Source organism: Sorghum bicolor, chromosome 8 (genome assembly GCF_000003195.3).
Source record: "Sorghum bicolor cultivar BTx623 chromosome 8, Sorghum_bicolor_NCBIv3, whole genome shotgun sequence".
NCBI classification, from domain to species: domain Eukaryota; kingdom Viridiplantae; phylum Streptophyta; class Magnoliopsida; order Poales; family Poaceae; genus Sorghum; species Sorghum bicolor.
The window spans coordinates 17,931,616-18,003,704 of NC_012877.2; the positions used below are offsets into that span (position 1 = coordinate 17,931,616).

The 72,089-nt window shown below is 41.0% G+C and overlaps 3 protein-coding genes, 1 long non-coding RNA gene and 1 pseudogene across 4 annotated transcripts; 2 read left to right on the forward strand and 3 right to left on the reverse strand.

Annotated features, from left to right (window-relative positions):
* LOC8061214 (DNA polymerase alpha subunit B) lies at positions 30,236–34,292 on the forward strand. Its single transcript, XM_002442024.2, is given in 16 exon segments — positions 30,236–30,439; positions 30,539–30,936; positions 31,028–31,107; positions 31,201–31,234; positions 31,236–31,277; positions 31,346–31,519; positions 31,746–31,850; positions 31,931–31,967; positions 31,970–32,025; positions 32,114–32,202; positions 32,478–32,523; positions 32,613–32,654; positions 33,168–33,298; positions 33,392–33,518; positions 33,702–33,779; positions 33,781–34,292. Coding segments are annotated over 15 exon segments (1,293 nt in total). The 5' UTR covers positions 30,236–30,439; positions 30,539–30,759; the 3' UTR covers positions 33,856–34,292.
* Positions 35,057–36,550, reverse strand: LOC8086146 (annotated as a pseudogene).
* LOC8061215 (protein argonaute 16) lies at positions 38,183–46,696 on the forward strand. The gene is given in 24 exon segments (XM_002442025.2): positions 38,183–38,331; positions 38,755–38,927; positions 39,007–39,209; positions 39,641–39,859; positions 39,939–40,075; positions 40,152–40,249; positions 40,360–40,457; positions 40,528–40,684; positions 40,827–40,943; positions 41,021–41,128; positions 41,216–41,278; positions 41,360–41,473; positions 41,774–41,939; positions 42,014–42,129; positions 42,231–42,368; positions 43,864–43,994; positions 44,166–44,231; positions 45,277–45,340; positions 45,415–45,526; positions 45,620–45,693; positions 45,808–45,902; positions 45,977–46,008; positions 46,133–46,247; positions 46,249–46,696. Coding segments are annotated over 23 exon segments (2,661 nt in total). The 5' UTR covers positions 38,183–38,331; positions 38,755–38,759; the 3' UTR covers positions 46,319–46,696.
* LOC110429844 (3-oxoacyl-[acyl-carrier-protein] reductase 4-like) lies at positions 49,335–52,589 on the reverse strand. Its single transcript, XM_021446520.1, has 11 exons — positions 52,000–52,589; positions 51,735–51,898; positions 51,569–51,622; positions 51,249–51,329; positions 51,069–51,114; positions 50,806–50,900; positions 50,636–50,668; positions 50,362–50,496; positions 49,926–50,019; positions 49,737–49,819; positions 49,335–49,622 (listed from the first exon to the last, which is right to left on the reverse strand). The coding sequence occupies exons 1-11, from the start codon at positions 52,184–52,186 to the stop codon at positions 49,590–49,592; spliced, it is 1,005 nt and encodes a 334-aa protein (XP_021302195.1). The 5' UTR covers positions 52,187–52,589; the 3' UTR covers positions 49,335–49,589.
* LOC110429926 lies at positions 63,102–64,461 on the reverse strand. The gene is made up of 4 exons (XR_002447119.1): positions 64,018–64,461; positions 63,763–63,923; positions 63,600–63,682; positions 63,102–63,463 (listed from the first exon to the last, which is right to left on the reverse strand). It is a non-coding gene; the product is annotated as an uncharacterized LOC110429926 (long non-coding RNA).

Consider the following 72,089-nt stretch of genomic DNA (forward strand, 5'->3'; position numbering starts at 1 on the left):
CCTCTACGAAAGGCGGTGCCGAGATGGGCTGGGCCAGGGTCGGCCGACCCTAGTATCAAACAGCGGATAGACAACTCCAAACATCGGGTATTAACTCCTCTCCACAGGATCAAACTGACTGGTTGATCACAAGCCCAAAACTTCTCCTGAGGTGTGGGAGAAATTGCAAGAGTGCGCACATATCGTACTCAACAAGTATAACCAGGGGTTCATGAGGCTCAAATAGCTGACACTGGTTTGACTGCATTTAGCTTTTAATAGTGGATAGCATGTTTAATCATTGGACAGCAAATATCAAGGTAGCATAAATAATCCCATAACCACATGATCAATTGTATACAGGAATTATGAATAACACATATAAACAACATTACAAACTATCATTTATCATCATTAATCATGTTCATCAGTGTCCGTCTATTCCGTCAGTTTTCTGGGCCGCCCGTATCCGTGGGCACGGCTAGTATACCAGATTTAACACTCTGCAGAGGTTGTACATCTTTACCCATGAGTCGTGATTTACCCTTTCGCCCGAGGTTGCAAGTCTCTTAACCCTCTTCCTAGGGAGTTCGGCAGGCATCACTATGAAGCCTTTCAAAGGTTTTGTCTAACAAGTTAGGGCCATTAGATTCACTCGGCAGGCAGATATAGAGCCCCCCTTCCATGGCACATAACCCGCAGCCTATACACATGGACAGAGGCCACACTATACCCAACGTGTCTAGCCATTCTTACGCCATTTAAGGTAACCTCTAACAAGCTAGAAAAAGATCCTCATACTGAGCTAAAACCAGAGCCATGTAGCCCTCATGGTTATACGAGTTGTCCTAGGATTTGCCAAGGGATAAGTCCTTATGGAGGATCAAGATCAATCCAGCAAAAGCTAAAGTTCTTTCCACCCTTTATGTTCAAGTTGCTGAAAAGCTTATTTTATTGTTTATTGCATATTCAATATTCATGTTACAAGATCATGGATTAATAATCAAGCACTAGCAAGAACTTCCCAAATGCATATCCAAACAGGTATCAAGGAATTCAAGATAACAATCATCTATGATTTCACTATGGTTGTCAAGGTGGACACATGCATATGATATATATTGTATTAATTGTGTATAGGTAATAAGGATGATCCCCAGTTATACTTGCCTTGATCAAAGCTCTCCTGAGCTTGCTGCTGGACTTCAAAAGATTGACCTTGGTCACCAACGTATCGCTCACCGTCTATACTCGATCATCATTCAACAACACGCAATCCAATGTAGACAATCATACTTGAAGCAAACAAGCTATAATTAGAACAATACACCAAACAGTAGTAAAACAAAGATAAAAGTTTATCAAAATGTTCTACGCAGCGCTACGATCACACAAACATAAAGTTCACAAAAATCGGAATTAAAACGTAGAAGATATGAATTTTCTAAGATTTTCTATAGATAAATAATTGATTAAATGCTACTGCAGAATTAAAAAGTTTCAAAACATAGAAATAATACTTCTAACATGTAGAGCTCATAAATATGAATTTAACGAAATTTGAATGGACAAAAATGGAGTTAAAACGAAGATTTTATGAGCAAAACCAAATCAATGGCAAAACTGTGAATAACTGAAAATGTATTTTGTTTTAAACCGACGAAAATACACTTTCTTCTCAGCAAGGCGTGTTTTCCAGGGGCGCTAAGGACCGCGGGTTCATTAAAGGAAAGTCCAGGGACTCTTTATGGAAAAGTGCAGCAAACCGTTTTCTTCTAATCTGGGGCGCTGGATCTCGATCGGACGGCTTGGATCGCTGCAGAGGAAAAAACACGGTCGGTCGGCGGCGAGCTCCACGGTGGACGCCATGGATGCCACCCCGGAGCTCGCCGGAGCATTTGATTTCGCGCCCTGGTGCATCCTAGAGCAAGACAATTGCACCGGAAGAAAGGGGGAAGGTTTGCGAGCTCACCTAGAGCGTTTCTACGGACGCAGAAGGCCCGAGGAGATGAAGCTACGCGCGGCGGCAGAAGGAACTCTCGCCCGAGATCCAAACAGCGAATATAGGGCGTATTTGGGCGATTTGGATGCGAAAAGAGAAATACGGGGTGGGGAGAGAGCTTTATAGGGCCTCGGGGAAAACAAATAGGCAAGGAATCGCAAGTATTCGGAGTTGATTTTGCTCCCGGTCGGTGTCCTGCTTGAAGACGTCGCGAGAAAGAAGGAAGGAAGGGGAGGAATGTCGCTGACATGCGGGGCCTAGCTGGCAGTGAGAGGAAGAGAGAAAGGAGAGGGGGGAAGGCGCGGGGCAGGCTGGGCTGAGCGCTGCTGCTGCTCTGCTGGGCTGGCCATTGGGCCGAGGGAGAAGAGTGGGCCGCGGGGGGAAGGAATGGGGAGCCGGTTGGGCCAGAATTAGAGAGGGGAAAAAGGTTTTTTTATTTTTTTTCTATTTCCCTTTCTTTTATTCCAAAGCCATTTTCAAAACCGTTTTAAAAAAATCACTTTGAATTATTTTTGAACTTTAGTAAAACCAATCATCTCAATAAATCATATGCACGAGCATGAAGACACAACCATGTTACTAATCCTATGATAAGTTTTATTTTAATGAAAAGTATTATTTTTCTATGTTTCATGAGCACAAAAATACAAAATTAAATCATTTTTCACCTATTTCAAAAGTTGCAAATTTTTGGGTGTTACATTACAGAAGTGATAGTTATTCTTCAAGAAGACCATGGGCACTATTATGGATCTACTACTTCCTTGAACTATGTCGTATTTACAATTATTCAGCTACTTGCAATTTGCTCTATCAATTTCTGCAGGAGGTCCCTACCCTATGTGGTGATCATACCAGGCCATCTCGGACCAGCGACGGAGCCAGCAGGGGGGCTAGGGGGGCTCCAGCCCCCCCTACCGCTGCTGGTCCAGTGGAATTTTTAGTGCTTTTCTTCTAATTTTAGACACAAATTTATAAGGTAGGGTGGGCTGAACACTTTATTTTTTAGATATATTTTGTGAATTTCATCATTAATCTATATTTACAAGGAGTAATAATAGAGCTAAGTTGATGTAGAATTTTTGTTCAGCCCCTCCTAAATATTTTCCTGGCTTCGTCCCTGTCTCGGACTGAAATATTTGCTTTGCAGGCAAATAGGATGAAACTGAGTCCAATCTCAACATTAATCATCACGTTCAGTTAAGATAAGAAAATTTTTATATATTCCTCTATTCTAAACGTGTAGTTTTGCATGTGACACTTGGTTTTACTATTAATTATACCTAAGTCTGCTGCAATTTAATTTCCGGTCGAAAACCACTTGTAGTCCCGGGTGGCGAGCCGGGACTAAGGGAACTAAAAGTCCCACCTTTAGCCTCGGCTCGCCGGCCTGGGATTAAATGGGGACATTTAGTCCCAGTTGGTAATACCAACCGGGACTACAGGGGGCGCCAGGTAGTGACGTGGTGCCACCCCTGGCCACCCCTTTTAGTCCCGGTTGGTATTACCAACCGGGACTAAAGGGTTTTTTTCTTTTTCTTTTTTCTTTTTCCTTTTCATTTCTTTATTGATTTTGGTTTTCAATTGTATATGTTCTCCAATTTATTCGTATACGTCGCTATTATCCGTATACGCTGCACCTATACGAGAGCGTCATTATTGCACACAAATAAAGTATGAAACTACATATATATATATTATCCGTATAATATATATATATAATAGCTATACACATACGTACATACACATTACATTTACAATAGTAATATTATGTACAAGTAATAATCAAGTGTGCTGCCACCGGTTAATGATTACGTAATGTTTGCCCGCCCACTCAAAGCTCATACAAGTGTTCGTCCTTGTTTGGAATGGGCTTGAAGCCCTACGGGTATAAGTGGAACTCGCCGTCTTCCGGAATGACATGATCGTTGATAAATCCGGCGATCGTCTCCTGGACTCCAAGGAGTAATGTGTACTTGAACACTTTATCTTTCATATTCCACTCCTTCCATTTGCATTAGTTAAAAAAGATATTAATATACATAAAATCTATTTAGTTCCAACAAATAAATAAGATATGAATTTACTGTATACACATGCATGCTACTTACTTTTAGAACACTTGGAGCAGGTTTAAATAGTGTGCACCGCATAAATTCACAAACGTAGTATCCACATAGATTCGTTCCAAACGACTGCGTGGGCACCCAAAGGGAGTAGAACAGAAGGAGGAAGTGGCACATTCAGATCCATACGATATATTTGTTGTAGCCAAGCCCAAGCCCTGCCCAATAAGACGGTCGTTCATTAGGTATAGCTAGCATAATAAAGTAAAGGAGTGTTGGGTATTTTAAACGCAAATAGAAAAATCCGCAAGCGCACGGATACCGATGTAGCCTTCACCCGGGAGTATTCCAGAGTATCGATTTTCCACAGGGAACGTGAGTGTACTAATTAAGATTCAAGATCGCCCAAGGATAACTATATAATTATTTTTGGTGGGAAGAGATGAAGTTTCCTGAGAGTTCTCTAGTTGATCTAAGAATCAAGAATTACTTCAAAGATTATTTATATCGGGACATCAGAGCACTAACCACAGAAAGAGATGAGAAGGGGGCTAGGAAGGTCTGACTACGGTCCTACAAACACCGATCCGAACGAGGTGGAATACGTCGACCGTTAGGGCTGTCACTACCCTAGGGCTACAACAACAATCCGTAGGATTGGGTGCAATTCCAAGTAATTGCAAGACTAAACACCACATCTAATCTATTAATTACTACTCTATTAATGTTTCAAAGATTAGAGCACTTGATGCAAGCGGGAATCCAATAAATAACTTGAATGTAAATAAAAGTAATTAAAGAACTCAGGAATTGTGAATTGAAGAACCTGGAGAATGATAAAGAACGAACCAGTTGCTGCAAAAGTACAATGTTGAGGAAGATCCGACAGATCCGGCTCCTCCTCCGCTCTCCTCTTCTCTCTCCCTATTTTCTAGATTACAACTAGAACTAACTAGAACTAGAACTATTACTAGAGGAACTAGAACTAGAACTAGATGAACTAGAACTAGATCTAGATGAACTAGAGGTAGAACTAGAAGAACTAGAGGGATCCTCTCTACTTGGATGAATAATTGAAACCCTAACTTTGATTCTGTAGAAGAGGTATGCTCTCTAGGGGCCAGGGGCCTTGCTTATATAGTCTTTTCAGATGAATCTGGGCCGTCGGATCAAACCGACATTGATTGAATGGTTATCCTAGATCCTTTAGGTCGGTGGAGCATGATCCTCGAATTGGACTATGATTAGGCAACATAGGTGGGCGGGCGCCCTGTCCCTGAGCCCTCTCGGCTTCCTGTTTGTTCCCGTGGCTTCTGGAGTCTTCTAGATGATAGAAAATTGCGCGGCACGTTAATATCTCTATGTAAACCTGACGTGTGGGCCTTTCCTCCGTATTTCCTGATAACCCCCTGCAGAAATAGACAAACACCAAAACTCATGGAATTCTGTCAGATAAAACCCTAAGTCTTGATGTTGGTTGCATATAAGTCCTTTTCCATGATTAGTTGATAGTTAAATGTGAGCATTAAGGACCGTCAACAAGGTGCACGCATCGATATTTAAAGCATGATATATACTTACCTCTGGATCATGTCTATTATGTCTTGATAGAGTGCCAGGTCTTTTTTCATTGAGTCCCACACATTTATTTTTTGTTCCGTGATCTTAATCTCAATGAGTATCCAATGATCTCTGCATTTGTTTAGAGTCAACTTATATATGTATATCTTAATGCCGGATTAACTAAGACATGATATAACACAACACTTACCCCATATTGTAAGGGAAGAGTACCTTCTCCGTATGCCTTTGGTTATAAAAGAACCTCCAGAGGTTCTTCTCCATTTTCTTAGGCTTCAGATTCAATGGATCTTTAGTCTTAGTGTCCTTGTACACGACATATGGATCGATGAAACCATTTCGATTGTCTTTTTTCAATCTTTGTTCTCTCATCATGTGTCTGCACATCGTGAGCGTAGTATTACGAATACATACATATGCTATAATGGGATTAATGATTGAAAGGAAGAATCACTAATAGACAGTAGCAGCTCATGAGAGATTTGTCGAGAGCATTCATATGGAGAAGTTGGTGTACTTCACTAAAATCTATCCATATGACGTCATCTCCACGGAAGTAGTGTCGGTCCCGGACTCGGACGGCAATCAATTCTTCTTCCTTATGTTTTGACCTGACTCTCAAGTTGTACTCGTGCAGCTTGTATATTTGCGTACCAAGTCCTCGTACCTTCTCAGGGTGGCACATACTCCTGCCGTAAATGTACCGACTCTGATAGTCATCAACACCTCCATGGATTGGCGCATCGGTACGCCCTAGAAGTGCTTCTAGGGGCAGCCCAGTTTCTTCCATCCAATTGCCGAGTTCATCTAAGTCCACATTAGCAGGTATAGCCATTGCCATCAAGTTGACGTTTGAACCGTACTCATTCGCAACAACTAGTGGCTGAACTGATTGCTGCGCTTGTTCGCCGAGCTGTGCAACATTTTGCTGGATTTTTCTTTTGTCTGCCTTGATTTTCTTTAGGACAGTACGGTCGTAGTCTGATATTGTTGACCCTAGTTGTTTACTCGCAGCACGGTTCGCGTCTGTAATGTTCTGCACCACTTGACGTAGCTTTGAACGAGGATACATTAGGTATGGCGGCTCTTGCTCTGCTTTTTCTCTTAGCTTTGCATGTTTCAAAGAATGCTTTGACTTCTGCTTTGCTTGCAGCAAGAACTTCCTCATTGGTCTTCTCAAATGGAAGCTTGGTCGTCTTCGGGATCTTCGTGTTCAAAGCTTTCTTCTTTGCCGCAGGTGGTTGGAGTGATCTCTGTGTCTCGGCGGACGACCTCTTCCTCCTCGATGCAGCACCAGCCGGTGCCGACGAGGCGGCGGCCGTTGTCGGCATTAGCGGAGGCAACAGAGCAGGTGGAGCTTGCTGTTGTGGAGAAGATTTGGCCACAGGTGGCGTTGGATTCCTTCGTGGAGGAGATGCGGTGGCCGGTGGTGGGGATGCGGCCTTCTCTTGTACATCGTCGTCGTCGTCGTCGTCGTGTCCCACGGCACTATGGTCATGCGGTGAATGGACAGACGGACTTCGGTGGGGGGAGGCCCTGGATTTGAAGAAAAACAAATAAGGTATATTTATACATGAGTCAATGTAATTTGATACAGTATATAATTATAGAAAAAGCAGTAGCGTCCACAATAATCCGCACCTGCTAGGGTTCGGTTGTGGCGGCGGCACCCCAGGAATAATGATGTACCGTTTCCTCCAACATATGAATGTCTTCTCCACTTCACTAAGTGTCTTCTCTCCATCACCGCCTTCAATATCGAGAGGCACATTTTCACGGCCTCTGACCACTCTATCCACCGAGACACAAGCATATCTGGCTGGTATTGGGACGGAGTGGATCCTTGGTGTCTTGGTGGGGTCAATAGGAGATACGACACCGGTAGCCACCTTTATTGTGCCATCGCCCTTCGGAATATGGAGCTCACAAGACGTCAACGGAGTGGTGACGTCATCCACCGGGAATCGCAGCCCTACGTCATCAACTTGCCTCGCAGGCGCCTCCGTAGAAGCACAACTACTCTTTAGATGAGCTGAGCAAGGGCTGATGTTGGCGGTCGGTGGTTGTGACAAGCTTTGGAGGCGGGAAGTTACAGCTTCCTCCACGGCCTTTTGGATTTTCTCATCCATTGTGGCCTTCAGCGCTTGCTCCCACTCAAGGGCCCGTTGAGCCACTTCTTGGGTCTTTATGAGGCCTTCCTCCAATCTGCGTATTCGTTCCCTGTCCTCTTCCTTCTTTCTCTGGCGGCTTCTATAAGTTTCCCTATCAGCAGGGAAGGCATGCTCCCACGACACGGTGCCATAGCCTCTCGTCCGTCCACCGTGCTCAGGGTTCCCCAGGGCGAATGTCAACTCATCTTTATCTCTATTTGGCTGTCATTCTCCACTTTGAGCGATGGAGCGGGCCTGATGGAATCTTTCCACAACAGCTTGGATGCGTTCCCCATACACGACCTTTCTGGTCTCAAGGTCCAGTGAGCCTCCATGAGCGAAAAACCAGTGCTTCGCGCGCTCAGGCCACTCGAGGGATTCGGGCACCAACCCCCTGTCGATTAACTCTTTTTCGGCCTTTTCCCACTTAGGAATGGCGGTTTGGTAGCCACCTGATCCCATCGTAAAGTGGTAGGTCTTGCGTCGGGCATTCTCTTGGTTCTTTCTCACCCGTTCCTGAGCCTCTTCGGACATCTTGAACCGTACAAAGTCGTCCCAAAACGGCCGTAGCTTCGCATAGTTCGAAGAGTTGAAATCTGGAGTCATATTTCTCTTGATGTAGTCTTGATATAGACGCTTCTTATAGCCTTGGAACATTGGGGCCATCTTCTTCATAGACCAATCTTGGACTCTTTCCTTCAACTGTTCATCGTTTGTCTCCAGTGTGAAATGTTGCAAGACGTCACCCCAGAGTAGCTCCTTGTCACGTCTAGAGACATAACTGATTTCTGGGTGTTTCTTGTTCTCCTTCCATTCACGGACACTGATCGAGATCCTATCCCGGACAAGGTACCCTAAGTGGTAGACGAAGGCCCTTGAATGGGGTCCAAGTGGCTTGCCTGTTGCTTCCTCGAATTCTGAGATCACTAACCGGCCCTCCATAGGATTCTTCGAGCCTCGTACTCTCCGGCTGGTCCCCGTGGTTGTCGTCGAGCCAGAGGGCTATGTAGGAAGAAACAAGACAACTTAATACAAGATATTATTTCAAATTATATCTGTAAAAGCAAAGGAGACTGCCATGTTACAGACCTGCTGGCCAGCATTCTCTTGCTCATTCGGGTCGACCAAATACTGAGAGCAGTCATCGATGCCCTCAGGGTTCTAATCGCCTTCGCGGTCGTCGTGATAAACTTCTTCATTGGGACCGCAGATCAGGTTCATCATTTCCTCTTCGTGTTCTCACAGGTCGGCCATTTCTGCAGAAATATGTGACGCATGACTACTAGCACTACTGTGTATACCTGACAAGGAAACAATATATAAAACTAGGGTTTACAACTTAGGGTTTTCCGCAACAGTTTATGGCTAAGGGTTTGGGTTTACGGCTTAGGTTTCAAGGTTTAGAGTTTACGGCTTAGGGTTTACATCATTTGCTAACAAAAGTGGGATGATCTGAACCGATCACAAATAAGTGAGAGAGAGAGAGTATATGTGTTTAGGGCTTAGGGTTTAGGGTTTAGGGTTTAGGGGTTAGGGGTTAGGGTTTAGGGCTTAGGGCTTAGGTTTAGGGTTTAGTGTATATCATTTGCTAATAATTAAATATATCATAATTGTACCACTAATTTATACCACTAATTGTACCACTAATTATAGCACTAATTGTACCACTAATAGATCCATCTCGACATACCTGTAGTTTGAAGGCGGTGAGACGGCGGAGAGACGGCGGTCGATGCGGAGACTCGACGGGGACTTCGGTGACGACGGCAGAGAGACGTTAATCTGGAAGAAGGAAGAAAGAGGGAACAAATATTATATCACATTTACATATTGTGGCACATGCATGAAGCACTAAATATAGAAGAAAACAAAAACTAATTGCATAGTTTGTCTGTAATTTATAAGACAAATCTTTTGAGTCTAGTTAGTTTATAATTGGACAATATTTGCTACAAACAAACGAAAATGCTACAGTACCAAAATCCAAAATCTTTTCGGAACTAAACATGGCCTATGTGAAATATCCAAGTCTCTAAATAAATTTGTTAAAAAACTAGACTTAAAGATCTTTTCAATGATACTAAGGCCTTGTTTAGTTCCCAGAAAATTTTGCAAAATTTTTCAGATTCTCCGTCACATTAAATCTTTAGACGTATGCATGGAGTATTAAATATAGACAAAAATAAAAACTAATTGTACAGTTTGGTCGGAATTGACAATATGAATCTTTTGAGCCTAGTTAGTCCATGATTGGACAATATTTGTCAAATACAAATGAAAATACTACAGTATCGATATTCCAAAATTTTTTAGAACTAAACAAGGCCTAATTATGTATTATGAATATTAATATTTTTTACTATATATTTAGTTAAAGATATTTCTCTGTTTTTTCATATATTTTCATATTTTTTGTTTCTCTGTTTTTTCTCTGGCCGTGGGTTGATGTCGGCCGCCGGCAACGGGGCCGGCCGCGCCACCGCGCGCCTGCAGGCCGGGGCCGGCCGCGTCGGAGTTGTGCCGGCGTGGCGACCGACGATGTCTCTGGCCAACACGCGCGCGCCGTCGGCGTGGCGGTCGGGGCAACGGCGGCGCGCGGCGTCGTTTGTCGGGCCGGGCCGGGGGAGGAGGAGGCGGCCGCGTTGGGGACAAGAGGAGGAGGAGCGCAGGGCCGGAGGACGACGGCGGCGTGACGTACGGCGGGGAAGACGGAGCGACGGCACGGCGGTGCTCTACGGCGGCGGGGAAGACGGAGCGACGCGACGATGAAGAAAATGGAGCAGAGGGCGAGATCGACGAGTGGTAGGGAAGGAGGAAGAAGGGCTCTGCCCTTTATAGGGCAGGGCACCTTTAGTCTCGGGCCGAGCCACCGCCCGGGACTAAAGGGTCTTTAGCCCCGGTTCCAGTCTGGAACCGGGACTAAAGGTGGCTCGGCCTGGGACTAAAGAGTTTTAACCGCCAGTTTAGGCGCCGTAATTTTCTTTTCCCTTTTTTATTTTTCCTTTACACTGTTAAATGCAGTATAAATTAAATAGATCTGATAAAATTGTTAAAAAAATACACATTAATTTTATTCTGCTCTACTCTTCACTATAAAAATTTTAAACACAATTATTTTTCAAATATTTCATATTATTCAAAATAAACGTTATTTATAATGAATATTGTGTTAATGCAAAAATATAATGGCCAATTAAATTTAAAAAAATTATTGGCTTTAGACAGATACTTGGTTTTTTGGTCATTTGGACATTAATCTTTTGTTTCTTTAATAATAATTATTCAAATGCGCGACATTGATTGTATAAATTTAAAATTTAAATTTTGAAAAGTTGTAAGGTGGATTTTGGAATCCTGGATGACCTCAAATGGAAAACTCATAAATACAAAGTTTGTTTCACTCATCAAGACCTACATTTTCTCTAATGGTCACATTTTCATTTGAAAAAGTTTAGACCATCCAATTCTGAAATTTGAAAGAATTCATAGTGTAAGGCTAATTTTCGGAACTATGGATGGCCTCAAATGGAAAACTCATGAATACCAATATTGCTCCACTCATCAAGATCTACATTTCATATATAGACCATTTTTGCATTTGACAAAGTGCTCGCAAAGTGTAGTTCAAAATCCACACTTCCCACGTATAGTTTCATATAGTTTGTGTGAGATTCAAGATTTGGTGAGTAATGTTTACATAAACTTTTTCAAATGGAAAAATAGTCTATATAGAAAGTTTGGATATTGATTAGCTCTAACAACTTGGTATTCAAAAGATTTTCATTCCAAGTCATTTTCTCCGTCGTTTGACCAAAGCCTGTCTTCGAATTTGAAAACATGTGCCTGGGACTCGATCAAATTTATCCGGATGAAAATATGGTCCAAGTTTGAAATGTAGGTCTTGATGATCTCTAACAACTTGGTATTCAAAAGATTTCCATTTGAAGTCCTCAAATGGGTCATTTGACCAAGTTTGACCAAAGTCAAAACAGTGGGTTTCACAAACACACACTTTGACCGAGCCCTGGATGGCCTCAAATGGAAAACCCATGAATACAAAGTTTGTTCCACTCATCAAGGTCTACATTTTCTCTAATGGTCACATTTTCATTTGAAAGTTTGGACCACTCAATTTTGAAATTTGAAAAAATTCGTAACGAAACGCTAATTTTCAGAACCATGGATGGCCTCAAATGGAAAACTCATGAATACCAATATTGCTCCACTCATCAAGATCTACATTTCATATATTTGCATTTGACAAAGTGCTCGCAAAGTGTAGTTCAAAATCCACACTTCCCACGTATAGTTTCATATAGTTTGTGTGAGATTCAAGATTTGATGAGTATTGTTTACATAAACTTTTCCAAATGGAAAAATGGTCTATATAAAAAGTTTGGATATTGATGAGCTCTAACAACTTGGTATTCAAAAGATTTTCATTCCAAGTCATTTTCTTCGTCGTTTGACCAAGTTTGACCAAAGCCCGTTTTTGAATTTGGCAACATGTGCCTAGGACTCGATCAAATTTATCTGGATGAAAATATGATCGATGTATGAAATGTAGGTCTTGATGAGATCTAACAACTTGGTATTCAGAAGTTTTCCATTTGAAGTCCTCAGATGGGTCATTTGACCATGTTTGACCAAAGTCAAAACAGTGGGTTTCACAAACACACACTTTGACCGAGCCCTGAATGGCCTCAAATGGAAAACACATGAATACAAAGTTTGTTCCACTCATCAAGACCTACATTTTCTCTAATGGTCACATTTTCATTTGAAAAAGTTTGGACCACTCAATTTTGAAATTGGAAAGAATTCATAGCGAAATGCTAATTTTCAGAACCATGGATGGCCTCAAATGGAAAACTCATGAATACCAAAATTGCTCCACTCATCAAGATCTACATTTCATATATAGACCATTTTTGCATTTGACAAAGTGCTCGCGAAGTGTAGTTTAAAATCCACACTTCCCACGTATAGTTTCATATAGTTTGTGTGAGATTCAAGATTTGGTGAGTATTGTTTACAAAAACTTTTCCAAATGGAAAATGGTCTATATAAAAAGTTTGGATATTGATGAGCTCTAACAACTTGGTATTCAAAAGATTTTCATTCCAAGTCAATTTTTCCGTCGTTTGACCAAGTTTGACCAAAGCCCGTCTTCGAATTTGAAAACATGTGCCTGGGACTCGATCAAATTTATCCAGATGAAAATATGATCCATGTATGAAATGTAGGTCTTGATGAGATCTAACAACTTGGTATTCAGAAGTTTTCCATTTGAAGTGCTCAGATGGGTCATTTGACCATGTTTGACCAAAGTCAAAACAGTGGGTTTCACAAACACACTCTTTGACTGAGCCCTGAATGGCCTCAAATGGAAAACTTATGAATACAAAGTTTGTTCCACTCATCTACGTCTACATTTTCTCTAATGGTCACATTTTTATTTGAAAAAGTTTGGACCACTCAATTTTCAAATTTGAAAGAATTCATAACAAAACGCTAATTTTTGGAACCATGGATGGCCTCAAATGGAAAACTCATGAATACCAAGAGCTTACAATTATATTACACATAATGTTAAAATTATATTACACAAGATGTCAAGTACAAATCACTACCATTATCAAGCTAGCACAATGGTAAACTTTTTCTTAACGTAATGCCCTTGGTTATGATCATTCTGTAACCATGGAGTGTCCTCTGCAGCGAGCATGATGCTTGGGTCTTTGGCCACACAGAAGGGTCGAATGCTTCCTGTTTGTACTCATCCCACATACGCACACCTGGTTTGCTCCGTAGAAGCTGGAGTTCCTCAACCAATGGCCTTAGGTAAACATCGATGTCGTTGTCAGGTTGCTTCGGACCTTGGATGAGCACCGGCATCAAAATAAACTTCCGCTTCATGCATAACCACGGAGGAAGGTTGTAGATACATAGAGTAACAGGCCAAGTGCTATGACTAGAGCTCTGGTCCCCAAAAGGATTAAATCCATCCGTACTCAATGCGAACCTTAGGTTTCTTGCGTCCTCTGCAAAGTCCGGGAATTCTCTATCGATTCCTCTCCACTGAGAACCATCTGCAGGGTGTCTCGACATGTTGTCCACCTTACGGTCTTCTTTGTGCCATCGCAACAACTTTGCATGCTCCTTATTTCTGAACAAACATTTTAGGCGTGGAATTATTGGAGCATACCACATAACCTTGGCAGGGATTCTCTTCCTCGGACGTTCTTCGTCCTCAACATTGCCAGGGTCATCCCGTAAGATCTTGTACCGTGACGCATGGTAAACAAGGCATTCATCTAATTTCTCGTGCTCGCCACGGTACAGGATGCAGTCATTAGGGCATGCATGTATCTTCTCGATTTGTAATCCCAAAGGGCAGACGATCTTTTTTGCTTCGTATGTAGTGGTGGGTAACTCATTAGGCTTCGGAAGCATTTTTTTGGATCTTCAGTAATTTTCCAAATGCCTTGTCAGAAATACCATTCTCTGCCTTCCACTGTAACAACTCCAGTGTTGTGCCTAGCTTTTTCTGTCCCTCTTCGGCTGATGGGTAGAGTAGCTTCTTGTGATCCTCTAGCATTTGGTCAAATTTAGCCTTCTCCTTTACACTTTCGCAATCTCTCTGTACGTCGCGAATGACATCACCAAGAGCATCGTCATCATCAACGATACTGTTTCATGCATCCCCGTCTTCTTCACCTTCGTCCACTACTGCGAAGTCGCAATATTGAGCAAACATATCGTCAGGGTACGCTTCCTCTTCTTCACCTTCTTCCATCATAACCCCAGTCTCTCCATGTTTGGTCCAACAAATATAGTTTGGCATGAAACCATTCGTGAACAAGTGCAAGTGAATTTCTCTTGAGTTTGAAAATTCCTTCAAATTCTTACACACGGCACATGGACAGCACATAAAACCATCCCGCTTATTTTGCTTTGCCACTCTGCGGAATTCTCGCACGCCCTCAATGAACTTGTTGGAGTGGCAATCGGCATTGTACATCCAATGGCGTGACATTATCTGCATTACCGTGGAATTGTAATTTTTCTATTAGAAGCTATAATTTTATCACTAAAGAAAATTAATTTCAAGAATTTTTAAAGTGAAAAACAATTTATTTAACAATTACAACAAAAATTATATTATTAATATTTTAAAATAAGAACATGACCATATTAAAGTAAAAAATATCCTATAATATCTGTAATAGAACTAAACATGATTTGTGTATATATAGTAGTAATGATTTGTGTAAACTAATTTCTAGCGGGCACACACTTAGCATCGTTCAAAAAAATTCAAACATGAGAAGATGATGATTAGAGAGATAGCAACATGAAATAATTAAAATAGACATATGTCCAATATGAAATTACATATGGCGGTGAGAAACATAGGAGGATGAAGCTAGCAACCTTTCAAACAAATCGACGACGGCGTAGAAGCGTTGAAATGGATCGATCGCGGGAGATGAGAGAAATAACAAGCAAGAACAATGGAAGAACAAGCAAGAACAAAGGACCTCGGGCTCGGGCAGGGAGAGGAAGAAGGGAGGAGGGAAATTCAATTTATAGCGGGGAGGGTTTAGTCCCGGTTGGTGTTACCAACCGGGACTAAACACCTATCTTTAGCCCCGGTTGGTGCCAACGACCGGGACAAAAGGTTTAGTCCCGGTTAGTGGCACAAACCTGGGCTAAAGGTAGATCTTTAGTCCCGGTTGGTAACACACCAGGACTAAAGGTCCCTCCCCGACAGCGCCTGACACCGGAGCCAAGGGACCGTTAGTCCCGGTTGGCTTTACCAACCGGGACTAAAGATCTCTTTTGTCCCGGGCGCCAAAAATGCCGGGACTAAAGCTCATTTGGCACATCGACGAAAGGTTCTGTTCTCTAGTAGTGTCACTTTACTTTGGACTACAACCCATAATTGTTGATTTAATGAAGGTATCTCTAGTATGTCCTATATCTGGTTGCATTTTTTATTTATGTTGTAGTCACTAAATGTTTAACATCACTTTTAAATTATCATTGCCAAGCCCTATTCTATTCATGTTTCATGACGGTGGCTCATGTGGTAGGGCACGTCGCCAACTGCTTTGGTGGAGGCTGTCGTCGGTGGTGGCAGTTTCTGCAGTGGATTGGTGACGGAGGCTAGCATTTACTGGAGCAGGTCAGCAGGATGTTGTGCTGGTAGTGCTTTCAACCATAGCTATCCCACTCGTACTTTAGATCAAGTTTTTTTTTATCACAAACGGGAATTATATTAATAACAGCAAGATGCTGTAGAGATGAGTACATCTGGAACAGAAAGTTCCTGGAGAGCACTCAGAACAGGGCACTGCTGATTATGAGCAGTGGATGAGCAACTCCTCCGAGGGAGGACTGCTGAGAGTCTAGATGCCTGGGTGGCTAGACTATGCGCCGTCAAATTTGAGGTTCTGGGAATCTTGCGAATGGAAAAGTCGCCTGCATCTGCAAAATTCTTGTAGATTTGAGTGAAAGGCTTCATCCTCCAGTCCGGGGGGTGGGCGACAGATTCCTAATTTAGGAATAGCACCAGCTGCTGGCAATCTGAAAGAATATAAGAATTTTGTGCTTGGAGGAGATGCAAGAGATGAGCTGCTAGAGCAGCAGCCGCTGCTTCCGCCATGAGGACAGAAGAGACCTGTTCAACACGCGCCTTAACAAGAATTTTGATCGGAGGCTGCACCTGCACATCAATAAAAAAGATTCCAATACCTGCAGGTCGAAAGAAGGGGTGGCTCTGATCCGGCAGCGTGGATGCATCAACATAACATCTGGGCCCTGTTAAAGATGCTGGAATAGACACAGTAAGATTTGAAATGCAGGGATTATGGATTGCCATACCAATGGGTTGTGTGGAGTTTTGCAGCTCCTGTTGTTCTTTCTGTAGAGTTGGGGTAGCAGCCTCTGTGTATGCTTTGACAGCATTGTGCACCTAGTTTGGGGTCCATGTCTTCCTCTGAAATCTATTATCATTTCCTGCTTTCCACAAGAACCACAAGGTAATAAAAAATTTGCTTAAAAGGTCATCGGGAGTAGAATCATCAATAAAGGAGGTTAAGATTTCTTGTACTCCATCGTCTTCAATAGGAAGATTATCTGTTATCAGAGCAGGGCTAGAGGAAAACCAAACAGCTTTAGGCAGGTGACAGTGGAAAAAGAGATGAGCATCATTTTCTATTTGACCACAACTGTTGCAGTTTTGGTTAATGTTAATATTTTTTGTGTACCTTGCTGCTCTGTCTCCTGTAGCCAAGGCCCTTCTGATCAGTCTCCAGGCAAAGGTTTTGATGAAAGGTGGCATCTTGGGCGCCTTCCAGACCTTCTGGAGGATTGATTTAGCTTGAGGAGAGATGCTCCTAGATCCTGCATCTGGCAGCTGAATGATATTTTGATTATACAGGTACTTGTATATATCTTTGGTAGTGCAAACTCCATTTTTAGATGGTTTCCATCTTAAAATGTCATCCTCTGGATTATTGTGGTTAGTTGGAACAATTCTTATCTGAGAAATTTCATTAGTTAACTGATTATCAAAAACTGATTGAATGTAAGGTTGATGCCAAGTTTTAGATTGGGGATGAAATAAATCGGCAACTGTTGCTGGCATTGGGGTTTGAGTGATAGGCAGATTAACATGACTGTAGATATCATACCAGTTAGGGCACCAGGGTGAAGACCAGATAGAGCTATTGCCTCTATGGATCTGCAGAATTGAGTTGCTAGCCAGCTCATCTTTAACCTGCAAAACAGAGGACCAAAAAACAGATCTGGGGCCAGAAGAAACTGCATTCCAGAAAGAGGTATTGTGGAAATATTTGGCTTTAAGGATATCTGAAAGGAAATTGTCCTTTCTAACAGCTATGTTCCATGCAGCCTGCATAATAAGACTTTTATTAATAGTGGGGAGATCTCTAATCCCCAAACCTCCATTCTCTTTTGGCTAACACATGTCGTCCCAGGATCTGAATGCAATAGGGTTAGTAGCATTTTCTTCGTGGACCCCAGCCCACCAGAATCTTCTGATGATAGTAGTGAGCTGTGTAAGAAAAGTTTTGGAGAAAAGCACAGTAGACATATAATAAATAGGAATAGAAGCTAGAACAGATTTAATATAAGTGAGGCGACCTGCATGGTTGAGAGTATTAGCTTTGACAGTGGTTAGCTTGCCTCTAAACTTAGACTTGATGAAATTGTAAGCTTTATTCCTATCATTGTGAGAAAACAGAATAGGATGACCTAGGTGCATGGTGTTTGGAACAAGATCAGGAACAGAAAAGATGGCCCTAATGCAGTCTCTAATGTTCTGGGGCACCTTTTTACTAAAAAGAATAGAAGATTTTTGCAGATTTGGAGTTTGCCCAGAGATATTACAAAAATTGTTTAAGACATTTTTAATTGTATTGGCCTCATGGGGAGATGCTTGCCCACAAATGATAAGGTCATCAGCAAACATAAGAGAGTGGATAGGGGGGCAGTTGGGGCCTAGGGATATACCTGCTAGTTGATTGCTTTGAAGTTGTTGCTGAAGACTCTTGGACAGTTCATTGATGGCTATAACAAACAAATAGGGTGAGAGAGGACATCCCTGTCTGATGAGCTGGTTTAAGGAAATCAGTAGGCTGTCCATTGACTAGAACAGAGAAGGTGTTGGTAGAGATGCAAGAGTAAATAAGGGAAATAAAGTGATCAGAGAGACCCAACCTTTTCAAAGCAGTGGCAATAAAGTTCCAATTGATGCGGTCAAAAGCCTTAGCTAGATCAATTTTAAGGATAAAAACCATATGGTTCCAATTGTTAAGATTAAAAGAGTGAATGATTTCTTGAGAAGCTATAATGTTTGTAGTGATATGTCTGTTATGAACAAAAGCAGTTTGACCAGCATGGATACTACCAGGAAGATGGGGCTTAAGCCTCTCAGCTAGGGATTTCGCAATAATCTTATAGGAGACATTACAAAGGCTTATAGGTCTAAAGTCTTGCGGAGTCATGGCTTGAGTTTTTTTAGGAATGAGAGCAATGAAAGTTCTATTTATATCAGAATGAAGAATAGCAGAAGAATAAAAATCAGTTACCAATTGTAGAACATCCTGTCGAATCCATGGCCAGGCAGCCTTATAAAAAGCTGCATTGAAGCCATCTGGGCCTGGCGACGCGTTGCTGCGCATGTTCTTTAGGATGGTGTGTAACTCTTGAAGATTTGGAACTGAGTTGGTGTAATCCTCATAGTCCAGATCAAGTGTTCCTACAGAATCATTGTTAGATAGATGAATAGATAGTTGATAATTACTTTGGACCTCATCTACTGTATTGAAAAGGTTTGTGAAGTAGGAGTTGAGAGTGTTAGCTATTTGTTGGTGAGTTGTGGAGAAGGTCCCATCTGGATTCTGTAAACTGCTGATTCTATTTTTCCTTGTTCTCTTGGTGATTGATTGATGGAAGTATGCAGTGTTGCGGTCCCCTAAATTGGCCCAATTTTTCTTTGCTCTCTACCTATGAAATTCTTCATTTTTGATTAGAAGTTGTTCATGTTGCATCACTAGGTGATTCTGGACGTCGAAGTCTTGAAGGTGGGGAGGTTTAGATTGTTGAGTTAGAATCTCATTTTCTACCATCTCCAATTGATCACTGATTCTTGGTTTTCTTTTCCTCCACTTTCTGAGGTCGGATGCCAAATATGCTGCCTTTTGGTTGAAGGATCTTGAGGCCGATCTATCCCAACTGCTCCAAGCAACTTCATTAAAATCCTGTTCCAAAAGCCAATAATTTTCAAAGCGGAAAGGTTTAACAGTTTTAGAAATGGAGGATTTTAGCATAGTGAGAATAGGAGCATGATCACTCTTAAGCATCGGGAGATGGAGGACTGTAGACGATGGAAAGGCTGAGCACCAGTTTGCATTGCCTAACGAACGATCCAAATGCTGAAAAGTTGGGATCGTATTGAAACGCTTGTTCGTCCACGTGTAGGCCGGACCGCTGTATCCCAAATCGATAAGCCCACACTGCTTAACATAATCACAGAAACGATTAATACGGGTAAGGTTGGTCCGACAAGTACTTTAGATCAAGTTGGATTCTTTCACATGTCACACATAACAATCCTGTGTATATCCAGGATCAGTAGTGCTAGATCAACACAGGTACTACCTGTTTATTATTTCACATTTATTATTTTTCTATGGGATAACCATTCTTGTCGGCCTAGATAAAAAAAATTCTGGATGGTTTCTTTCTTGATCATATTGCATCTTATCTGTTGCCTGACACCTGGACAATCAGTATTGTTGCAGATTGTCTAGTCTCATGACTTTATACTAATATGGTGAGATGACATGCCAATTTAATATGGTAGGACCTATCTGAATTTTGTATGGGTACCATAAAATTTGATTTTATATTTGTGCTGTTGCAGTCATCAGATTTGAGCTCCTATCTTAAATTTTTGTTCTCATATTAAAGAAATCCAACATTTATCTGTAGGTCGAGAAGATAAATGGATGATCACACTAGTGGAATGCTAGAGTATGGAAGGAAGGAGAAAGGAGGACTGCCATTCTAAGAGGGATCTTTATTTTTATATTTGACTCCCATAGGAATTTGTACTCTGTACAAAAATTGTGTCATGAATTACGTGGATGATACTAATTGTAATAGAATAAATTTCTTATACTATATGGCTGAGTGCTTATTTTTCATGTGTCGGATGTTCTTGCATTTTTCATAAAATTATACTAGTATTATCCCTCATATTTTTCTAAAAATAAATATTTATGATTAATAATGATTTAGTGATTTATTCTTTGCAACACATATAAGTGTTGCAAAAAAGTAAATTAATATGTTGCAATAAACTATAGATGTAGTTTGCCGATGATTTGTACAAACGCATGTAAGTGTTGCCATAACCCATCATTATGCATTGCAACTTTGCAACGGTTAATAGTACGCATTACTAACAGAATAAGTGTTGCTATAGATCCTTGCAACGCTACTTTAAGCAACGCATATTAGATACGTTGGTATAGACTCTGCCAACGCATATATGAACTTTTAGCAACACATATTTGCATTGCAAAAGGGGGTGTCATTTTGTAGTGGGTCGTCAACAAAATTTTCTAGAAGATGTCTTCTATTCATACATCACCCTGCATAAAATAATCAAAATAGAAAAATACAGGGTAAAGCTGTATGAGAGAATTGATAATCTCAATCATATTAGTGATGCGAATGATGACTCAAAATTCCGTATTCATTCTTATTAGTAATCAACCTTCCCCGGCAACGGCGCCAACAATGATTGTTGGGCATTCTTAACGTCATTACCAAAAGTAGACTTAGTTTTCTAATTCTGATAACGGCGCCAAAAATGCCGAACCTATCCCTCATGCCACTTAAGCCAAGTTGTCATCCCCAGCATGACATGAGAGACGCGGTATTGAAATATGCAATTGCTCTTCTGAATAAATAAATGAGATCTGCAAGCGCACAGATTAATACCGATATAGCATTTTAACCGGGAAGTATTCCAGGTATCGTTATTTATATTTTTACCACTGGGAAGGGATTGCTAATCATCAATGTTGATTATAGAATGAAATATGGAATTGAGTATCTATCACTGCATGTGTAATAGAGTGCATTTATCTATCTCTTTCATACAGGGATAAATGTCACATAAAATATAGATAAAGTATGAATGGTGACAAAGACAATTAATCTGATCAGCATAACTAGCCACATATAATAATGATAAGCACCTCAACAGATATTCTAGCAAGTCATTAGCATGGAATTAGGATGAACTACAAGAATATTTCCTAAGTTATTCTTAACTATAAAGTCTAGCATATCATAGTTAGTGCAATTATACTTGGCAATCATTGCGAGACAGGACTACACCCATACATAGTGATATTATCAAGGAAGATGAGAAACATAGCAATCACTCCCCTGTAATAATGTTGCTCTGCCTGCCCTATACACGGGAGGGGGACTATATAAGAATCAATGGAGCTATCACCACCACAAACTACCCCGCGATCCGGCATATAGGGTACAATCGCAGATAAATACGGTATAGGCACCACGCCTACACAATACTTATCATTTACCCACTGTACACATGGATAAACGCTATACGATCCTAAACATGTGTATAATTCCAATCTAACTAAGCCAAGCATATAACTATGATAAACTAAGAACGATATAATTGCAAATATAAACAAGTAGAGCAAAGTCATAATTAATATATTGAAGTAGAACAAAGTCATATTCATAATATTGAAGAACAATGATGAAAAAATGAAGAACAGTAGAGGAATTACCAAGAATCCTCTTGACAGATCCGGAAACCAATCGAAGATTGACTCCTTCTAGTTCTAATCCTATGTAGCTATGCTAAACTAGAGATCTAGTTGATGTGGTGGCTCTAGGGCTTGATCAGAGACTTCTTCTCCCGAGATGAATGAATGAATTAGGGTTTCAGAGGTGCCTCCTCCAGGGGCCAGGGGGCCTGCTTATATAGTCCCTCCAAATGAATATGGGTCGTCGGATCAAACCAACCTTAATCGCACGGTTTTCCTTAATCCTCTAGGTCGGTGGAGCATTATCCGCGAGACGGAGCCTGATTGGCCCAGGTAGCAGGGTGGGCGCCCAAGGGGGGAGGGCGGGCGCCTTGTCCCCGGGCTCACTCGGCCTCCCGCTCGTTCTCGTGGCTTCTGGACTCTTCTAGGTTAGGGAAAATTGCGCAGCACAAAATTATCTCTATGTAAACCCGACGTGTGGGCCTTTCCTCCATATTTCCTGATAACCCCCTGCAGAAATAGACAAACACCAAAACTCGTGGAATTCTGTCATATAAAACCCTAAGTCTAGGTGTCGGTTGCATTTGGGTCCTTTTCTCTATTTATTTGTTGATTATATTTGATACTTAAGGACCGTCAACAAAAGACATAATGAAACTCTTCCCAATTTTCCAAAACATTTCCACATGCTCACCCAATAAAGGGAACTCAGTGCTCCTTTGGTCAGATAGCTGGATAGATCAAGCGGCAAAGGATATGTTTCCCCAGCTTTTCTCCTTCACCAGAAAGCCCAAATGCTCCATAAAATTCTTTCTCAACCAGCCATTGGAGATGATCTTTAGTCCCCTACCTCTACCACACATTGCTGCCGAACAGCTCGAGGAACTACAAGACATCATGCATAACAGACAATGGGATGAGAATCTTAATGATATATGGTCATACAATTGGGGAACATCGAACTACAGTAGTAAGAAGGCTTACTCTCTTTTCCTCAAATCTCCCCCTAACTCACCACTCTTTAAATGGCTCTAGAAATCAGGCAATCTGGGTAACCACAAATTCTTCTTCTGGCTACTCCTGAGAGACCGACTGAATATCAAGAACCTTCTATGCAGAAAACACATGTTCCTAGATGACTATACATGTGTGATGTGTTCTCAGGGATGTGAAGAGACCAGCCTCCACCTGTTTTTTTGGATGCAGCTTCAGCAAAGAATGCTGGGAAACCATTCCCATCTCTTGGGACCTCAACCTCAATCCTATGGACATGATTTTACAAGCACGATTACACTTTGGTAGTCCCATCTTTAGAGAAATACTCATTACGACCTGCTGGGTCATATGGAACACAAGAAACAACATTATCTTTGACCATGGTCAGAAGAATATACATGTCTAGAAAAGACAGTTCAGGGATGAACTTGCTTTAGTTTGTAACAAAGCAAGATCTAGTGTTAGCTCTGCTCTTAGTAGTTGGAAAGAGTCTTACGGTGTAATAGTTTTGCTCTTTTTCTTTTGGGCGTGCCGCCTTGTACCCTTGGGCATTTGCCTCTGTAACTATTCTTTTATTTAATGGAAAAAAGGGGAGGGGAGCTCCCCCACCGTTTCATCAAAAAAATAATTGCCAAATAAAAAAGAAAGTGCTGCAGTACCAAAAAAATTCATCTCCTCAACTAAACAAGGCCTAGAATTAGTATGTTTGAAAAGATATTGTTTGCACTATTTCATAAGTTCACCAGTGATATGAAAGAATACCTACCTTAGTTGCTCTGAACATAAAACTGTGTACTTCTAATGAAGCATAGGAGTATGTGCACCAAAGCTTTGGAATAGTACATAAGAGCTGACACCAAATTTTAAAAGTGCTTCTTGGAACTCTCTCCAATGCCACATGAGAGTGAGTCCACAGAGAATGTTCTTGTACACAAAATCTTGTTGAACTCATTGGACTTCTCTAATGCTCCACTATAGAAGTCTTGTTGCACATCAGAGCTATCTGGTGCTACATGCGATAGCACAATAAAGATATTATGGGTAGTGTTGTGCTTATGTGTATATACACATATATATTCTATTTCTGGCCATGAATACAATTCTTGTACACTTGCTAAGTCTTATGCATATACTATAGCATACTTTGAGCATCTACACTCGTACACTCTGCATTGGGTTTGCATCTTTGATGTGTGAGAGCTAGATTCTAGTGCATTGTATTAAGAGAGTGATCAAGTGGCACTAGAAGATCATCGTGCAAGCCAATTTTCTTGTTACTTTTTGGTTGTTGCCTTTATCATCTAGGCGCCTTGGAGTTTGCAGACTCTATCAAAGCACGTGTTGGTGCTCCTTAGAAGATTGTGAGGGCTATTGAGCACATCCCCACTGGAGGAGGTGAAGAGCATCACTAGTGGAATAGAGGTCTTAGTAGCTCCTTAGTTTTATCTCGAGACCAAGCACTTAAGACACCGAGACAATCTTGCGAGGTTGGAAGCTTGACAGAGGGGAGACGAACAATTGAGCTCACTTCAACATGGGTGACTGACAAGTCATAGATACCATAGGATAAAATCTTGTGTCATCACTCTGTAGTATCTCTTGATCTCAAGTTCAAAAGCTTTACTTTTGTGTTGTTCACATTCTTAGACTTGAATTGATTACTTGTCACCCTAGGCTGCAAAACCCGCTAGCTGTAAAGTAACTTATTAGGGCTCTCTTGTTTTACTAATCAAAATTGCCAAGTGTCTTTAAATTTCAAGTAATCACCATCTATTCACCCTGCAGTTAGGTCCTTAGGTCCTACACAATTTTAGATTTTATTTTCACTTGTGATAGAGACTCTTATTCAGACCAAGCCACAAAACTTCAACAGTGATAGGATATCTTTTTTAGAACACGACAGGTGTTGGAACATTAGAGTTGTAATGAATCATGAAGTATGGTTGATGCTACTTGGTTTTAACTTAGATTTTTGGACCCTTGACCTCTTACCTTAGCCTTGATCCATGCCAAGCCATCACTTCCCCTTCATCTATGCTTAGTCCCTTGAAGCCTCAACTTAGTATATCTCTTCATACTATCTTTCATTTTGAATGTATGAGTGATAGAGGATGGAACTTTAATTTGTTCCGTTATCTGAAAATTCTTTCATTTTGAACCAATCTTCACTTTGTATTAATACCCAATCCACACTGAAATCCATTGATTTTTAAAGAACCATATCCAAGTCATTTGAAAAGACCCATTTTATTTTGCCACTTTGACTTGGCACATCTTCACTTGATTCAATGATATTTCATGCTATAAGCATAAGTTCAAACAATGAGACCATATATAGGCATATAACCATACCCCTTTCCACTTTTGGAACCTGGCTTGTCATTCATTCACAATACCACCTCTCATGGAACATAGCACTTGTTTATAGTACAATTGAACCTTGATTCACAAACATCTATCCATATGACTACATCACAAATGTATATAATGAATCTAATATCCTGCTCAATGCCTAGCAAAACAATCTAGTCCTTTAATTAAGTCTATCATTCAATACATAAAACTCACTTAAGGGCTAGATGCATTTCATATATGTTAATTTCCTAAAAAATATGTGGAAGGACAATCCAATATCCCCCAATCTCCGAACCCTGAAACCCTTCTTAGCCATGGCCATTTTGATCCTTTTCACATATAACTTCTAGTCCAAGGACGAAAGCAACATGCACCATGCAATAGATTGCTATGGATATCAAAACATTTACAAATATAAACAGACTTTCTTTTTTAGCGGATGGCACAAATTTGCATGTAATAACTATGTCCTTTGACTAACAATCATTTTCTTTAATGCATATCTTTATCTATCAACAATTTACTTGCATGTTGTTTATCAGTTAGTCGCTTTCTTTTTTTTTTTGAAGTAACATTAGTCGCTTTCTGTTGCTAATAGGTCAAATCGTATTATCAGTCACTCTATGCTCTCTTCGTTTTATCTCGTTACTTATGTTGTTTCCTTTGCTCACCATCCCCACTGTGTCGCCACCATGCCCTTACCTTCTTCCACCTCTCTAGCAACTATTGAACAGATTAACGATGCCTAGAGCCTATTTTCCTAGTGATTTGATATATCAGGCCTAGTTTATTCAAGGCCTTGTTTAGTTCCCAGAAAATTTTGCAAAATTTTTCATATTTCCCGTCACATCGAATCTTTAGACGCATGCATAAAGCATTAAATATAGATGAAAATAAAAATTAGTTATACAGTTTACCTATAATTTATAAGATAAATCTTTTGAACATAGTTAGTCTATGATTCAGATAATATTTATTAAATATAAACAAAAATATTACAGTATCTATTTTATAAAAAAATTAAAACTAAACATGATCCAAGCCCAAACGGCCTGAACTAAAGATTTCCAAACGTGCCGGCACGGCACTACACGGCCCTAGCCCGTCTGGGCACGGCACGGCTGGCACGGTAAAAGAAGCGTGCCGTGCCGAGCCGTGCCACCGTGCCGGGAAGCAGGCACTAGCACGGCCCTAAAATCCTAGGACCGTGCCAAACGTGCCGTGCCAGCACGCCGGGCCAGCGTGTCCCGTGCCGGCCCTGGCACTAAAACTTCACAAGTCTATATATATTCATTCAACTTGAAATTTCACGGTGCAAATTTATAGTATTTGTAAACTACTAGAAAAGAACGAAAATTACACAGAAAAGCAAAGAATACACAGACAAATTTGAAACTAAAACTAATTAAAGTAGGAGTTGTGCAATGGCTGCCTCATTAAAAACCTGTTAGGTAAAACTCACCCTTGTGAGAAACCCTAACAGGAAAAGCCAGCTCCTAATATAGTTCATGAGTTCATTACATCCATCCAGGCATCCAGCCACCAAAATGTTCCAAGTCCCAAGCTATTACATAACTGTTACAAAAATGGAGAACTTAATCAACATCAAGATAAAGAGCTTCAAAGGCCTCCTCAAGGTCCTTATCCTCCACCATGTGCTCCAGTCTTGCTTCAGCATTCTCCCAGTACTTGATGCAGGTAAGTGCCTCCACAGTCTCAGGGTTCAGCCTCCGACGACGCTCCTCGATGATCCTGCCAGTAGTGCTAAAGGTAGATTCTGAAGAAATGGTTGACACAGGCACAATAAAGATATCTTTTGCAAGAACAGAAAGCACAGGATAAGTAAGCTTGTGCTCATGCCACCACTGCATGAGGTCAAATTCATCATCTAACTGGCTGACTGTGTCAGAGTCCAGGTAAGATGCAAGCTCACTAGAGTTAGAAGCAGAAGCTACATGTAGTAAAGAGGTGGCAGAAACACCCCTGGACTCATCAAGATTAGAAGGGAGGGAAGAACAACCAGCTCCAATGTCAAGCTCATCATCATCATAAATGTCAGCCCAAGCTGTTCTTTTCTTACCAGAATGGGATGTAGGTACAACCCTTTTGAGCCTAACAGAGCCATACATTGCATCATACCTGTTGTACATCCTGAAAAGAAGAGCTCTAGTGTCCAGCAGTGTGTTAGTGTAACCAATATTAAAAAGAAAATTCAACTTTCTTAGGACTTTGTTAAAGCCCTTAATCTTAGCTCTTGGATCCAGTATGAATGCAATGGAGTAAAGATCAGGTATGTTCTTCCAGTATTTGTGATACTTGTCAATCATGGACTGCACAACAGATCTCAGATGCTCATCATGCTGATATTTATGCAGATGAATAGCAATTTTGACAATATGATGGATCATAAGTGGAGAAGTAGGATAGTACACACCAGATAATGCAACAGTAGAGTCATAAAACAGTTCCAGAAATTGTAACATCTTCTCAGCCATTTTCCAGTGATCATCAGTCAACAGGAAAGGACCACCAGGTGCTCTAGGATAATTAGCCTCAATAAAAGTACTAAAAGTACTCCTATGAGGTAACAATGTTTTCAGCATAAGGTAGGTGGAGTTCCACCTCACATCCATATCTAGTGAGAACTTACTAGGTCTAACAGATGAAGCAATGCAATAACTCTTGTATGCAGTAATTCTTTGATTAGATGAGTTCAAAAAAGAGATTGCAATTCTAAAGTTGTCAATGAGAGGAGTAACAGCAACCAATGCTTCCTTAACAATCAGGTTAATAATATGACAAGCACATCTTTGATGCAAAAACAGATCAGCACCTAAATACTCTTTCAGTATAGGTTTCAATTTATCCATTGCATTTTTATTGGCAGATGCATTATCCAAAGTCACAGAGAAAACCTTGTTGAGTATACCATACTCAGCAAGGACAGTTTTAACACGCTCAGCAATGTTATCAGCATTATGTGAGACATCAATCAACCTTAAACCAAGCACTCTTTTCTCTAATTGCCAATCAGCATTAATGAAATGAGCCACAACAGACAGATAATCTTCTTTGGCCTTTCCAGACCAAATGTCAGAGGTAATAGCAACAGATGACACAGCATTATCTTGCAAACAAGCAATCAACTTTTCACATTGGGCATTAAAGTACTTAAACAGATCTCTACCAGTTGTTTGCTTAGACACAGGATTAAAAGCAGGATTATGAGCCTTTTTAATGAATTCTTTCAATGCTTCTGTTTCACCAATCATTAAGGGCAAATCTAGCCTAGCAAGCATACGTTCTAACAGTTCCATCAGGATTAAAACCAATATGGGTTTGAGATAGGCGACACTTCTCACGACGCTTAACACATACCTTAATATGTCGAGTAAGATGACCAGTTCCATTAGCAGAATAAGCAGAGTATCGTCTCTTGCAGTGTTTGCAAATAGCAGCATACCTGATGGGGTTTTTTTTTACCTGGCACCTTCTTGAAAAGCTTCTCAAAATCATCCCAGACAGCAGAGGTAGAAGGCCGATTGGAGCCTGCTACCTCGCTTTCACCACCGTCGCCCTCGGGATCAACTGCAGCTGCAGCCGCATCCACCGGGATGCCATCATCATCACGGGGATGGGGATCAGCAGCAGACCGCCCAAAGGCCGCAACAACGTCGTCTTGGACATTGTCGTCCTCATCATTCCCGGTCATCCCGCACATCCGTAGCTCATCGTTCTGCGAGTGATCAAACTCGCATTCATCGTCGCCTAGGGCCATCCTTGCTGTCTCCGGTACCTCGACGGCTGCAGCAATGAACAAGGGAACAGAACAAGTAGTTAGGATTAGGGATTAGGGTTAGGGTTAGGGATTACGGTTAGGGATTACCTGTACAGCCGGAGCACCAGAGACGACGGGAAGGACCGTGAGCACACCCCCGGTACCTCAACGGAGACCGGAGCCCCGGAGGGTGCGCTAGCCGGCGATGAGAACGACAGACAAAAGATGGGGAGCAGTCGGGGAGGAATTGCCTCTCAGGCTCAGGGATCAAGAACAAGGGAACAGATGCAGATTGAGGGCGGGAACCACCAAATCTGATAGAGAAGAGGGGGAGATTGAGGGCAGAGAGGAGGGGAGAGGGTCAAGATTGAGGACGAAACCCACCAGATGTGACCTCTTACCCGCCGGAGTTCGCCATGGATACGGCGGAGCAGGGAACGGCGACGAGGGAGAGAGCGAGAGGGCGACGAGCGACCTGCGAGCGAGCTGCGCCGCTGCGGGGTGCGGGCAAAGAGCGACCAGCGAGATGCGAACGGGCGCGAGGAGCGGCGTGAGGGAGAAGAATGAGAGGAGCTAGGGTTTAGGGAGGGAGCGGCCGCAGCGGCTGGCTTATATATGGCCAGCCCCGTCGCCCTAAATCGAACGGCTGTGCTCCCTCCTCCCCTCATCCAACGGCTATGTCGTGCCGCCCGTTGGAGCGGGCCGTGCCCGGGCCGGCACTACGGGCCGTCCTCGCGGCCCAGGCACGGGCACGGCATCGGGCCGGGCCAGGCACGGGCACAGCTGGACCGGGCTAGGGCCGGGCTTTTTCGCACCGGACTCGGGCCAGCCCGTTTTACGCGGCCCGTTTGGAAAACTTTAGCCTGAACAGGTTTAGGTTTGTTGTTTGCTCCTCCTCCCAGCACCCTGGGGCCTGGGCCCCACCTTGCCCACTAAACTTTCCCGCCATTTCGTCTCTCCATTTGCCGCCAGGCTGCTCCTTTCCCTCTCCGCTCCCCAACGCCGCCTGGTCGCCAGCTCGCCGCCCCTGCTCACCGATTGCCCTCGGCTGTGCAGCGAGGAGCGAGCAAGCAGCGGCGAGGCGAAGGCGATGGAGGAGGAGATCCGGGCGGAGTTCCAGAGCAGCGGCTTCTCCATCGGGGGAGCCGGCCCCGAGGACGCCGCCAAGATCCTCTCCACGCGTAAGTACAAGCGTCCCCACCTTCCCCCTTGCCCTTCTCTGGTTCTAAGTTTGTGTTTATTTATGTTGATGTGTGTGTGGTCTGTGGTTTTGCTTGCAGTGCTGACCTACTGCATCAACTACAAGATGAGCCGCGCGGACCTCGTCTCCAACTGGGAGGTCTATTATCTCAACAGGTCAGCTCATCCCAGATAACATTACTGTAGCATATTTTGCAGCTGAGATTAGGCTATTCTTAGTGAGTGTCGTTTGAGTTCTGCTTTCTATGAAATTTGATGATAGCATCTTTTGCTGTTTAATTAAGCATGCCATTGTGAGGCTATGCTGATTATTATGGATAAGATGCTCTTGGCTCAATGTTTATTTCATGGCTGGAGCATAAACAACCACTCGCTCTTCCAGTTTAATTACTTGGAAGATCGGATACGAAAACCAGCAAGCTTGTTTTCTGCATCTGGGTTTTGTAGAGAACCTGCAGATGCTACCCTTGCTTCAGAGGTAATTGCACTGCCTAGTTTTGTTCTTTTAACTATTTACCTCATCATCACCCCTTTCCTGGATAGGATATCCCATTATTTGCCCTCTGCAGGAGAAAATGTTTGCAGTTGGTACAGTAGCCTGTGATGGGGAAGGTCATTTGAATGAAAAGTCTATCTTGCTACAGGGCAGGTGAGTGCTTCTTGGACTCATTCATGTGATGATCTTTGCTTAATCACCATTTTTTTATTTCTTTTGGCTAACTACAGAAACATCTTTTTCTAGTGTTCAACTCTCCAGGGGACAGCGTGTGCGCCTTTGACTTGAAGGATCTTGATCACTTCTCTTTGTTTCCTGGGCAGGTAAGCACAACCAGTTCTAATGCCATATACATTATTACTGAGTCAAATTAACACAATTTAAATAACAGGTGGTGGGTATTGAAGGCCACAATCCCAGTGGACACTGTTTTGTTGCATCAAAATTAATTTATTCCATACCGGTCTCTGTGGATGCTCAACTTCCTAGTGCTAATAAACAGGCCATTGATAATGAGAGCAACCAAAATTCTGATGCTGGCACTCTGTCAAGAGAATTGTCATCAGTTAGTTTCCTATCTGTTTTTTTATTCAAAATAATGCTGCATCAAACATATCTGTTTAACGAACAATTATTATATTTCGTCCAAGCTTAAACTGATATCAGTTCATTGTTCTTCTATTTTAGTTATGAATCAAATGCATGTTTATACTTTCTTCATTTATTGAATGGACATGCTCAATCAAAGGAGAGTAGGGCAATCTTACCATTTTACCTCATGTCTTTTACAGGTCATCACGGCAGGTCCCTATACAAGAACCGATAATCTGTTGTTTGAGCCACTGCAAGAACTTCTTTCATATGCTTGTCGTAAGCAGCCTCAGCTGCTCATATTGGTGAGTCCTCTCAATTTCATGGGACAACAAATTGATGTTTGAATGTTCTACTACTGCACACATCAATTGTTCTTTGGCAGACGGGACCCTTCATTGACTCTGACCATCCTGACATAAAAATGGAACTGCTGACCAGAGCTTTCATGATATTTTCCATTTTGAAATTCTGAGAAAGGTAGGTAAATGCTGATTTCTGAAGGTGTAATGCTGGCACATTGCCAAATGCAATAGTTATTCATGTGTGTTATATTTTTTTTGTTCAGATTCCAGATTTTACCCAGTATCTGGGTAACACTGTCCGTGTGATTCTCTTTCCATCCATGCGAGATGCTCACCACGAATTTGTTTTCCCTCAGGTTTGTAATTTTCCTTATTGAGATTCAGACCTGATTTAACAATTATAAATATGTTGCTGTATCATTATATATCAATTAATGTCTGCAAAGTTAGATGTAGATTTTGCTTAGATAGTGCAAGAAGTTTACTTCCATCCTACTAGGCTTTATAGTCTGGTAGTATGTGCAGATGAATTGTGTTATTGTTATTTGAGAGCTCTTGTTATTTAAGCCTTTTTTTAATGTTCTCAGCACAAGCATCTCTATTGATATATCTGTACTGTTGCTACATGCAACCTGCATTTGATTTGAATTTGCCAGAAGATATCACACATCAGGTATATGTGTTACTCTGTAAGATTGCTCTTGGTGAGGTATTTGGTAATGATATTACTTTGTTTTTAAAAGGTTTACATACATTATGCAGATTACTTGTCTGGCAAATCCATGTCTCTTCAGTTCTAACGAGGTACACTATATTAATAGTTGCAATGAATACTGTAATGGTTGGAGCATGCAAAAATATATATGGTTTTCCTTTTCGGAGTATCAAAGAAGTATGCCTTTATTTTGTTTAAGTTATTTTTGTCCGTTGTCCTGAATTAAAATTAAGTCATGGTCATTGAACTGAAAAGAATCTTTTTCTTCTTGTTGTGATCTTAATATGCTCCTCATCTCTGCATTTTCTCTCTTGTTGCATTGTCTAGAAGAGTCCATTCAATGTTTAGGGATTAGCAGGCCTAAATGCTGCCACACTGTTCCTGTGTTCATGAGATATTCTCCACATTTGTAACTTATCTGGAAATGTTTTTTCTTTCTCTTCTGGAACATGAAGGAGAGCTGCATGTCATTTGATTAAGATAGGAAATGGTGTTCTTAATACTTCTCATGCATATTATGAGCAAAATTCACCTTATATGTTGTTAGAAATGTGTTCATAAGTGTAGTCTTACCTGAAAATGTTTGCTTCCCTTTTTTCCAGATACATTTTGGCTGTTGTACTGTGGACATTCTGAAACAGCTCAGTGGTGAGGAAATTTCTCGTAAGCCACCTGTCGGAAAGCCTGGAGACAGGATTGGTAGACTTGCCTCACACATATTAAAGCAACAAAGGTGACTCCTTTTGGCTTTATCATGTTGCATCAGTGTTCAGTGGGGACGGATTGTGTGCAGTTTATGAGTTCTGATGTACCGCTCTTCCTACAGTTATTATCCTCTATATCCTCCTGCTGCTGGTGTGCCATTAGACTTCTGACTTGCTAAGGAAGCACTGGAGATCTCATCAGCACCAGATGTTGTCCTTCTTCCTTCTGATCTTGCACCATTTGTGAAGGTAATAACAAGTTTTTAGTACAGGCAGCACATTTATTGTAAACTTCTAATTGATATTCATATACTCGAATTCTACCCATCCGTGAGCCCATTGTTCAAAAGTCAGAACCATATATTCACATGTCTGTTGTTTATAAGTTACTTCCTTCTGAATGGAATGATGCTGAACAGCTATTATGTGCAGGTACTTTCCCTTGGAAAAGGCAGCGATGACCAGAAACGGTTTATCTGTGTGAACCCTGGAAGGTTGGCAAAGGGTATTTGGTGGGGGCACATTTGTGGAGCTTTACTACAATGAGGGCATCGACAAGACCAACGGCTCCATCATCTGCATATAGGATTACTGTCGGGGCATATCACCTATCATGAAAAGAGGCTCTGCAAGGCTTCTTCTCTTGTTTGCCACGCCAGAAGCCCACCAAAAGGAAGGATTGAAGTGGTAAGATTTATTTTTGTGGCAAGCTTTCTTGGCGACATGTAAATTAAGCTCGGAAATCCATCTCAACATTTGTTATCCCAGAAAGTTTTGCTTAACATGTGGCATTTCCCGTTCTAACTATGTACCTGGGCTAAAAAGTTCATATTGTTGTCAACTAACAACTGACCTGGTTCTCTTCAGTCCTACTGTATATATCAGGAATCGGTTGGTCCATCCCTGCTGTTTTCCATGTAGCATTGTCCAGATTAAGTTGTAATGCGCCTTTTCAGATTAACAAAGTACTTGGACTAAAAAGTTAATATTATTGTCAACAAGCAACTGATCTGCTTCTCTTCAGTCATACTGTATATCAGGAATTGGTTGGCCATGCTGTTTTCCACATAGCATTCTTACGGTTCCATGATTACTGGTAGTTTGTATCCAGATTGTTAACAATATAACGAAGCTGTAATGTGCCTTTTTGCAATTTTGGGTTTAAATGGACCAATTTTTGAAATGGGTTGTCTTTTGCAGCAGGTAAAAAATAGCCTTGCATTAGATCAGATGCTTATTGATGATAGGGATTAATTAGAACCTATATGCCATTACAACTTTCATGATTTGAAAATATACTATTACAGTTTACATATTATGAAATATGCCACTAAAACTCCCATTAGCTTGTAATACTATTGAAATTTGAATGGCATGATTTAATATTACTCAAGTTTTAGTGATATGATTCATAATAATGCTCAAATTGTAGTGGTACTTTTTTTAAACAAAACTAAATTATAATAATATGTTTCAGAATCCACGAATTGTATTGGTGTATCTCCAAATCATGACAGTTATAATGGCGTGGTCCAGTCTTAATGTCAGTTCCACGAAACCACAGTTTATATGCTCATATTCTTGGAAGTTGAGGTTCGTCTTAGGTCGATCCATACCGAATTATAAGATGTTTAATTTTTTAACCCTCAAATTTGACCACTTGTCTTATTCAAAAAATCTGTATAAATGTAGTCAAATTTAAATTATTCTTGAAGAACTTTTATTAATAAATCAAGCTACGACAAATAAAGTGATATTTTGCACAAAATTTTGAATAAGACGAGTGATTAAATTTGATGCCAAAAAAGTTAAACGTCCTATAATTTTTGATGGATTGAGTCCTAAACTTGTGCTATAGGACTGTTGAGCGACTTTGCCAAGCTAATTTGAAGAAGACTTCTCTTCCAAATTAATTGTTAACAGTATACGCACGATAGTGATATCCAAACCAGCTAACAAAAACGCGAACTGAATTCGCTCCCAACAGCAATATGAGTGAACGGAAACAATGCTGCAGAAATGATCACTGCTGCTTGCTTTCCTTGTTCCTTTCCCTGAAGTACTCGAGCCACAGGTTGGCCACCCACAGGATGCTCACCGCTATCCCGGCGCCGATGACGACCGTGCACGACGCCCACGCCGGCACGCGGCCGCCTCCGCCGGAGGACGACGCGTAGAAGAAGCCGACGACCATCCTGACGAACCAGGCCGGCCCGAGGACGGCCCTGGCGGCGGTGTACGCAGCGTAGAACGGCAGCGAGAGCCGGGCGTAGAGCCTGGCGGCCAGCGGCGAGTCGTGCCGGCGCATGGCGGCCAGCGTCCACGCGTTCTGCGCGGCGCTCGTGGCCTCCGCGAGCACCACCAGCGGCAGCAGCGCGGCCGCGCCCGCGGCGGCGGCGTGGCGGCAGGTGGCGAGGACGTAGAGCGTGGCGAGGTGGTGCGCGATGAAGAGCGCCTCGTCCCGCAGCAGCCGGAGGTAGTGCGCCAGCCGCCAGGTCCACGGCGAAGTAGGCCATGCTGAAGTCGAGCACCAGGTCCTCAGCGGCCGCGTTGGGTGCCGCGGCCACCGCCGGGAGCGCGAGGAGGAGGCTGTGGGTGGTGCCGGTGCCGGTGCCGCCGCTGGCGGCGTGGTAGCGGGGGGACAGTAGCATGGCGCGGAGGGCGAGCAGCGCGGCGGGCGTGCCGTGGAAGAGCGAGGTGAAGCAGCTGGCGGCCTCGGCGCGGCGCCGCGGCGGCGGCCCCCAGCCACGGAAGACGATGAAGTAGCCGACGAGGTAGACGGACGGGAACATCGCCAGGAACGGCAGGAACATGGACTCCACTTCCCCGTCCGCGGCCTCGCGCGGCGTGGCGACAGCGACGGCGACGACGTGTGGGATCAGAGCAGATTCGGCGCCGCTCAGCTAGCTGCTAGTCTGCCCGCTGGCTACTACAGCCTCGTCCTCGTCGTTGAATCGTGTTCTTCCTTGCTGCAATTCCGTAAAAGGTAGGGCGGGGATAGATGTTGCTTTGCTTATGGGACTGAGAGGCCGCCGCGGATAGATGAGCCTGAGCCGTCTGCCGTGTCAGCCGGCCGCGCCGCGTTCGTCGTCTCGCGGGGGTGAAATGGAACTGGAAGAGTTGGCTCGCAGCGTGACTGGCTTGGGTTGGCCGGGCTGTGACTGTGAGTTGATGAGGTCTCCCTTTCTGGCGTGGCAACAGTACGTTTCGCGCCACGCACTTCAGAAACCTCTCCTTTTTAAAACCCTGCATGTCCTCTCTTTGGCTCTTTGCTTTCTTTTTTTAATAATAGATAGTTCGTATCCGGCTTCATCTATCCGCATAGAATCAGGCCAATTATTATAAAGTTTCGTCCGAGGGCAAACTCACATGCTGCAAGCAAGGTTTACAACCAAGCAAATGGATAACCGAAACAAAATAAGGTTCAGATTAAGCATAACCAATATGTCTTGTTGATAACCATCCATTGGAACTGAAAAATTGCAAAGCTGATGTCTCTAAGTGTTGTCCTGCGATAATCAGTTGATCCCGCAGATCATCATGCCGCTGCAATCTTGCCCATTGCCGAAGCCAATGTGTTTCCCTAAAAAGAACCTGCAAAAAAGATTTTGGTCTGCATTTGTCAAAAACCACCTCGTTCCTGGTTCTCCAAATTGCCCAACAGAGTGCAGATGCTGCAGTTAATAACAATGAATTATACTTTTTGCTTGCTACTTTTGACCACCTAATAAAAAGGTCATTTATGTCACTAGGGGGTGAAATTCCAAAAAGTATATGTACAACACGCTATAAGAATTTGGAATAAACACAGTCTAAAAAAAGATGTTGTATGGATTCTGGAGAGTGACAGAAGCAACATTTTCTATCCCCATTTCAGTTTCGCCTAACTAAGTTGTCCTTAGTTAGGATCACACATTTCTTTAGATACCACATGAAAATTTTTATTTTCATAGGTATTTTAATTTGCCATAAGTCTTGTGACACTCTAACTCCATTGTTGATTAACACAGCATACATAGACTTGACCGTAAAGCTTCTAGATGCATTCAAGCTCCACACAAAGACTTCTTTTTTCTCTAGTAAGTTAATATTCCGTAAAGAGGCAACAATTCTGTACCAGTTTGTTAGGTTTGCCCCCACTAAATTTCGTCGAAAATAAATATTTAGTGGTGAAGAGCTAATCACTTGTGCCACAGAATCTTGTTTTCTCCTTACTATATTAAACAACGAAGGAAATTTATCTTTAAGGGGTTTATTTCCTAACCAAGTGTCTATCCAAAACCTAGTTTGAGACCCATCTCTCACTTTAAACGAGCCAAAGTCCATGAAAGAGTCTTTAACATTCATTAAACTTTTCCAAAAATGAGAGTCTGTTGGTTTTTTAACACAGTTCCCTAGAGTCTTATCTTTGATATATTTATTCCTTAAAAGTTCCTACCACATGTCTTCTTCATTCAACAACTTAAAGAGTCATTTACTAAGCAAGCATTTGTTTTGTATGTCCAAGTTTTTTATGCCTAAACCCCTTGTTCTTTGGGTTGACATAAAACTTCCCATTTGGCTAATCTATATTTCCGTTTATGTTGGTCACTTTGCCAATAAAAGTGTGACCTGAAGTAGTTCTAAAACACGTTTTGGCATTTCAAAAAAAGACATCATAAACATCGGTAAACTTGATATAAAATTATGATATAAAATTATATATATTTGCCTTATGATAAACTAAATGTGAAACCAATGATCAAAGATATACATATTTGCCTTAGGATATACTAAATGTGAAACTTAATAAAAAAACGGGGAAGAAGGATCAGGCGCGCCAATAGCGTCATCGGGCCGGACTGGCTGTAGGCCCATGTAGGCGTCGTAATTCTCCAGCCCATGTTACGGGGAGGGAGGTCCAGACAGCTGGCTCCTATGTAATGCTGCGTGCGACAGAAGATGAACTGAACTCGAAACAGAAGCGAACCGAGCCGTTGGGCGTCGGCGGCGACCTTCGGCCATCTCGCCGGAGGCTCCATTACCACGAGTTCCCCATTCCTGAGAGTTTCGATCCATTCCGGTACGGTAACACGCTCTTCTGCGCCGCCGCCCCCTTCTCGCGACCCGCGCCGCATCTCTCGCTCGCGGTCTCCCTCCCCCGCGCCGCGCCCCGCGCAACGCGGCCCCACTGCCCGCGCGCTCTCCGCGCGCCGCGCGCCTTCCTTCCATCCGCCCGCCGCGCGCCTCCGCCCCGCGCAGCGTGGACCCTCTCCCGCACGCGAGCGCCTCCCCTGCCTTCGCGTGCGCACCCCTTGCTGTGTTTTCCCTATTCTACTGTTCTCGTCACAATATAGAATTCTGATGGAATCATTTTGCCTGCTTTGTTTGCATGGGTTTTGGTGTTTTATGGTTTAGAATGATCCCTGAGGAAACTAATCTCTGCGTCTATTTGCTGTTTCTATTTTCTTATTTCTCTTATTCAACAATTTCATTTGAATTCCAGATAGTATGCCTGCCGAAACGGCTGGAGCAGTCGAAGTGCTCGAGGATGACACTGTTAAACGCACACCCATGGCCCGACCTAGCAACGGTCGTGAAGGAAAGCCCATTAGGTTGCTGTCCAACCACTTTGCTGTGAAGCTTAGAGGAGTTGATGCTGTTTTCTACCAATACAGTGTAATGAACAACTCTGAAATTCTGCATCTAGTCCTTACCTCATCTATTTATTCTGAAGTTACTTTTGGTTACATTGTAGGTCTGCATCAAATCTGAGGATGATAAGGTGGTTGATGGCAAGGGTATTGGCCGAAAGGTCATAGACAAACTATTGCAAACATACTGTTCTGAGCTTGATGGGAAGGATTTTGCATATGATGGAGAGAAATGTCTATTTACTGTGGGACCTCTTCCACAGAATAACTTTGAGTTCACTGTTATCTTGGAGGAAACATCTTCAAGGTACATGCACTTTTAGTTTAAAAATCTTCTCAGATGGATCTGCTAGAAAGTGAAAATATATGACTAGTGACTGATTATCCTGCTTAGTTTATTTAGAACTCTAGCCATTTCCTAATTTGTTTTCGTTCAAGTGGTTTTGGCCAGCCCATTGCTTACACCTTCCTTATGTTTCTTTTTTCTTGTTTGAATATGGCTCCACGCTGCTGTTTGCATTTTTCTCACACATACATGTTGCCTTGAAAACAGTCAGGCGGTAATGAGTCTTTGATAACCATGATGTGGTGGTCTATCATTAATTTCCAAAAGAAATTGAACCTCATCGGATATAAAACTGTTTGATATTCTTTGGACATAGTCTGTTTTTACTGTGATGAGGAAACTCCAATAGGCAGCTTATATGAATATGTACTCAATGTTCATCTGTTATTCAGGGCTGTTGGTGGAAGTCCGGTGCATGGAAGCCCTACTCAAGCTGAGAAAAAGCGAGTCAAGCGATCACATCTGGCAAAAAAGTTCAGTGTAGGCATAAGCTATGCCGCAAAGATTCCTCTAAGGTCGGTTGCTTTGGCTCTTCGAGGAACCGAGACAGAACATGCTCAAGATGCTCTGAGAGTCCTTGACATTGTTTTAAGGCAACAGCAGGCTAAGCGGTATGCTTATTTGTTTTGTCATTTCAATAACGTATTTTCTCTGTTTGGTTACCATGTATCTGTTGTTTGTTCTGTACAGAGGTTGTCTACTTGTTAGGCAGTCATTTTTCAGTGATGATAGTCGAAACCTTGTTGATTTAACTGGTGGAGTTAGTGGCTGTCGTGGACTCCACTCTAGTTTCCGTACTACAATTGGTGGTCTTTCACTAAACATGGGTATGCATTTTAATACGTGTATCTGGATTTTGATTCAAATTGCCAATATTGATATAATTGTTTTTCGGTTATACAGATGTTTCAACCACTATGGTTGTAACTCCTGGACCAGTTATTGATTTTCTCCTCACAAATCAAAATGTCAGAGACATCAGAGATATTGACTGGCCCAGGGTCCGTGGAATAAAATAACTCTCCCTAAAATCCTATGTTATTCGTTTTCTTCATTTTCTGGAGAGCAGAGCTTCAAATATTTTATTAACTTCTACCTTTAAATGATGCAGGCCAAGAAAATGCTTAAAAAGCTCAGAGTTAAAGCTAAGCACAACAACATGGAGTTCAAGATTATTGGCCTTAGTGATCAACCATGCTCTAGACAAATGTATAGATCTGTTCTTGCGATGTGCTTTATGCGCTGTTCCATTCCTTTGCTGATTCTGTAATATGCACAGGTTTCCAATGAAAGTTCGAAATGGAAGCATTGAAATTCAAACTGTGGATATCACTGTTCACGATTATTTTAAGTCCAAGCAAGTTGAACTAACGATGCCTTATCTGCCATGTCTTGATGTGGGAAAACCAAAACGCCCTAATTATCTCCCAATTGAGGTTGCAACCCTGCTTTTGTTTCAGTCTACATTCTACAATGTAGTCTGGTTATCATAGGTCCCTTTTTTAGATAAAGGGGTTGTCATAGTTTCTGACTGCACTTGATGTTTGAGTTGGTGCCATTAAAATTTCTATTTTGCAGTTATGCCACATGTTATCACTTCAACGTTATACAAAGGCACTGTCTTCTCAACAAAGGGCAACGTTGGTTGAAAAGTCGCGACAGAAACCTCAAGAAAGAATGCGAGTTGTTACAGATGTGGGTAAATTCTGTCAATGTTATTACTCCTCCCTGCTTTCTCCCCTTAACTTGGTACTTACAGCTAAAATGTGCAGGCTGTAAAAAGTAATATGTATGATGATGATCCAATCTTATCTTCCTGTGGTATTGAAATTGACAAACAACTTACTCGTGTTGACGCTCGTGTTCTCTCTGCACCAACGGTTAGCCTATTTTGCCTTTTCTTTTCATTATCACACTTTCGTATATGAGTCATGTTTTTTAATTGTTTGGATTGATATGCTATTCAGCTAGTTGTGGGGAACAGTGAAGACTGCATCCCGAACAGGGGCAGGTGGAACTACAATAATAAGGTTGTTACTACACTACTTGTGAGAGAACACATTTATCTCAGAACATTGTGCTGAACTTCACCTTTTTTTTCATTATTGCAGAGGCTATTGGATCCCGTCAAGATTGAGCGCTGGGCTATTGTTAATTTCTCTGCTCGTTGTGACATGAGCCGAATCTCAAGAGAGTTGATAAACTGTGGACGCAGCAAAGGCATTGTAAGTATTTTGTGGTATTTTGTTTTCTTGCATGGTTTGAGGGATGGGATGGCGATGGATCATCTCAAGTTCTCAACCTAACAAACTTCGTTTGAGGAACCACCACAAACAAAAGATTAGTATAACATGAGGAATGGTGTGATCCAAATAAAATTTGGGATTACCCCATGATGGGCCACACTATCCTTGTTGGGGTTGATCCTGATCCTTAAAACCAAATACCCCACGAAAGCTTGAACATATTTAGCATTCTTATTATGCTGTGCTTTGACCGTACAAGTTATCCCTTGTTTTGTGCAGCTCATTGAACGACCTCACACCTTGGTGGATGAGGACAGCCAGTCTAGGAGATGTTCACCTGTGGAAAGGGTTGAAAAGATGTTTGAAAAAGTCAAAACAAGCCTTCCCGGTCCTCCAGAGTTTCTCCTTTGTGTTTTACCAGAGAGGAAGAATTGTGATATTTACGGTAATACAATATACAGTTACTGTTTCTATGCTACCATGTATCCTTTATGCAACTAAACTTAAAATGCCTTGAAGGGCCATGGAAGAAGAAAAATCTTCATGAAATGGGTATTGTCACTCAATGCATTGCTCCCAGTAATAAGATGAATGATCAATATTTCACCAATGTTCTTCTGAAAATTAATGCTAAGGTATACATTTATCAGCATCTGATTTGTGACCCATATGATTTGAACATAGATCCTGTTATTAGTTTTCTTTCTTGACTAATATGATTTTTCCTGTCGACTAGCTTGGTGGAATGAACTCTAAACTGGCATTGGAACATCGTCAAATGATACCAGTTGTGACTCAAATACCAACATTAATTCTTGGCATGGATGTTTCGCATGGTTCTCCAGGTCGAGCAGATATACCATCAATTGCTGCGGTGTGTCTTGTTCTCTCTTGTGTTACTTGCATCATGCGAAGATTGGTTTTCACATTACTTTTCATATACCTATGTGCAGTCTAGTTTAATTGAACAGAAAGCCCAATAATTTGCACCATGTTTAGGGAACACCAATATGAATGTTATGGCGAATGGGCTGAAGTGTTATGGCGAGTGTGTTGGTTCTTGCCCTGGACTTGCTGCATCACTGTCTACGATAGTTCACGGTTTGTTAGTTTGTTCAGATCTGTTAGCAGATAGAATTGATTTGTTACTTGGATAAGATTTGTTAGGAGTTCTGTTAGGTGTCTAGTTTATAAAGGCAGCTGTGAGGCATATGTTAGGCAAACGTTCTCCCTAATGCTGATGTCTCCAGGGGCTCCCAGGCTCCCCTGTGGTTGCAGCCATCTCAGCCTACAACCCACATGCATGCCATCTCTACTGAGCACCCCACCTGGGACAAGGCTCTGGCGATTTCCACTATGGTTGTTCAGCAAGCAGCCTTGTTCTTATCCAACGGATATATATCTGGTTCATCTAGGGGAGTCAAAGCCAACCGGCGCTGTGGGCTTCTTTCCATGGGAACATGTTTTGCTGGGTTGCTTATCATTTCAGCCTCCAGAGAAGGCCTGACCTTGGCCTGTGGCAACACACATGCCATGTTTCATCTGACCCCTGTTATAGTGCATCCATTGTTACTTGTGATCCTTTGTGGCCTGACGTGCTGTATCAGAAGCTGTTTTGGTATTAGTTTGTTAGCAGGTAGGTTTAATTAGTGCAACATCCTACCGCACTGGAGACATTCCATTCGTCACCTTCGGAGCTGCAAGCACCTACTTCAGCCTATCACAGCTTAAGGACGAGCTGTCTTCGAAGGGTGCTGAAGTGTTATGGCACGTGGGCCGGTTCTGGCCCTGGACATGTTGTGTCACAACCTAGGATTAGGTCACGGTTAGTTTGTTCAGATTTGTTAGCAGATAGAATTGATTTCTTACTTGGATAAGATTTGTTAGGTGCCTAGTCTATAAAGGCAGCCGTGGGCAGGCAGAAATAGATCTAAGAAGCAGCTCAGAGCCTCCAGAGGGAGGGTGATTTAGTCGATCTATCTGCTATTCTTGTATCCCGTTCCCCAATCAATCTACTACAACAATGAGTTTATGACACTATTCTGAAAATTTAGAGCACTGTTACAGCTTGCTTTCCTAGTTTATGATTGCTGGTTTCAGGTCTCTTTTTATTGCCTCCCCCCATGTCAATTTAGGTAGGGGAAGACTGAAATTGACATGGGGGGAGGCAATAAAAAGAGATTTGAAAGTTTTGGATATACCTAAAGACGTGTTTTCATAGGAGTGCTTGGAAAGCAGCTATTGACGTCCCTGAACTGTGATTAGGGGCTCTTGTTGGGTTTCAACTCTAGCCTACCCCAACTTGCTTGGGACTGAAAGGCTTTGTTGTTGTTGTTGTAATAATACTATGCTAAAGTTTTCCTCTGTAGGTTGTGGGATCTAGATGCTGGCCATTGATATCACGGTATAGAGCATCAGTGCGTACCCAGTCTCCAAAGGTAGAGATGATTGATTCTCTATTTAAACCACTGGATGATGGGAAGGATGATGGCATAATGAGGTGATTTAAATTAACATCTTGTCAGTTTTCTGTGTTATGTTCTTCTAGTTGACCTCACGGTATCTTCATGTTGTATGAAGTAATTTTTCTCAGGAAGTGGGGCCTTAGTCTGTTATCTAAAAGAGAACAGGAATGGCCTAGTACCCTTTTCACTTTTTCATTGCATTGCAGGGAACTTCTACTAGACTTCTACCAAACCAGCCAGCAAAGAAAGCCTAAGCAGATAATCATCTTCAGGTGTGTACTGAGTTAATTTTTATTTTCAGTTATATATGCCTATGATTGTGTCATACAATGATATAAAAGGCGCATTTGTTTGCAGTACGAGTTTGTAAGAGTGTGTTGGTGTGAGCATGGTGGGTGTGCTGTAATTTATTTGTTATCTCCTTAATGCAATGATATGCAACTCTCCTGCATATTCTACAAAAAAAAAGTGTCATACATTGTTAAGCTGTGCTGAATGTGTACGTCACCATTTTTTTTCTCCAACTCAAAGGATCATTATTTTAGTGCAAACTGGAATGATTTGTTTTCTTGAATGATCATATTTTGGTGATTCAAAGGAACATTTGGTCTTTCCATGTTAATTTGGTTGTGTTAATTTAGCATAACATCTAGTAAGATGTGTTTGACTCCACAGAATTTTACCAATCTTAAGCCAGGACAAGTCAAATATCTGTAGCTGATTTAGTATCTCTCTAGTTATTATCGGTTTCTTTTGTAATAAAAAGCTATCATTTCGTACCAGCTTTTCTTAAAATTGTCTCTGCAGTTCTTATTGAAGTGTGAGCTCTTTTGTGTTAAAGGATGAAAATCAGTTTATAGTTCAGAGTTGGCTTTACTTTGTGTGAATTGAAGTTGATACACTTCAATAAGAAGTTGATACTCAGAGTTGAAAATTAAATGACTCAGAGTTGAAAATTCAGTTGGTGTCCTTTGATTAAATTACTCAAATTACTCAGAGTTACTCAAATTACTCAGAGTTGAAAATTCAGTTGGTGTCCTTTGATTTTCCTTTTGAGAATTGAAGTTGATACACTTCATTAAATGAATGTTATATTTGAGTAATTTTGTACAGTATGGTTAATTATATCATGTATGTTCCTTTCTATTTATTTTGTGGATGTGAGGGTGTCTTTGTGGTTTCTTCTTTCTGTATTGATTTGCTTTTTTTGTTCCTGCACGATGATCTGGGCATTCACTGGTGCTGTGACTTTTCTAGTGTTTCTGTTCTTGGTATTCAGTGTTGATGAATTCTTATCCTTATGGTCTACTTATGCAGGGATGGTGTTAGCGAGTCTCAGTTTAGCCAAGTACTGAACGTTGAGCTTAATCAAATCATAAAGGTTCTGCTATGCACTGTTTTGCTTGAGAATTCCTTGGTTTTCTGGCATTTCCTAACAAGAGTTAGACAATACAGGCATATCAGAGTATGGGACAGGGGGACCTTCCAAAGTTCACAGTGATCATTGCTCAAAAGAATCACCACACAAAACTCTTCCAAGCTGATTCACCAGAGAACGTTCCACCTGGTAAGCACCCTTGTCCGGTTGTCCTGCTTAATACTGCTAAAGATTCTTCCCCTTTAAACAGCTTGAGCAACTTGCACTTTGTCTTTGCATCAGGGACTGTTGTAGACTCCGGCATTGTTCATCCAAGACAGTATGATTTCTACATGTGCGCTCATGCTGGACCAATTGTAAGTTCTCTAGAGTAGTTTTGGATTTTGCTTGACCATGCTTGTTAGTAATTGCTTAACTGGGGATGTGTCAGACATGTTTCATATTGAGCACTACCATGTTCTCTTACATAGGGTACTTCAAGGCCAACCCATTACCATGTGTTGCTTGATGAGATCGGCTTCTCCGCAGATAATCTCCAGAAGCTAGTTCTTTCACTTTCATATGTGTAAGCACATATGTTCATGTCTATTTCCTTATTTCGTACTCTTATGTGAGGATAACATGTTTGTGCTTGTATAGGTACCAGAGGAGCACCACTGCTATTTCTGTGGGTACGTTGATGTTTTCTTTTGTACTAAAAAAACGTCACGCACTGTTTGATGGTTCTTCCTATTTTAGGAGACAATAGATGCTCTCTCTCTCCTTTTTTTCTGAATGCAGTTTTTGCTTTTTCAGTGGCACCTATCTGTTATGCCCACCTCGCAGCAGCTCAGATGGGCCAGTTCATGAAATTCGAAGAGTTTGCAGATACATCGTCAGGGAGTGTCAATTCATCATCGTCAGCATCAATACCAGAACTGCCACGGCTGCATGCTGATGTCTGCAGTTCCATGTTCTTCTGTTGAGGTGATTTTAGTTTGACCGTTGTGGGGTAGGGCTACTTCTTTCTGAAGGAGAACCTTATATGTTGGTACACAGCAGGTTAACTGTTTTGTGAAGAAACCAAGTAGGTTGTTAGTTGTCGCAAATCATGTACGCCAGCATATTTTGGAGCAGTTTTGGGCTCCCCCCCACCCCACCCCAAAATGTAGGTACAGCTTCCAGATTTTAGGTAGCCTGGACGTTTGCATCTGCAGGTTTTTCGATTGGAATCTAGAAGATTTTAGGGATATTGAGAGAGTAGAGCCAGACCTTTGAGGTGAAGGATACTTGGTTAAATGATCTTTCTGTTAATCCCCAAAATGCGTGTGCATTGGGGGGGTATAAAAATGAGTTAAAATTTCTGTATCTCGCATGGCATCCAATTGTACTCGAGTGTTTGTGCTGTACTCACTTGCTGCGTCTGAAATGCGAAAATGACCACAGCCGCTCGCGACTCGCGAGAGACCACAGGAAAATTCTTGGGCGTTTTGTATTCTTGTCATCTTGTGAGACTTGTGGCTGAATCACTTTTAGGAAATGGAAAGCTTCAGGCATCAGGAAAGCTCTGAGCGAACAGATAGGGAATTGAGAAATACAAGCATCAGGAAAAAATGGTCAAAAGTTTTTAGGAACTTGATGTTTCTGTCCGCTGTAGAGTGTAATTATGATTTTTATCTTTATTTTTTTAACTTTGTAATTTTGCCTTTACTATTTTGAATTGAAACGTCTGTCTGCCCATATTTCTAACATCGTTATGTCTATAGATGGATTAATTTAATGAGAAAAAATAGGAAAAAGAATGTTCATGCGAAAGGTCAAGAATACACTCAATTTAACTTTTCTCCCTGGCTGGCCTCCTCGGTCCTCGCTTGTTCGTCTTCAATGTATCTGACTAGAGCAACCCCAAGGGCGCCGATGGTGCATAAATCGATGGCCAGGGTAGGAGATGCCGAGCCTATATTTCGTGGCTGTGCAAGTTGGCTCTTATAAAAAAACAAAAAATTTCGTATCTGGATAGTAATTTTTATGAGGGTGTGTTAAATACTTTCATAAAAATAGTTGTTTTTGGGCAGTGTGTGGAGCACTCAAACGAAAAAGTTTTCGTGGCAGTATTTAGGCCTTGTTTAGATGTAAAATAATTTTGGATTTCGCTACTGTAGCACTTTCGTTTGTTTGTGACAAATATTATCCAATTATAGACTAACTAGGATCAAAATATTTGTCTCGCGATTTACAACTAAACTGTGCAATTAGTTTTTGTTTTCGTCTATATTTAATGCTTTATGCATGTGCTGCAAGATTCGATGTGACGGGGAATTTTGAAAACTTTTTGATTTTTGGGGTGAACTAGATCCAAAAATTTTTTTGGATTTTGATATTGTAATATTTTTGTTTTTATTTGACAAACATTGTCCAATCATAGAATAACTAGGCTTAAAAGATTTGTCTTGCAATTTAGAGACAAAATGTACAATTAGTTTTTATTTTCATCTATATTTAATGCTCCATGCATGTGCCGTAAGATTTGATGTGACAGGCAATTTTAAAAAAATTTTGGTTTTTGGAGTGAACTAAACAAGGTCTTACATCACCCTCATGAAAATGATTATTAGGGTATGTTTTCAACTCTTACGGATTGTTCCCTTCATGAAATCTCTATTTTCTAGTAATGTTGGGGGAGGTTCCCTCCCCACCGGCCTTATTTAGTTCTAAAAATTTTTACCAAATAGACATTGTAGTATTTTCATTTGTATTTGATAAATATTGTCCAATCATAGACTAGCTAGATTCAAAAGATTCGTCTCGCAAATTACAGGTAAACTGTATAATTAGTTATTTATTTTATTTATATTTAATGGGCCCATGTGTTGTAAGATTCAATGTGACGGAGAATCTAAAAAATTTTACAAATTTTTTTGGGAACTAAATAAGGCCAGTAAGTTTTTTTTTGCATTTACCTAGTTTGATTTCTTTCTTTCATTGCATTTCGAAAAAATCCAAACATAATAAAAATATCAAAAATATTTACCTTTGTTTTGTATATGCTTTATGTGTGTTTATTTTCTTCCTATTCTAGAAATGATGAATAGTTATTCTGTTGATGTTTCTCTAATGCCTAGTTTACAGCTTGTCATTTCTCTAAGTTTGGATTATTTTGCTCACATGAAACCATCATGAATCTAAAACTTTGTGGGATGCAAGTGAAGTAACTCAGTCTAAGTTGTTGTGAGATAAGAGATAGCAAAAATAAGAGCTGCTATAATATTATTCCCAATGCCTTATTGTTCCTCGATGGTAAAAAAAATCCTACCAAAGACATATGATCTTATATGATATAAGCTTTCTACATAAGCTACTGGATTTGTGTTGAGTCTTGTCAAGTATTATTGCCTCTTGTTGAGAGACCTGCTTCCAAGATCAAGATCACATACAATACTCCAGTAGCTTATGTAGACATGAAAGTCCAAAGTAATATGGACACATGAAAGTCCAAAGTAATAAAAAAAAGTGAGCACATGAAAGCTCATGAATAGAAAAAAGGTAATAGCCATGTCTCAAAATAATAAATTAGACAGAGATCATATCAAATGGAGTATTTTCGTATTCTATGTTCTACACACATACATATCTTGATCTAAGAGTATGACACTTCTCTCCTTGATACAAGCTTTGGCTTTACAAAATATGTAAGGTATGTATGCTACCTCTTTTATCTTACCCAAAGCTCCACATATGCCATTAGAAGTAGGATAAGAAGACAACTTAAAATATGCCTTAGTGAGGAGTCATATACCATTTGAGCAATATGAAAGTACCATATGAGGAACATTAAATTTTCTTTTGAAAAATATTACAAAATCTCCGATATGAAACTTGTGCGGGATAAGAAAAATGGTGCTAAAGTCAAAGTGTTCTGACTGTCCAAGACAAAGGATAAGGCCATATGCCCCATGAAGGACTAAAAGAATAATATGGGTGAGTTTTCAACATTGCTAATTTTTCATCTCAAGGAGAAATATGCTAATGTGAACCATAGCAGGATCCCCTAATCCACCGAGGCCACGAGCAAAGGTTAAATTTAGGGAATCTTGTTACCGGTGAAAATGTCACACTTTTACATAGTCAAAACACTGTCAAGATCCTCAGAATAAAAGGAAAAATAGCATAGCATGAGTATATTTTTATCAATAATAAGTTTTACTTGTACTTGAGGTATTTTCATGCAGAACATTACAAAATGGAGAGAAATGAGCTAGTGGCATGAAGCCCTTCAAATCGACAAGCCACCATCAATAGTGAGCACCTGCAGCAGCAGAACAAACGAACAGCTAGCTTGAGTTGAGAAGCTCCCAAATAAAACAAAGAAAGAACACCATCACGTTGCATTATTCTGAAACTGGAAGCCGTTTCTACTCGCCTGTCCGGTGATGTAACTAGCGGCAGGATGAACAGCCAGGAACCCCACCAGCCCGGCAACCTCTTCTGGCCTCCCAAACCGTCCTGTATATGATTTGCATCAGCAGCGGCAGAAATTAAAATGACGTACGATTCAGATTTCAGATACAAAAAGATGCATACTGAGAAGAGAAGAAGATTGCAGTGCTACCTAATGGTATGGTCTCGAGCGCCTTCCTTTCCACATCGTCCCCTAGTTTATTGGTCATGTCGGACGCCACCCAGCCCGGTGCTACGGCGTTCACCTGCAATTGCAGAAGCCAACAAGCTTAATTAGGGTATGTTTTGTTTCATTCATCTTCAGGTACGGTGCTGCAGGAGGTACTCCCTCCGTCCCCGAATATAAGGCTTGATTTGTTTTGACGTGGTCTTCAAGAACATATTTTGACCTATATAACAAAAGTTTGATCACTATGAAATATTTCTAAATACAAATCTAATGTAACTATTTTTGTAATACAGACTTATGATATATATAATTAGACTAATTGTTAGTGAAAGATAACAAAGTTTAAATTTTGAAATAAGTGCATGTCTTATATTGTGGACAGAGGGAGTATATAACACTAATAAAGCTAGCTACTTGCATTGATGTTTCTGCCTCCGTACTCCCTGGCCATGGCCTTGGTGAGGCCAATAACCCCAGCCTTGGCGGCGCAGTAGTTGGCCTGCCCGACGTTGCCGATGATACCGGAAACTGATGCGATGTTGATGATCCTTCCCTGAGTCGATCAGGTACATATGTAGTATGTAATTATGTATAAGCAACAGCGAACGAGTATAGTAATTAATAACATAAAAATGGAGCTATGAAATTAATTAATATATGATCGTGAGGCGTCACAGTTAGCTAGCTGTTACCTTCTTCCTCTTCATCATCACGGTGGCTGCAGCCTGCTGAACAATACGAGAGCAGCCCAAGTTACTAGTTAAATGAAGCTTCAATTCATGCATGGCAGGGGTCACATGAAATTGATTGACAGGCAGGAAGAGGTCAATGCAAGAAGGAAGATTGTGGGTGGAGGCAGGACCTGGGCGCAGAAGTAAACGCCGGTGAGGTTGACATCAACCACCTCTTGCCACTGGGTCTTCTTCATCCGCATCAGCAGCGCGTCACGTGTAATCCCTGTTGGTTACTCAGTCAGTCATCCAATCGAAACAAAGTTGGTTATTTGTGCCCAAATACAGTACTATTGTGGTTTAAACCGAATGCTTTATCCAAGAAATAGACTTTTTTCAAAAATAAATAAATAAGGCAGGCAACACATTGCGAATGGAATAAAAATATCCAGACCTGCATTGTTCACCAGGACATCCAGAGCTCCCCAAGCATCAATTGCCTGCGGCAGAGAAGAGATGAAACACAATCGTGACGTAACTATAAACTCATACAACAGCACCAAATCAATGAATCTTGTACTACTATACTTAGATTCCTATCCCTATATATGTGGGTGAGCCAACGTTAACTCACGGCCCTCATCATGGATTCGACGTCGGCCTCGCAAGAGACGTCGGCAGCGAAGCTGATCGCCGTCCCACCGGACTCCTCGATCTGCACGGATTCGGATCACCAATTCACCATTTAGTTACATGTTTATGCTGATTTCATTTTGACAGAAGATCAAGAAACCATGACATGAACAAAATGTATATCACGAGTTTCACGCGTGCATCTGGCATGATATATGCATGATGAACTGTACGTTGTTTGGGTCTAGTCATTCAATTAATCAGCGAATGAGGAAACAATTAATCATGGTCGTACATAGCTATATATAGCCTATAGCTCACCTCTCTGCACACTTCTTCAGCTTCCATGCCTGACTTGGCATAGTTCACAATCACCTTAAATCACCGAAGAACAAAGGTAGCAGGTTTTCAGTCGTTTATTAATTTGACACGGCAACAACATACCACACAAATATATATAACCCAAGTACGTTGTACTTGTACGTACCTTGCACCCTGCTTTGCCAAGTGCCACAGCTATGGCTCTGCCAATCCCTCTAGACGCTCCAGTGACAACCGCTACCGGGGCTTCAAGCCGTGCTGCCCAGCCATCCATGGTCACGGCATCGGCAGCTCTGATTCGGTCGCCTCTCCTCCTAGTCCTTGTCCTACCTGCAAAGGTGAGTTGTTTCGTTAATCATAATACTGCATGCTAATAAGTGATTTTTCCTTCTGATGAAAACGTCAACTAAAAGTTAACTAGTAATGCATGCACGTACAGTCTAAGTACGATAGGTTCGGTTGGTTCCCTGATGCGGATAGGGTCGTCGCCGCCGGCTGTCCAGAGCGCTGCGGCGGCTTCAAGCTGCTGCCATGGCGGCGCTGCGGTGGCGGAGACACACAGGAGGTGGCACTTAGGCCGCCGGCGGCAGACCATGATGATGCTGTGGAGGCAGCCATTGCTGTTGCAGGGACAGACTCATGAGGTCCTTAAATTCTTCAAAGAATCGTTAGAGCAGACGTCGGAAACAGAAAGATGGCTGGCTGCCTCGCGACGCGTCGCGGATTAGATGGAGGCTTGCTTTGCATGACTGCCCAAACCGTTTGCGCTGGACTACTTGGCAGGCTGCTGCTAGCCTGCTATATATCGTGGATAGGAAATACTATATGCATGCGATTCAAGTTTTCAACCACTGGATGATCTCGTCCAGTTCTTCTCAGGTGTGAGTGGATGGAAAGTGTACTCTGTATTGGCTGCTATGTATAGTGTCCTAGAACATTAGACGCTCTGCCGTGACCACATAAAAACATAAATAAATGTACAGTTTAATGCATAATTTTTTACTCACCATATTAGCAATTTTTATGAAAACGACCATATTAGCAATTTCTAATAGTTGGACACAAGGTATTATGGACACAAACATACAAACCAGGAAACCAAAAGAGCAACAAATATTCACTACTACAGAATGAGGCATTGGTCGATGCCCAAAATCGCCAAAAACCTCGGCCTTTTTGCGGTCCGGGGTTAAAGGCCCCTTTAACACCGGTTCGTAACACGAACCGGTGCTAAAGGGTCCTGCCTAACGGCTACTGACAGGTGTTGTCGGGGCAGGGACCCTTTAGCACCGGTTCGTGTTACCAAGACCCTTTAGCACCGGCCAGTGCCACGGGCCGAGGCAAAGCCTTTAGCACCGGTTTGCCACACAAACCGGTGCTAAAGGGTGACCCTTTAGCACCGGATTTTGCCTTGAACCGGTGCTAAAGCTCCGGTTTATAGGCCCGCCCCCTCCTCCCCTCTGCCCATTTGAAACCGAGAGCACCATTGTTGTTCTTGGAGCTTCTTTTTGCTTGTTCTTCATTTCTGATGCCCATCGTTGATCTTCTTCGACTCCGTCATCGTCTCTTCGTGTTTGGAGGTGACTAACTTCAGCATTTCTTGTCTTTTTATGTTGTTTTTGGCTTGTGATGTCCCCATCATTTTTAGCTCAAATCCACTTTGTTACTTTGAATCATTCACATGAATTAGTATCCATATATATATATATATCATATTTTATGGTTGACCTAGTATTAATGTAGTTTGCAAGAATGAATTATAGTATCTTTTTATGATGTTAGAAAGTAGGATAGTTCAAATTAATTGGTTTGTTAATATCACTTGACATAATGTCCATTGTATAATTTAGAAGATTTGTTGAAGTAACTAGACAAATAAAGGATATTATTAGGTTCTTCTTTAATCATACATGTTCACTAGTAAATCTGGAATTTATAATTATTTAAAAATGACCGGGTCTTCGGTCTCTCAACGGGTTCAAAAGCGATACCGGCCGGAACTCCCTCTCATTACTTGTGGCAAGTGTGGGCAGAAGATTGTGATGGAGTACAAAGTGTCGAAAGAGGGAGTAAACAAGGGTCGTATATTCTACAAGTGTCCGGATCGTAATGTGAGTTATTTCCAGACATTTGCTTATATATGTGCTTATTTTTTTAAATAATATTAATTAAACTTTTGATTCTCTCTTTTAATTTCAGTGGGACGGTACCGGTGGATGTACAGGTTGGTACTGGGACGAAGAATACATTGAACATATTAAGAAATCTTTTGCATAGGTGGTTGAGGCTGAAGGTGATGAGACAGTGAGCCAGCGAAAGGAGTTCAATGATGTTGATCAAGCGAATGATCTATCTATTATAGTTGGGATCGGACGCGAACTAATTATGTTGCTTAAGTGCATTTTAGTTTTGGTTTTTTAGTGCTAGTTGCGATTGTATTTGTTGTAGCCAAGCTTGCTTGAATTAATCAACTAATATGTGTGTTAGACATGTTGTGCAATAAGATGAGAAACTATATGTGTGCATGGTTTTCATAATATATATGTTATATTTAATGTAGATGGGAACACGTAATTGGATGTATAATGCCGATCGGCGCTCCGAAGAGTTCATTAATGGCGTGCACTATTTCTTAAGTGTGGCCGAGACAAATAAGAGGAACGGTTTCATGTGTTGTCCATGTGCCGTGTGCAAGAATTTGACAGAATATTCTAACTTAGGAACTCTTCATTCGCACTTATTAAAGTCTGGTTTCGTACCAAACTATATTTGTTGGACCAAGCATGGAGAAAGCGGGATTATAATGGATGAAGGTGAAGAAGAAGAAGAAGAAGAAGAAGAATTGGACCACGCCAATATTATTGCTCAGTACGGTGGCTTCAATGATGTCGCAATGGTGGGAGATAATGAAGAAGAGGTAGCGGCAGAAGATGATCGGGGCGATGATGCTTTTGGTGATGCCATCCGTGATGCACAAAGAGAATATGAAAGTGATAAAGAGAAAGCCAAGTTCGAGCGCATGCTAGAGGACCATAGGAAATCGCTATATCCCACCGCTGGAGAGGGGCAAAAAAAAGTTGGGTACCACACTGGAATTGCTACAATGGAAGGCAAAGAATGGTACATCTGACAAGGCATTTGGGCAGTTATTGAAGATCATAAAAAAGATGCTTCCGAAAGGCAACAAATTGCCCACCACTACGTATGAAGCAAAACAAGTTGTCTGCCCTTTGGGATTAGAAATCCAGAAGATACACGCATGTCCTAATGACTGCATCCTCTACCATGGGGAGGAATACGAGAATTTGGATGCATGTCCAGTGTGTAAGGCATCACGGTATAAGATCAGACGAGATGATCCTGGCGATGTTGAGGGTGAAGAACGTCATAGGAAGAAAATTCCTACCAAGGTTATGTGGTATGCTCCTATAATACCACGATTAAAACGTTTGTTCAGAAACAAGGACAATGCAAAGTTGTTGCGGTGGCATAAAGAAGACCGTAAGATAGACAATATGCTGAGACACCCTGCCGATGGATCCCAGTGGAGAGCGATAGACAGAGAATTCCCACATTTTGCAGATGATGCTAGAAACTTGCGGTTCGCCTTAAGTACAGATGGTATGAATCCTTTCGGTGAGCAGAGCAGTAGTCACAGCACTTGGCCAGTTACTCTATGTATTTACAACCTTCCTCCATGGCTATGCATGAAGCGGAAGTTTATTATGATGTCGGTGCTTATCCAAGGACCGAAGCAACCTGGCAATGACATAGATGTTTACCTAAGGCCATTAGTTGAGGAACTTCAACTTTTATGGAGCAAACCAGGAGTTCGCATGTGGGATGAGTACAAACAAGAGCACTTTGACCTGCGAGCATTGCTGTTTGTAACAATCAATGATTGGCCAGCTCTGAGTAATCTTTCAGGCCAGTCAAACAAGGGATATAATGTATGCACACATTGTTATGAAGACCTTGACTGTGTATTTTTGAAAAAATGTCGAAAGGTCGTGTACCTTGGCCACCGTCGGTTTCTTCCTGTGAACCACCCAGTACGAAAGAAAGGCAAGCATTTTAAAGGCAAGGCAGACCATCAGACCAAACCTCTCAATCGAACCGGGGATGATGTACTCAAAATGGTCAAGGATATAAAAGTGGTATTTGGAAAGGGACGAGGCAGCGAACCTATTCCCAAGGATGCTAAGGGACACGTACCCATGTGGAAGAAGAAATCCATATTTTGGGAGCTACCTTACTGGAATGTCCTAGAGGTGCGCAACGCGATCGACGTGATGCATCTGACAAAGAATCTTTGTGTGAACTTGCTCGGATTCATGGGTGTCTACGGGAAGTCTAAGGATTTACTTGAAGCATGACAAGACTTGCAGCGCATGAAAGAACGAGACAACCTGCATCCAGAAAAGACAGATGATGGACGTCATTACTTTAGCCCTGCTAGCTATACTCTGAGCAAAGAAGAGAAGGAAAGCATGTTTGAATGTCTTAGCAGCATCAAGGTCCCATCTAGATTCTCCTCCAATATTAAGGGAATAATTAATGTGCCAGAGAAGAAATTTCCGAACTTGAACTCCCATGACTGTCACGTTCTAATGACGCAATTGCTACCGGTGGTTTTAAGAGGAATTTTACCTCCACACGTACGTCTAGCCACCGTAAAGCTATGTGCATTCCTCAATGCAATTTCTCAGAAGGCAATCAATCCAGAGAAACTAGCTACTCTGTAGAATGATGTCGTTTAATGTCTCGTCAGTTTTGAGTTAGTGTTCCCTCCATCCTTCTTCGATATCATGACACACCTCCTAGTTCATCTGATCAAAGAGATTCATATTCTCGGTCCTGTGTTCCTACACAACATGTTCCCCTTCGAGAGAGATTCATGGGTGTCCTAAAGAAATATGTCCAAAGTCGTTCCCGGCTAGAAGGAAGCATTGCCAAGGGCTATGGAACAGAGGAGGTCATAGAGTTCTGTGTTGACTTTATTCCAGACCTTGACCCAATTGGCATTCCTGAATATCAACACGAGGGCAGACTCAGCGGAAAGGGAACACTTGGGAAGAAAACATATATTGGTACGGGAGACGATTACTTCAATAAAGCACACTGCACAGTTCTCCAGAACTTCTCATTGGTGGAACCATATATTGAGGTACACAAAGATTTCCTACGGTCCCAGTGGCCCGGGAAGAATAATGCTTGGATAATGTGTCAGCACATGGAAACTTTTGGCGATTGGTTGCGCAAAAAATGTCAGGGTGATGAAAACATTGATGAGCAGCTTTATTTGTTGGCCAGGCAACCATCATGGCATGTCCTCACGTACAAAGGGTATGAGATAAATGGTAACACATTTTACACAGTTGACCAAGATAAAAGGAGCACCAACCAAAATAGTGGTGTACGCGTGGATGCCACAGATCCAAATGGGAACAGACAAACATATTATGGACGCATAGAAGACATATGGGAACTAGTCTATGCAGCTAATTTTAAAGTTCCTTTGTTCCGGTGCCAATGGGTGAAGATGACCGGAGGTGGGGTAACAGTCGACAAGGAGTATGGGATGACAACCGTGGACCTTAACAATAGTGGGTTCAAAGATGAACCATTCGTCTTTGCTGCAGACGTGAGTCAGGTGTTCTATGTCAAAGATATGTCTACGAAACCAAAGAGAGGAAAAAATGATGACCACTCAATCGTCAATGAGCCAAAGCGCCACATTGTCCTTTCTGGGAAAAGAAACATTGTCAGAATTGAGGACAAGTCAGACATGTCAGGCGATTACGAAAGGGATGATCGAATTCCGCCCTTCATAGTCAACAAAGACCCAAGCATTCTGTTAAACAATGAGGATACTCCATGGTTACGGCAGGATCATAACCAAGGGTCATACGTCAAGAAGAAGTTCACTGTTGTGTCGGCTTAACATAAAGTCATGTTTAATAGTATGTGTTGTAAAATGTACGAATTCTGATAATTGTATGACACTATATTTGAGTAAATAGAACTTGATGAGTGGAACAAACTTTGTATTCATGACTTTTCCATTTGGGACCATCTAGGGTTCGGTCAAAGCGTGTGTTTTGTAAAAACCAATGCTTTGACTTTGGTCAAACTAGGTCAAATGACCCATTTGATAACTTCAAATGAAAAAATTTTGAATACAAAGTTGTTAGAGATCATGAAGATCTACATTTGATTCCATTTTTCCATTTGGATAATTTTGAGCCAATCCTAAGCACATTTCTTTAAAATCCAAGACGGGTTTTGGTCAAACTTGGTCAAATGACAAACTAAATTACTTAAAATGAAAAAATTTTGAATACCAAATTGTTAGATATCATCAAGATCTAAAGTTTTTATATACATAATTTTTCCATTTGAGAAAGTTTAAGTTAACAATACCCACCAAATCTTGAATCTCACACAAACTATATGAAACTATATGTGTCAATTGTGGATTTTCAACTACACCTTCCCAAAACTTTCTCAAATGTAAAAATGGTCTATATATTAAATGTAGATTTTGATGAGTAGAACAATATTGGTATTCATGACTTTTCCATTCGAGACCATCTACAGTTCCGAAACCGCTGCGTGGCTATGAATTCTCTTAAAATTCAAAATTCAGTGGTTTAAACTTTTCCAAATGAAAAGTTGACCATTAGACTAAATGTAGAACTTGATGAGTGGAACAAACTTTGTATTCATGACTTTTCTATTTGAGACCATCTAGGGTTCGGTCAAAGGGTGTGTTCATCAAGATATACATTTTTATATGATAAAATAGATTTTTTATTTGATGAAAACTGTACCCTACTAGCATTATTTGTAATAAATGACAAAAATAAAAAGTTTAATGTCAATATGATGTTAAAATAGATTTTCAGTTGATTGGATATAGTTTTTGTAAATTTCTTGGAATAATATATTTTGCATTAACAAAATACTAAACATTCCTTACAAAATTATTGCAAATTAAAAAAATACAGTAAGATATTTAAGGTTAAAAATTTTCATGCGTACATCAAAAAAATTACAATACATGTCACTTTTCAAAAAATATTATGCAAAATATTTAATTTACTATATAATTTATAATATAAAGTGTATTTATAAACACTTTAAAACCTTAAACTAAAAAACAGTGCCTTTAGCACCGGCCCATAGTGGGAACCGGTGCTAAAGGGTCCTCAAAATTTTCAGGAACCCGCCCGAGCCCGCCTAGGACCCTTTAGCACCGGTTCGTGGCTAGAACCGGTGCTAAAGGGTCCCTTTAACACCGGCTGATGTTACGAGCCGGTGCTAAAGGGTCCCCTTTAACACCGGCGCGTAACACCAGCCGGTGTTAAAGACCCTTTAGCACCGGTTCCAGCCACGGATCGGTGCTAAAGGGTTCGCCCCTATATATACCGCGGTCGCCCTGGATCTAAACATGCTTCGTCTTCGTCGAGACAGACCTGAACCGCCGCCTCCATCACCAGCGCCGCCGCCGTTTCGTCTGCCCGCGCCGTCGTCCAGCGCCGTCGCGTGGCTGTCTACAGCGCCGCCGCGGTCATCATCACCACCAGCGCCGCCACCAGCGCTGTTCTCCACCTCGATCTCTGGCCGGCCCTCTGCGCGCTAGCTCTCTCAATGTATTTATCAAGATCGAACTCCGGCTTAGTTAATCTGTAAAATGAATGAATATATATATATATAATCTGCAAAATGAATGAATGTATATTAGTTTTTAGTATATATATATATAATCTGCAAAATGAATGAATGTATATTAGTTTTTAGTATAATAGTATAAGTGTAGTGTTGACCTGTTATAAATTATATTATACTAGTATATATTTGTAATATATTAATATTATTCTTGTATTATTTTGTAGTATATTATTTGTAGTAGTATTTTTTAGTATATATTTGTAGTATATTATTCTTGTATCATATTTTATTTTGTCGTGTTTTGTATATATTATTGTTGTACTATTATTCTAGTAATATTCTTATACTATATTATTCTAGTGTATTACTAGGCTTAAAAGATTCTATATATATATATGGGAGCACTCACATTCATTCATATATATATATATATATATATATATATATATATATATATATATATATATATGTGGTTGCAGACATAGAAATGGCCGACCGTCGTCACGATGATCCTGAATATATGGCAAATACCATTCAAAATATGATCGACGACGGTAGTCAGTACTTTATTGATTACAACGAGATCATGCAAGGCAATCCGACTGAGCAACAAGAGGGCAATGCCCCTGAGCAACAGGGCAATGCGCCTGAGCAACAACTTGTTGACGTGCAACAAGAAGGAAATACTGGCGAGGTATGTAAATGTAAACATATATAATGCATCTCTTACATTAGGTTTTAGACTTACTTGGTTATTAATTTAGTATTTTTGTTTCTATATCTACGTGTAGCCTTCTGGATCGACCTCTATAGGGAGAAGCGTACCTCCACGAGGGCCAAAGAAGCCGTTGAAGGGCCGCTATGTAATCTCCGAGTTTGAGATAGCTACAGGCAGACCACTTGGTGAGCATGCAAATAAATATGTTAGTCACTGTGGATACCTTGTGAGAGATCAAATACCGATCAGTGCTCGTGAATAGAGAGAGAAGCGAGGTGCTCCTGAAATCAGTTTTGTCTCTGATCGTGACAAGGATTTAGTTTGGAAAGCTGTCACGGACGTTTTCACCTTCGACACCAACGATGAAGAGTTGAAGGTGCAAATTTATGACTGGACTATGAAGAAGATGGCGATACTGTTCCAGAATTGGGAGAAGTCTTTGTACAATAAATTTGTCAAGAAAAACGAGACTCCAAATTTCAACCTCAAGCAATATGTAAAGCTGAGGGCCTTCTGGGATGACTTCGTGCAGTACAAAACATCAGAAGAGGGCGAGGAACGAGCCATTAGAAACAAAGAGAATGCAAGTAAAAAGACATACCACCATCATATGGGATCAGGTGGTTATAAGAGTGTCGTTCCCAAGTGAAACCGAATGGAACAGGAGATGCTTGCTAGGGGGGTCACACCCGAGACAGAGGAACTGAGGAAGAAGGTGGCGGACCAGCAAAAGAAGCAGCGGGAAGCTTAGAAAAAGCCAGCACTTTTGGACTATGAGCGGTCTTTGGTCAAGTCTTCACAGCATAGAAAGAGAGTAGGAAAGGGATCCCACAGCTCAGAGAAGTATCAAAACCGGTGCCCCCTTTGATTGTGCCAAATCAATACGGCTCAAATGAAGACTTGGTGCCAAAGAAATCCTTAGCGTTGTCTGAGCTAGATTCGCTTGAGCAATACTTTGGACAGAGCGGTTTAAATATTGAAGACATTGCCGCCATTATTGGATGTCAAACATTTGAAAAAGCTGAGATAGTTGATCAATGGAGGGTAAGATATGAACCGACAGGAGTCTATTCAACCCTCAGCGTTTATATGAGCTCGGCACACAAATGTTTGCAATAAACAAGTGGTGCATTGAGGCATCTAAAAGGGGAGAGAATTAGATTTCTGTTCGTATTAGACAACATCACTACTTCCGTGGAGATGACCTCATATACGTGCAGTTCGAAGAATTGCACCAATTATGTGACCTCGACGCTCTCGACAAATCTCTTGTCAGCTGCTTTTGTCTGTAAGTATTTCTTTCTTTTTATTAAACTTCTAACTTCTTTAATTACATGTATATAATCCTTACACATTTAGGATTTGTATGTATATATGCAGACACCAAATGAGAGAGCTCAGAATCAGAAATGACAATAGTATTGGGTTCGTTGACCCTTATATTGTTTTCAAGGCTCCGTAGACAGTGTGGACAACATCTCATGAGAAAGAAGTCTGCACCAATCTTATAAGGTTCTTTGTGAACCAAAAAGAAAAACAAAAAATACTCTTCCCCTTCAACTTCGAGTGAGTTATATAATTTTTAAGTACATGCATATTTTATTTTACTTATTATTACTCAACACAAGTTTTATATACTTATATATAGGCCTGACTATATATATGTGTGTAAACAGCTTTCACTGGATAGTCATGGTCATCGAAATTCCCAAGAACCGGTTGATAATCTTTGACTCAATGAGAAAACCACAAGAAAATTATCACCAAATGGTAAACACTTTTCACAGGTACATACTGTCGCTCTCTCCGAGAGGATTATCACAATATGACTCTGTAATTATTAGTTCACGATATCCACACACCCTCTGTGTGGGGTTTGGGAGAGAGATATTGACCGTGAGCATCTCTGTGTGTGTGTAGCGCCCCGTATCATAATTCATCCACACGTATGTATTTCTATCTATCTCTCTCTCTATATCTCTCTCCCTCTTTATATTTGTGTTTGTATATATATATATATATATATATATATATATATATATATATATATATATATATATATATATATAGAGAGAGAATTCTCTGTAGCTAGCTACAAAATATGTTATTCTGTAGCCCCCTCCATTTACGATAATTTTATATACTAATTTACGATAATATGTATACATATTTACGATAGTTGGATTACTATAACACACGAGCATATTTGCCGTAATGTTATAATAAACCATTTAGTAAGGAGTTACTATAATCTTATAAATTTATATAATAATTTTCGTATCTCTATGTGTCTATATATTTAGATATTCTGTTGCCTGTCTACAGAGATATATATATATATATATATATATATATATATATATATATATATATATATATATATATATATATATATATATATATATATATATATATATATATATATATATATATATAATATAGGACACATCTTTTTTACTCGTGCGAGTAGTTACTCGCATCTGTGAGTATAGGCACGCGAGGGAAGCCAGTCCGCACGGAGCTATGTTAACGGGCCGTTGAAGAAGCTAAACGGGTTTGGAAAGAGTGTGGATCATCTATGTATATACTGAAATTAAAAAAATGAGGCGTTCACGTGATTCTTTCTCGGCTGTACTTCCTCTTTTTAATATGTATACGTATGTGTATATATCTAGCTTTTTAAAGTATTTATGGATACTTCTTGCGGTGATTGATAAGTATTCATACTTTGTTTAATAGAGTATGGATACATATTTTTTGAAATAGAGTATTTATACATATCTTTTGGAATGGAATATGCATACATACACCAAGATTTAGATAGTATAAAGAGCATACTTAAACCATAAGATCAGATTATATTGCAAAACCGTATGTGTCCATACTAGTTTTTAAAAGGACGTATGTATCCATACTGAGTATAAATACTGAAGTATATGCATATACTTTACGTGACAAGAGAGAGTATGTGTACTAGTTTTTAAAAGGACGTATGCATTCATACTGAGTATATGCATGTATACTTTACGTGACAAGGGCCGGAATATATGTGCATACTATTTTATTGTTTTGATAAATACATATATTGCTTAGAGAAGATGGTATGTGCATATACCAATTTTCAATAAGGGTATGCGTAGAGACCTTTTTTTTAAAAAAAAGAGAGTATGCTTGCATACCTTCTACAAGGGAGTATCTATACTAATTTTTGACAGAGCATGCTTACATACCTATATACTCTGCAAGCAAAGTATATACACATACTATGTTTCAAGCTATATGGAAAATTTAATTACAAAATCCCTTCAAATGTACAGAGAGGTTGAAAACTAAAAAAAAAAGGTATAATATAACATACTACCAACAGTATGGCAAGTCTTTCCAGCAGGCACATTCCGACCAATAATCTAAAAGTTTTTGTGACCAATGAATGCAAAAGAAACTTCATTTATTCATACATAGCACACTGTATGCAGCCAGCATCAGGCCGGTAACGATTCTTCCTGCATATGCATATTAGAAAGTATTATTTTAATCCTAGCAAGTATCAACTAATACTCTAATCAGTGATGCGAAGTATTCACCAATACACTAATTGAAAAACGTATGCAGAGATACTACTATTTTCTGAAAAATAACCTGAAAATACCAAAACACCTGCTGGAGCTTGTCATCTCCTAGTCATATATGATCTGTTCACTGAGCACGAACAGGCTGAGAACCTGATTGGAAATTAAAGAAAACAAATGTGACATTAAGTTGTTGATTTTGGAATGCACTCATAGTTGCCATATGCCCATACCTCTATGTTGAAATCACCATCGATACAACTTCCGTAGCCAAGTGCACATGATGTCTCACATCGCAGGGCGCTAATGGTCACAAACACATTGAAGTTGCTGTCGCCTTGCATGAAGAACAGGACCTGCCCCACAGACACAAGATTGGAGAAAAAAAATTCCCCTGAATCCAAAACCATCCGACCAAGTTTAGCAACAAATCCACTAGCTTCAATAAGGAGGAAAGCCACGCTGGCGTCGGGGTGTCGTGATCTCACCCGGAAGGGACTGTCGTCATTCACATAGCCCCGCACTCTCCACGCCGCTGATTGGGATTGGGACGCCACTACCGGGACCCAGGAGCGAGCACCGCCGGATCTGCTGTCGGGGACGATGCAGATGGAGGGACCGCCGCCATCGTTGGGGAATAGCAGGGCCGCGCCGCCGAGGGTCAGGAGAGGGGCGGCACCACTCGCTATCAATGGTGGTGGGAGCCCGCCGCTGACGCCATCGAAGTGGAGGGGCACGGACGCGGGGAACGACGGGTGCGAGAAGGAGACGGGAGAGGCGGTGCTGTTGAAATGGATCTGGATCTTATCAGCATAAAAATTGGATGTCGAACGTTGGGGCGATATGGGGAACTGGTCCGCAGCTGTGGCGGCCAATCCGTGCTCGTCGGGGCAGAGCTCGCTAGGTGGGGGAAGATCTCGGCAGGGGGAGGAGCATCGTCTCCGGCCTGAACTCCAGCACGAAACTCCTCAGCGGCATGGTGGAAGAAGGAAGAGCGGAGAGCCTGCAGCTCGTTCACGGAAGACGGAAGGACTTCCACGCTAGTTAACGGGTTATGGACTGTACACCCGATAGCCTAAATCATGTACGTGACGCCGTCATCGGCCGTTTTGCCGCGGGACTGACTTACCAGTGCGTGTAACTACACGTAGGTGTAAAATGGAGTTTCCCTAATATATATATATATATATATATACGTACAGTGGTGTTTAACACAAGAAGAGGGGAACAACCTATGTGCATATTAAGTGTGCAAATTCATGATGGCACAAGTCAATCAAACACCCACAGAGACGCTCAGAGTACGTTACATATCTCTTTTCATTATCTTCTGAATTATATTGAATAACTTAGATAACTAATACCTTTTTTATTTATTTCAAATTAAAGACGGAATGGTTGAGGGAGAAGGTCATGCAAAAATACTGAATCAAAGCTATCCAAGAGACGATAGCATGATTTCTTTCCGAGCAAGTGATCAATCCAAACGGCGAGTTTCACTTCAAGGCAACGAAACTCTTATTCCAAACAATGATGATCATTTGTATCAGTTTTAGACATTGGGAGAAAAAACTCTATGTATATATGTGTTACGAATTTTGTACTTATAAAACTATATATATAAAGCTTTTTACATATTTATTTAATTTTTGATGTGGCCTATTCATTTCATTATAGGCAAAGCTTAATTATAAAGCTAAACCTATAATTTTCATTTATATATGCTTAATTTACGTGTAATATATATATATAGGTATACTATTAGAAGCTTCTAATAAAATAGAGAAAGCCCCAACGCAAAGTGCAACTAGCTGGTTCCAACGAACCAGTATGTACCGACCGGACCAAACCTCCTTCAAACCAACCCAAACCAACCAGGAGCCACTTCCAGCTAGCTGTCCTCTTCTCTCTCCCCAATTTATTTTGAATTAGCACTTTCTCTCTCATCTGAGGATAGCCATGGTCAAAGTGCGGCGATGGTGGTGGCTCCGAGCACCTCACGCTGCAGGCTTCCAGGTGGTCGGGCGAGGAGCAGCGGCGACGAACTCGTGGAGGCCGTCCCAGCAGTAGGTAGGAGGCGCTGCTCTGGCATGCTCAGCCCACAAATGAGCCCATCGCGCTGTGCTGGCACTGCTGCTCCCCTCCACCGGCATGGACGTGCTCCCTTGGAGCGGCGGTGGCCTGCAGCTGCTTCCCTTGTCCGGCGGCGGCGCGGATCTACACGTCGCGGCTCCTTCCGTGCCCAACGCCCTGTCCCCCGACCCTCCAGTGCGTGCTCCCGCGTGGCTCGCCTGCGAGCAGGCCTTTGTCCCATCGGTGGAGGTGTCCTCTCCCCCACGGAGTGGCAGATGGAGATGGCATCCTAGGAACTGCACGGACCTACCTCTTCTCCCAGAAACTGTGCTGTCATCCAAGTGTACATCAGATCTTGCTGGTCCCAAGCAAATCCATGTGCGTGTCTGCAAGCAATGGAAGTTTGTATGCAATCGATTTCAATTTTTCTCTGTGATTTATTTTCACATTTTTTCTATGTATGTTGTATGATTATCCTCAGTCTTTCTATGCTTATACTCGAAACTTTCTCTGATTTGTTACTACTATTTTTATACATTGTTTGGAGCATATTTTATACATTTTGTTGTTGGTTGGGTGCTAAGATTTTTTTCATGCAGATCCGAAGGAAAGATAATAGTTTTTATATTTGCATGTATAGATTTAGATGCATGGTGAAACTGTGATTATGCTTAGTTGAATTTGTTTCCACACTAATTGATTTCAAATTCTAAATTTTGAAGAAGTCTGTATACATCGTGGAGCACTCTTCTATGCACTATTAGCACTCTTACATTGCGGTTTTGCTTGGATGAGATGAGCAAAACTTTGTTTCTATGTAACCTCAGTTGGGTTTCAATATATTGTTGACTCGGTTTCTATGCGTTGTTCCTCTTTTAAATAAATATCCCCTAGTGGAAAGTATGATGTGGATATGAGCGGCTATGGTTGTGGTTACGATAGACCCCTTCAACAGTGGGAAGTGTTTTCCTATATTACTTATGCATCCCCTCTAGAAAGCAAGGTGTGGTTGGATGCGGTCATGATTTTTCAAATAAATAATATGCAGAAGGGAGGGTTTTTACGCGACAATGAAATTATTCTTATTCACCAAACCACTAATTTCTATGTAACGTTGGCGCCAAAAACTTTTCTACGCATTTTGACTATTTGATTCTATGCATCTAATCGTCATCACGTGCCATGATTCAAATCACGGTTGTGTCAGATGAAATGTCCATCTCGCGGCTTTAGATGGTAACAAAATTAATTTTTATTAATCCAACCACTAACTTCTATGTAACGTCAGCACCAAAAACTTTCTGTGCATCTTAGCCATTGATTTTATGCATCCAATCGGCCATGACATACCATGATTCAAAAGTCAAAGTTTAGAGGAAGACGAGATCATCTCCATGTTTTACACGTCCAGTCTCTATGTTTTATGAATTGTTCCTATGTTAGTTATACACCCTATAGTGAGGAGCATGATATTGGTGGAGGCAATTACGGTTGTTTCGTGGAATATCTATCTCGCAGAGAAGTTTTTATGCGATAACAAAATTAATTTTTATTCACCCAACAACTAATTTCTATGCAACGTCGACGTAAAGTTTTTACGCATCTTGATACTTGATTCTACGCATCCAATCGGTCACCACGTGCTATGATTCAAATTTAAAATTTATGAATTTTAAATTTTTTCAAAAAATATTCACAATGGATCTTGAATCATGCACAAAAATATCAGGAGTTTAATGGTGAAAACCGTTTTTGAATCGAAAGCTTCATTGAAAAGTTATTAAGAAAATATGGACGTCTTTAGAATGGATGCATACATGACTGCATGTGTCAGCTTGTGTCAGTACGTGTCAGGTGCAGTTAGGTGGAACGACTAACTCGCAGAAAGGTTTCTATGTGGTAACGAATTGATTTTAATTCATGCAACCACTAGATTTTATACATTGTCGGAATAAAAAAACTTTCTGCGTAGTCTGACCTAGGATTTTATGTGTTCGATTGGTTGGGTCCCCAAGGGGTCCACCACCTGCGCGCATGTCAGCTCCGTAGTGGGTTAGGTGGGATGGCTGGCTGGGGCTTCCAATAGCTATTTGTAGCCCTGGGCTCCCAATATACCAGCCCTATATATATATATATATTGTATCAGCATAAAATATATATTGAAAAACCTATTATTATTATATTAAAACAATAAACAGAACCGAAGAAATGAAACAAAAAAAGAACCCCTTTTAATACCGGTCCTGCAACGTGGCAACCCTGGCAGGACCCTTTAACACCGGTTGGTGTTAAAGGGGGGGGCTTTAGCCCCGGTTCTCCTAACTGGGACTAAAGGTGCCTTTAGTCCCGGAGGAAGGGCAGCACCGGCTTGGGAACCAGGGCAACAGGCCCTTCTCGACCGGTGCTAATGTCCAACATGCAGCAGTGATTGATATATTTATATGTGGAGTTAAAGTTCATCCGATATGATATTGACAAATATATGGGCCTCTTGATATTATTGTGAAGTATTTTGAAACAGTATGGTTCTTTTCCAAGCAGCGTTATATATTGCATATAGGATTTCGTTAAGAATTCCTGTTACTGCAGCATCTCCGGAGTGCAGCTTTCCTAAATTCAACTTGTTGAAGTCCTACTTGTGATCAACAATGACACAAGAAAAACGGATTGGCGACAATAGCACTTGAAAATGATATGTTGGAGAAAATCAAGTATAAAATTATAATTGAAGATTTCATTTCAAAGAATATTAAAAGAATGATATTTTCAGTAGAACCTAAGGTCAATTGTTGCTTGAGTACTACTTTTATTGTTTTAGCATTACAATTTGATATGTACGTAAGAACCACATATTTTTTTTTGGAACTTTCTCGCTGTTCGCTTGGCTAAAAAGCCATAGCAGAAACTATTATTCACTGATTTGTTAGGAGAGAAAAACACTGCTAATGACTTTACACTTAACCGAAGTATGCTTTGGTTATGATGTTTTCTCGATTTTGGGGCCCCACTGTGTTTTGCACATGGGACTTTAACTCATAGGCTGCAAAGTACTTCCTTGTTTCAGTTTTTAAGACATTTTGCGTAGGTCATTAGTCAAACTTTATAATATTTGATCGATAATTTATTACTACTATAATACACATGCATTTGATACTATTAAGTTTATAAAAAATGAAATATTATTAATAATAAAGAATCAAATGTGTGATTTAGGAAGTCGTTTCATATCGCCTTATAAGAGCAAGGATAATGAGAAAGCCAAGGTTATACCAATGCCATGTAACTAATAGCCTTCACCAATAGTAGGCTAGAAGAGTTGGCTGCAGAAGAGAGAGTTATTATTTTCATGTGCACACCAGCTGCTAGTGGTAGAGTGGCTTTATTTTTTCATTTTTAGATTAAGGAATAAAAACACATTCTAGTCTCTCTTGTCCACACGTGAATGAGAATAGTTATTCACTACAACTAAGAGGTAATTCGATCAAACACCGCTAGACAGAACACGAATAGGTCCAAATGATCAGACCTGAAACAGAAGACAAGAAATGTCACTCTCTCTTCCTCTTTAGACAATGGAGACCAAAACATGATCTAATACGCCCCCTAAAGATTACCAACAAAAAAGAATTAGTATATGCTTTTGTTAAACACAACATCATTCCTACTTAACTGTAATGCACGTTACATCGTTGGCACTCCTAGTATTACTTGGTTTCTAAATTCAAGAGAAAAATCTCTTTAACCAAGAACCAAACAAGTGGATAGGATCATGTGGTGGTTCAACAATTAAAACTGATGAACAGAGCATTCCATAAGATATATAACAATAAAAAAGAGATGATGCACTGTTTTGCCTAACCCACAGAAACTATACTTAGCGTCCCCTTCCAACCCCTCTTTTTCAAGTTGTCTTTCATTAGAACTACCCCCCTCTTTAAGTATAAAGAATTTTTTTTATCTTTAAAGCAACTTGGCCTTCCAGAACACAATTTTCCTTCTCTTTCTCTATGATATTTCTACACAATGATTGAGTTGAATAGATAACATTTTTTTAACAACCAAATAAACTCATCCTTATTACCATTTAAAGAGATGAGAAAAATTAAGGATACAAGATCCTCCAACTTTTCTCCAACTACTTAGCACATTGGCCACAGTTGCACCCTGTATTTTTCCCGTAATAACTAGCGCTTTAGCCTGGCCATAGATGGAACACCCGTTTTGTTCTGTCTGATATTACTAAGTGCTAGCTCATATTGATTATATGAATTTCTTTAGAGCAGGTACAATAATAGACTTATAGTCAAGCTAATGTTGATGCGGAGAAGAAAAAATAGTAGAGATATGTAGCTTGGCTCTCATGCAAGCACCAAGCTAGGCACGGATGCATATGTAGTGGTGGGCTCAAATAACAAGTGTTGTGAGGAGGAATAAGAAAAAAAAGATGTCTTAGAAACAAGTAGAAGACAATTTACTGTATAGCTTAGCTCTAATCATTTGGGTTATAGTCAAGCACTTGACTCTAATCACACGGCTTATAGTCAAGCACTTGGCTCTATTATTAACCTTGCTTTTATAGCATGCTGAGTACTTCCACTGTCTTAAAATAAATGCACTTTTAGCATTTTAATTTTGTGACACAATAAGTACACATATATGCATGGGAGACCATCTAGTTTTAGTAGGCTCTTCTTTACTTTCTCCATTCTTAAAATCTATTACGTGCTTCGACATCTTTTGATAGGGTATAAATATTTTTATCTATTGGCACCGGCATTCCTAAACAATTTTAGAAGTGCATTTGTTTTGGAAGAGAGGAAGTAGGAATTTAGGGTGCGTTTGGATCCCACCTGAATTCTTGAAGCTAGCTTTTAAAAGCTGTATTACTGTAAGTCAGATTTTAAAAGCTGGATTAGTAGACTGTTTGGATTCACATCTTCCAAAAGCTGACACATGCTACAATACAGAGTAAATTTATTAAAATACTTTTATACTTGGTGGGAGACTCGAGACATGGGCATTCCATGGAGTGAGCCAAAAAATGGTGAAAGACAAGCCTTTTTAGCTTGATAGAAAAGTTATGACTAAACTTATTGTTCACTGATTTATTATGAGAAAAAAAACACTACTGAATGGTTAGTAGATTTGGCATATAAGCTCAAGCGAGCAGGCTGAAAATAGTCATGTTCAATTTCTAAGCTAGATTTCCTCAACTTGTTAGGGACTTGTTTAGTTACGAAAAGTCTTTGCATTTGGTTACTCTAGCATTTTCATTTTATTTAATAATTAGTATTTAATTATGAACTAATTAGGCTTAAAAGATTCGTCTCACAATTTATAGGTAAACTATGTAATTAGTTTTTGTTTTTGTCTATATTTAATGTATGTGTTCAAAGATTCAATGTGATGAATGAAAAATTTTTGGGTGGAGAAACAAGGCCTAGATTGTGGCATCTAAAGGTTAGGGCATGTACAACCCATAGACAGCCTGCTGTCTGCAAGTTTTTAAAACTCACACACAGACAGCTAAATAGACAGCTCGTACAATGGGTTGTCTATTTAACCGTCTACAAGTTATTTAATGCTTATATGTAAGCATGATTAAATATAAATATGATCCTTGTATATACCAATGTATTGCTACTTAATACAAAACACATCTCTACTATAATTCACCCACCAGAATTATGCTTGGTCCATAAAAAAATTACTCTCGCTGAGGGTCTCAACCATTATGTACCTAGAAAGACATACACAAGACTTTGTCTCTATTAAAATCAAGGAGTAATAAACCATCCAAACTCGTTTGATGCAGGCTTCAAACTCACCGCGCCCCTTGTGCGCTTCCGCCCTTGCGGCAGACCAAGTTCGATACCTGCTTCCGCAAAAAAAGAAGAATAAATTGAAATATTTTACCTTAAAAAGCAAAAAGTTTTTAAGATTTCCCGTCACATCAAATCTTGTGGCACATGCATGAACCATTAAACATAGACGAAAGCAAAAACTAATTACACAGTTTAGCTGGAAATCGCGAGATGAATCTTTTGATCCTAGTTAGTCTATAATTGGATAATATTTGTCACAAACAAACGAAAATGCTACAGTACCGAAATCCGAAAATCTTTTCGGAACAAAACAAGGCCCATCCGCCCGCCGACCGCTTGGGCACGGCCACACGCAAGCCCTGACAGCGACAGTGACATGTCCCCAGCAGACAGAGGAAGGAGAGATGGACGTGTTGGTGCCGTACTGTCAGGAAGGATTGGATAGCCAGTGCGTGATGCGGTAGGAGCTCAGTTCCGCCCATGGCGACCATGCACGGGCGAGCAGAGAGAAAGAGGCGAGAGAGCTGAGGCTGACATGGGTGGGCGTGCGAGCGGGGTAGGCAAGGGTGGTGCCGCTGGCAGCTAGGGCCGACATGGGCCTCTAGGCGTCAGAAGGCCGCTCCTATGCGTGCGCCTCTACATCTGGGCGTCACGGTTCGGCC

Excerpts from the sequence above, each read along its gene's own strand:
- LOC110429844 (XM_021446520.1), bottom strand. The coding sequence starts at position 52,186 with ATGGCTGCCTCCACAGCATCATCATGGTCTGCCGCCGGCGGCCTAAGT. Across the intron at positions 51,899-51,999 it reads ATCGTACTTAGACTGTACGT|GTAGGACAAGGACTAGGAGG; the intron begins GCATGCATTACT and ends TCACCTTTGCAG. Across the intron at positions 50,497-50,635 it reads TGATGATGAAGAGGAAGAAG|GGAAGGATCATCAACATCGC; the intron begins GTAACAGCTAGC and ends TGATCGACTCAG.